At 42.6% G+C, this 70422-nt stretch overlaps 5 protein-coding genes and 1 long non-coding RNA gene across 9 annotated transcripts in view; 3 read left to right on the top strand and 3 right to left on the bottom strand.

Annotated features, from left to right (window-relative positions):
* RAB3B (RAB3B, member RAS oncogene family) overlaps positions 1-14439 on the bottom strand; it is a 51930-nt gene extending 37491 nt beyond the window's left edge. The window contains exons 1-3 of one of the 3 annotated variants that reach the window (XM_027683189.1): positions 14334-14427; positions 9625-9705; positions 3459-3686 (exon numbers count right to left, since the gene is read on the bottom strand). In XM_027683189.1, the coding sequence (XP_027538990.1) occupies positions 3459-3686; positions 9625-9645 (249 nt within the window). In that variant the 5' untranslated portion in view covers positions 9646-9705; positions 14334-14427. Of the gene's footprint in view, positions 1-3458; positions 3687-6065; positions 6161-9624; positions 9706-14333 lie in introns of those variants that run through there. The other 2 variants (XM_027683190.1, XM_027683191.1) reach the window with 2 other exon arrangements.
* Positions 14440-21931: 7492 nt separating this feature from the next.
* TXNDC12 (thioredoxin domain containing 12) lies at positions 21932-31205 on the bottom strand. 2 transcript variants are annotated; one of them, XM_027683034.1, is made up of 7 exons: positions 30961-31205; positions 28927-28987; positions 24601-24653; positions 24025-24098; positions 23397-23466; positions 23224-23307; positions 21932-22785 (listed from the first exon to the last, which is right to left on the bottom strand). In XM_027683034.1, exons 1-7 carry the CDS (start codon positions 31049-31051, stop codon positions 22706-22708), a joined length of 513 nt encoding a protein of 170 aa, XP_027538835.1. In that variant the 5' UTR covers positions 31052-31205; the 3' UTR covers positions 21932-22705. The 2 variants fall into 2 exon arrangements, with proteins under 2 accessions (XP_027538835.1, XP_027538836.1); XM_027683035.1 differs by lacking the exons at positions 28927-28987; positions 30961-31205 and adding an exon at positions 25293-25895.
* KTI12 (KTI12 chromatin associated homolog) lies at positions 26008-27428 on the bottom strand. The gene has a single exon (XM_027683033.1). The coding sequence runs from the start codon at positions 27394-27396 to the stop codon at positions 26674-26676; it is 723 nt and encodes a 240-aa protein (XP_027538834.1). The 5' UTR covers positions 27397-27428; the 3' UTR covers positions 26008-26673.
* A 556-nt stretch (positions 31206-31761) lies between the features above and the next one.
* BTF3L4 (basic transcription factor 3 like 4) lies at positions 31762-41120 on the top strand. Its single transcript, XM_027683036.1, has 6 exons — positions 31762-31871; positions 32902-32965; positions 33738-33851; positions 36150-36351; positions 37761-37820; positions 38683-41120. Exons 2-6 carry the CDS (start codon positions 32912-32914, stop codon positions 38727-38729), a joined length of 477 nt encoding a protein of 158 aa, XP_027538837.1. The 5' UTR covers positions 31762-31871; positions 32902-32911; the 3' UTR covers positions 38730-41120.
* A 1802-nt stretch (positions 41121-42922) lies between these two features.
* LOC113967459 lies at positions 42923-50793 on the top strand. Its single transcript, XR_003534174.1, has 3 exons — positions 42923-45013; positions 45705-45912; positions 48324-50793. It is a non-coding gene; the product is annotated as an uncharacterized LOC113967459 (long non-coding RNA).
* A 7923-nt stretch (positions 50794-58716) lies between these two features.
* ZFYVE9 (zinc finger FYVE-type containing 9) overlaps positions 58717-70422 on the top strand; it is a 57076-nt gene continuing 45370 nt past the window's right edge. Inside the window, exon 1 of the mRNA XM_027683031.1 lies at positions 58717-58808. The gene's annotated coding sequence lies outside the window, so the exon portion shown is untranslated. The remainder of the gene's footprint in view (positions 58809-70422) is intronic.

Raw genomic sequence — 70422 nt, 5'->3', positions numbered from 1 at the left:
CCCTGTATTTAGTTCTGTTTATTATTAATCACGTAAGTGGTTGTGTGTTATGTGCAGTACGTGCAACAAAACTGAGAGTCCCTTGTGCAGGAGGCTGTACAAAAGTGTAATGAAAGTGTAATCAAATGCCTCACACAAAGTATGTATTGTGTGGTGCTCAAGTGTTTTGGGTTGAACACTGCCCATGACTTTCCATCCGTTATTTTATGTTACTATGTAAAGAGTTCATGTAATTAATGTAGCCTGGGCCAGCACAAAGGACCAGAGTTTGCCCCTCAGCATTTAACCTCAGCGCTGCTCACGAGTTCTGCTGTTATTTCTATCACCATTATTAGTTACCACCAATAGACACACAAATGCACAGAAGAAGGGGGGAAAAAAAGAAGAAATCTCACCTTGCTCTCACCTAAAACTGAAATCACTTTTATTCATTCACTCTGCTTCCATTGGGAGCTGGACAGAGTGGCCCTCTCTAGCTGCTAGGCAACCTGAACTCTGCATTAAGTATTAGCTGTTTGCATTTGCTAAGAATATAATAATGTTACCTTTGAGGTTTATTTATAATAAAAACCATACCTAGCTGAAAATATAATAGTTTTCCTTCAGTAATCAGTAATTAGCAACTCTGAGAATACAAAATTGTCGGTTAAGAAAGAAATAATCTACATGCACACCCCGTGGCTCCTTACAAATCAATCATAAGGAAGATTCTCTATATGAAAGTATTATTACAGGTGGCAGTGGCATAAAAAAAAAATAATCCAAGAATTACATTTATGTGGATATTAGAATATCTATATACTATATTAATGTATTTATGTAAATAATCTTTTAAATTCAATATTTAAAATATTATAAAATCTCATCCAACTACAAAATTAACTTTCTCATACAGTTAATTTATATAACACCACCAGTTCTAAACAAGTCAGAAAATATTTGAAATTAAAACAGTCAACTCATCTTGGAGTTGTTTAAAGAAAGAAAGAAAAAAATAAAAGCCTGAAAAGCATTATTACTGTAAGCCCACTCTGGACCATTTTACTGTTTTGTTCTCTAGCAGCAGCACTGTCATTCTACCTTAAAAAGATCATGAATATCTTTGCTATGTGCCATTCCTCTCAAGCTAAAGAGATATTCCTTTCAAGTCTTTTCAAAGCAGACCATTTCCCAGCCTGCTTGGTCACTGCCACAACTGATAGGGCTCTTATTAAAATATCAATTTGGGCAATTGAGGCGTTAATGTCAGCAAGGTAAGAGGCCCATCAATGACATCAAAATTAAACAGAGGAGCACTCGTTTTTGATCATCACATTTGACAGCTTGTCAAATCCTGATTCACAAAACACAGACTTTCTCAAATCCAGCAAACACAAACGCGGGACCTCTGGCTTTAAAATGCTCCTCAATTTCTGCTGGAGATACAAAAGTTCAAGACAGGCCAGAAAGACATTTACTGACAAAGCTGTCAGTCTTCACACGCAGCTGTTTGGCACTTATTTTTCTCAGCTTTAAGAAAACCCAAGGAACTGTTTGTAGCTGGAGTACTGCACCTGAATATCGTCTCTTCTGTTCAACACAGGCAACAGCCAGTATAGAAAGTCCCACTGATCTCTCTGGATCACAGCACAGCAGCAGCAACTTCCCCCTCACCTTGAGATTTGCAGAGCACAAAACAAGGTTATTTGGCACAGCCCTTGAGCACCTTGAGTCTGCCACAGCTGTGCACACTCGAGAGCTCCACAAGCACCCCTGAACTCAGAAACACCCGGCTCTGCAGACAGAGAGCATCAGAGGTTCCCAGAAGTACTTCTCTCTGAATTCTATAAAGACATCTGAAGTGGTTAAATTAAGCACTTGTACTTCTCCTTCTTCACTTGGTTTCACATTAAACCTGGCTTAACATCAAGCTCACGAGGAGCATAATTTAAAAAGTCAACATAACTGGAAAATTGTAGGTCAAAGCAAAGTGTTCACTGGGGCCACATAGTCCCACACTCATAGAAACTCAATAGCAGCTGTAAGTAATTTTTTAAAAAGTAATTGGAAGACAGGTTGGTAAGAAAACTCTTCCTTCCTACACTTAGGAACACATAATTTTGGTATATTAATGGACCCCACTATTACTACATGTACTCTGAAGAACACGCTGAAATTAAACATATAATCTCAGGATGGGCAGGAGATAAACAAGTTCAAACACTGTGGGTTTAATAGAGGTACATGATGTTTTTGTTAAGGTCCTTGAATCATAACTCACATAAGGGACCCATGCAATGAGCACAGAAAGAGAGAACAGAACACGAGTTACTGTGGAAACTGTCAAACACTGAGATGAACCTTTTATTAAAAATAAATGTTAAATCAACAGTGTTGTTGGTAACTCCAACATTACAGGTCCTATAGATAGCACTCTCTGAGGAATCCACCTGACATCTCTTTCCATAAGAAGTTTAAGGTTATTAAAGCCTTTTTCCCCCCAAAGCCTTCAAACAGATTTAATTAAGATTATTGCTTAATTCACTTTAATCCCGGTATCTTTGAAAAAAACCCAAATATTTTATGGTGCTTTCTGTCTTGCTTTTACACAACTTATTAGAAAATTCCATGTTCCAAAATTAAGAAAGACCAGCTGGATGAAAATCATCTTTAGTTGCTTATAGGGCCTGAAGTACAAACCTTTTTATTACCGAAACCCTAAATTAAATCAAACAGCTTCATGCCAGGTTATCCACGTTAGTTTCAATGTCAGGATTTTACAACACAAAAAGGATCTTTTATTAAGTAATTTGTTGTATGTTGTACCCAGCAACCCAGAAATAATACAAATTATAGAGTTGTAGCTAAAGGGAAAAAAAAAATCCTCATTTTACATGCTCACTATTTATTGTGACTATTCAAGATCACCACAATAAATAAAAAAACCCCACATGTGATTACTATAATTTTACATTTAAATATAATTATTAAAGATTAATTATAAATCAAGTGTATATAAATCAATTACAAGACCAAGCTCTTAGCTGGGGCAGATTTGGGTGGAAATGTTTGGCACTGCCGAGCAGGTACAGGAGTTGCAGGAAGATACAAGTATCTTATGTAGAGGACATAAACCAATAGTAGAAGTTATGTGTAGAGTTCACTCACTGAGCACTCATTGAATTTCTGCTCACTGAAAAAGTGCTACTAAAGGGCTCCAGACCTGCGTAGAGTTTGTTGCAGTTTAATAGACACTGACTTCTGAGACCGTAGAGCTGCTGCTTAAGACAATACCAGGGCTCTGACCAGTAATACAGAGAACTCAGCTCACTGCAGGAATACAAAGATACAGCCACACAGAACTTAGGAACAACCAAAATCTACAGCAATCCAAAAATCTACTTCCAAACAAGCTATTTTTTACCATCATATCTTTGCTGGGATTAATGTAAAGCATTTTTGAACACGCTGGCACTTACCCAAATCTGCAGCTTCACCCGCTTGTCATTTCTGTAAACTGTTTTCACTTTGAAGTCAATCCCTACTGTGCTAACGAAGGCTGGTGTGAAAGTGTCATCGGCGTATCTGAAGAGGAAGGATGTTTTACCCACGCTGCTGTTGCCAATGATCAGGAGCTTGAACATGTAATCAAAATTTTGGTCTGAAGTATCTTTCTGCCTGTATCTGGCATCTGTTACTGAAGCCATCTAAGACAATGACAAACACGGAAAAAGAACAGATTTAAGAGCAGTTCAGCATTTGTTTTCCTTAACTGTGTACCATATGTTTAGGTTACCTCGCCACTTTCTAATGTCATAACCACTATATCTGCTGAATAAAGAGGAACACACTTTGAAATCTTCTTTTAAATCCTGGCTTTAAATGTCTATTATTCACTTGTACAGCTAAGATTCCCAAACCCAAGAAATACACCTGTTGCACTGCTTTGTGTTGAACAGAATAACAGATGGCTATTGCAGATTGTTCAAATACTCATGGGGAAACAGCATTCTTTACTCCTGTGGCAGGGTGCCACTTCTGTTGCTCCAATAATCTGCAGTACTGCAACCAAGAAGTAAAATCTTTGACAGTGCAGCCAACCGTGCAATTCATCAAGCAGTCTGCAAGGTAAATAAACCTAAATAATTCCTTTTATGACTTCTGTGGAAAATCTGAACTTCTAGCACATGCACCACCGCCATTTTAGCCTTAGAAAAGTTCTGTTCTCAACATTTACAGAAAAAAAAAAAAGGCAAGAGGATAAGATGAAACACCAGGAATTTCAGCTGAAATTTTAACTCTATCCAACACCCATCTACTATCAAGGCTGCAATTTAAATGAACAGCACCTGCATAAAATATGAGGGCTCAGTGTGGCTGCAGGTAGCATTTGGAATGGATAAATTATCCCTTTTTATTATGTGGTTGTGAGAATTGTGAATTTTAGTGGGATGGGGAGGGGGGAAGATGTAGCCTCAGAGATCACTGTGACCCTGAACTGGATTCAGAAACCAAAAAACAACGGCTGAATCTGAAATATCAGGACTCACTGAGCAGCCCTGGCTGCTTTAATGAATGCAACTCAGACACTTAGTGGGAGAAGGCAAGGCCCTGACTTTTCATCTCTGTTTGTACAGAGCAGAACACAAGTACACAGACCAAATTACTACAAAGGAGGAAAAGGAAACTTTACCTTTTACCAGCTATACCATACTTTTAATCTCTCATGCTGTTTCAAACTCTACCCCACATCAAACAACCAAAAGTCTTGGCTCCTTATAACGAGTCACAGGATTGGCAAACTGGGGCAATGACAGCACAGGTCTGAGCAGGAGCTAGTCATCCAAAGCAGGACCTGTGCTACTTGTGTGCAGTATCAGAAAGCATTGGGTGGAGACCCAATACTCATCTTTCCCAGCATCCAAGGAAATAATTTTCCCCTCAACTCAGATTCATAGGCACATTTGGGAACAAGACTCCCTCCAATGTCTGCTCTCACCATGTGGCCAAATACTTTCCTTCTTACTAAGTCTCACCTGCACACAGGACTTCACTAATTCACTGAAAAAAACCCCAAAAAACCCAAACAAGCAGTTCAAATTTCACTGTAGTTAAACAGCTATAAACCAAAATGCTGTCCAAAGGCAATTTAAATGGGGATGATAATTTAACTTAAATTCCCCACAGAGGGGAACCGAACCAAACCCCACCCAGTTTAAACTTCAGTACAATATGCAGGACGGTTTATTTCTAATTAAACACATGCAACTTTTTCACACAGAGAAGGGCTGGTGCAGCAGACATTTTGTTCACAGATTGCATTAACAAGGATAGTTTCTGAAGCAATTTATCAGTAGCTCAATAGTGAACAGCTGCACTGAATGCAATAAAATCTTCCCACAAGTGTTTCTCTGTAGGATACAACACAATTCTGATACACTCTTTTCTGAACTTCAGCTGCTATTCTGTTGGATTGCACAGTCCTTTGAAACACTCCAGAAAACACAGGAACAAATTTTCTTCTCATCAGTGTATCAGAAAACAGCTCTTCCACCCATGTGTTGTGTTCATAACAGGAATTTCTAAAATGAAGAATTCAACATCTGACTGACTTCCATGCACACACTCAGGCCAATCCATTCACTGCCTCCTTAATCTCAGAAATCTCAGTTGTAAATATTATGCATCAGGTGATTAGTTGATTTGTACCATCACCAAGCTGGAAGACAGTGAGAAGTTGTCCATTTCAGTAATTTATCTTCCCTGTATACATTGTAATTTCCACAAATGCCATTGAGAACACTCGTGCACTCAAGTGAAGAAGGAAAAAAAAAAAAATCTCTACTTCTTCATTCCACTCACAGAGGCTTGAAAAAAGTGAGAAGCCCTCATCACTTGAAGGCTGGTCATTTAAAGATTCAGAGGCAGACCTTTAACAAAGAAGTATTCCACTAATCATACAGGAATCAATATCTTCTTTCTGCCCTTGCTTTCACAGAATCCATCCGCACACTCCAAGCTGATCTTTTACCTGAAGCACTGCTGCTTCTATTAACCCCCCTAGATTGCTCTAATCAGAAGTGTACCTGGCTAAGAATGTGACTTTCAGATCTCAGTTAAGAAAGCAATTACAGAATGTGGCCAGCTCGAGCAGCTTTGTTAGAAGCACAACACAGAAAATAAGATCAAATGATACTTGCACGGAGTGCGGGGCTGTTGTCATAGAAGCACAACACTCGCTGGCCTGCGCCTGCCTCTGTGCTGCGCTGGAGATGCTGCAGGTCAGCGCCCTGAATCACCAGAGGCAGCGTCAGAGCACAAAGATTTCAAAGAAAATTCCATCCCCTTGCTTAAATTTGACTTTTCCCTTCCCCCACCCCAGTCAATAGAGTGGAACTGAAAGGACTTTTGCTTTAATTTCTGGTTACTCCTCTCATGGCAGATCATGACTGAAGATGAGCTCCACTGGCATTCAGGCTGAAAGTGTTCACAGGGCTGCCCCTGAATTGGTGCTGAATTCTGAAGCCAGGAAACAGCAGACCTTTCTCCCAGTTCTCCTCCCCTCCCTCTTCCTCACCTATTGTCTCACTCCTGTTCCAAGCACTCCCTAGTCATGCCAGTCCTGTACCCCACAGAGAGGTGGTTCAGAGCACGGAGAGATCCCAGTTAAAAATAAATCCTCCTACAACTTCTGTTCTGCAGGGCTGTTTGTAAAGTTGGTTCAGCTCCTGATCCAACACAGCTGAGAGAGCCAAGCAGAGGGGACAGAGCAGTGGGAACTGATGGCAGTTGCTATGCTACTGAGAGAGAGGTCCATGGAATCACATCTCCTGCAGGCCCCCAGCACCTGGAGGAGGTTCTGCAGCAGCAGCAGAGGGGAACAATGACAACGGGCAGCTCCTGTCCAAATCATCCAAACAGCTCACACAGCCATTGTTCCCAGGGGGTTGTATTCCCTCCTTGGTCCAAGGCTGTTTAGCTGGCAGTGTAGCCCCCCTGCTCCCTGGGCACACAGGGACATACACTGTTCATTCAGGATGGCTCCAAATAGAGCAGCATCTCTGCTGTTTCACACCCTGACTGGTGTTCAGTTGCAGAAGATCACGTCAAACACAACCAGCATGCAGAGGGCAAAGGAGACGCTTGTGAATGTTTCCATTTTGACCGCCTTGGAATAATCCTTAATAAAATACCTGTACAGGAAAGATTTAGCCGCATTCCATAAAACCCATTACACGGGAGAAGAAAAAGCTGCCAATCAGATTGTCCTTGAGGACACTTCAATATGAGGCCTTGCATCATTTAGTTCTCTGCCCGCTGCTTTGTAGCTAAGAGCATACTAAAATTGACAACCTTTTTTCCCCCATGTGCTTTAGTAACGGGAGCAAGGTCTCAAACACATCCACTTCCAAATAGTTGGGGAAAATAGGCAGTTACGTAGCTATAAGATACCTTATTATTTCCCTATTGAGGAAAAAGCCTGCAGTGTGAGCTCATCTTTTATTAGACAAAGAAACCACGTAAGAGCAGGTTGCTGCAAACACTCTAAAGCAATAAAATCTTAATCAGAGCTTATTAGCCACCAAAGAATATGTTCCTCGGTCAAGGCGGCTCTCCTGCATTTAGTTTCTATTTTGGTCTAACGAAGTTTAAAAGAAAAAAGGCTATTGCCCTAAGACACCTCCATGGGAAACCAGCCTTTGCTGCTTTCAGTGCTCACTGAAATGTGTCATACAGATGGATTCACACAGCTGTGCTCTTCAATTTGTGACCAACATCGTGGTGAAGAATCAAAATAGTTTGTAGTGAAACCCCAAACAGCACAGCGTTCCTGCTCTTAGAAATCACTGGAAGTGGTCACTGCCACCCCTGTTGGCAGTGACTGTGGGCAGTGGCTGTGGGCATTTACTGCCCACAGCCAACTTCAGTAAAATACATGAACTGTCCAAAGTATTGGCTAGAAATCAACTCCTGTATCTCACCATTCATTTATTTCCTGGAAAAAAAGCTAAGGTTGACTCCAAGTGCTGACAGCCCCTTGAAGTTTTGGCTACAGACTAATGGAGGGTGCTCTTCTCTATCCTCTCACAGCCAAGAAACAAGAAATCCAATCATTCCCTTGCAAGTTACACATCTCTATTAGCAACCACATGGGTGTGTTCACAGACATGACCATTTCCATGTCTCATTCTCTCTCACAACATTGTGAGAAAGAAGTCTGAGTTTGGAAAAAAGTCTCTTTGTCTTCTGTCAGTCACCTCAGTTAACCATGAAACGTGGTCACACTGATGCAACTTATACTTCAAACTACCCACTAACAAATTCAATTTCTTATGAACCATCTGTGTTTGGGATATTACAGCTTCTGGGCATTTCTAGCAGTAAAAACATCTTTTAATATGTCACTGCTTCATTTTTAAAGGCAAAACTTAAATTTCCTACATATGTTTTGTGTTACATAGGACCAGTAACAATTTAAATGTGACTGTTTAACTGTTTCATCATCATCTGCCAGCACAGACACATTTCTTTGTTCAGGCAGATGAGAAGATGGGGTGAAACCACCCCTCTATATTTCTAAGAGTCAAAGATCTTATGACAGTTGCTCCAGGCTGGGTCCAGCCTCATTTTCTATGTGTGTATTTCTGTGTTTTCAGCAATTGGGCCACTTTGTTTCTCCTGACACTTTTTTCACAGAGCTGCCAGTGTTAAATCATTCCTTTATGTCAGAGTCCAAACTTCTTTTTTCCTACTTCCACAGTACTGTTTCTGACTTCCAGTGCTCAAGGTCAGCCAAGAAAGAATATCTAAGAAAGAAGTTGATGTCTATCAGTCTAGAAGGAATAAATGGTAACAGCAGGCATCAAGAGAAAGGGCAAAGTCACAAACACAGCTGTACCTGTTGGACTCCTGGCTATCCATAGGCACTTAGGAGTGTGGAAGGAAGAAAAGAGATTACTAGACACACTCATTTGGTAAAGCAGAAATAATGAGCCCAATTAAAGGTCAAAGTTTTAAAAAAAACCCACATGCATTGTGCTAAAGTCAAATAGATCACACACGGGCCAGGGCTCTTACAGAAACTGCAGACAGCTCTGAAGATGCTAAAAGACTGTGGAAACTACTCTGTAAGTTATGTGGTAGGGAAGCAAAAAAAAAAGTAGATAAACCAAAAGATTTCTTAATCTCTAATATCTACAGTTTAACAGTAACCCATGAGAGATGTTACTAACATGCAGTGTAACTTCTTTTTGAAAGAGTGAATACCTTGTAGGGTTTTATTCCCCAAAAAGAGTCTTTAAAAGTGCATTTAAATTAAAATATTCTACTTCACAAATTATACATCTATGCTAATTTTCTATTATAAAAACTCATTCCTTTATGTGCTCTGTCATTGGAAAATAAATATTTTTGTATTCTTTTTCAGAAATTAAATTCTGAATCAAATTTCTATCAATCAATGGAAATTTTTTTTACAGCCAATGTGTGCCATCCTAAGAATAAAGCTCATAAAGGAAATAAGGCCGTGACCTTATGGAGTCTTATACAAATGCTGTACTACAAGAGAGATTTATCAGAAGCAGAAAACAGAGTGTGAGCAAGTAACATAACTGCTAATAAATATTGCAAGCAAGCGATAGTTACCAATTTAGATCTATAATCCATGAGACAGATGAAGGCTTTGCTGTGAGTATATGAATCAATAGAGTGGTCACACTGTTGAACCTGTGATGTAGAAGCAAAAGGATTAAAATGTTTGTGATAAAGGTGGATAATGAGAATATTAGGGAATAGTAGGTAGGAGACTAATGGGTAGACAGGTTAGGCTGGGAACACACTGCTGTGTAAGGTCTGAGCTTCCTTCCCAGAAGGTAAAGAGGAAAGTCCTGTAGTGTACAAAGACAATAGAAACAGTGCTTGAGTTATTGACAGATATTAAGATAGCAGCAGATATTTAGAGCCATCAGTTTAAAGTTTATTAAAGGGAGATTATCTTGATTAAGCTAAAATAAAAATTCCAGATCAATCTTACAAGTGGATGGAAAACCTTAAATAGGAATCATCACACGTTTCCTGCAGAAAGGCAGCAAAGCAAATGGAACCAAGGAGCAGCTGAAATATATCTGTACACATTGGTGTTTTGCACAAAGCCTGGATCAAAGTCTACTGTGCTGCAAAGGCAACTGTAATAGGACATGGAAATGTCTGCCACTTACAGCACATCTACACACAAATAACTGCCTCAAAGTAATAGTCATTCCGGATTTAGAGCAGAAAAGCATAACAGAATTTAGTCATCTTTTTTATGGCTAATACAATCTAAAGGCCAAATTTGTCTCTGGTGCATTGCCTCTCCAGTAACCCAGGGCACACCACCTTTTGTCATCTTGACTTACATTATCTTGCCTTGTGGAGACTGACAAAACACGTGGGCAAACTCGGACCTTATGTAAACAACAAGCTGCAGCCACCTATTCCAGGTGAGAACTTGGATCAAAAGGAAATCCTTTCTCACAACCCACACAATTGACAATCACCTCACTTGGCAACAAGGCTGCACATTGCTCTTGCCCAAAGTATTGCACGTTTTCTGGTATCGGTTACACTTCCTCCTGTTCTCATACCCCTGCCTTCTGCAACAGCTGCTCTCTGTGACAGCCTCTGGCTTGCACTTCAGTACCATCCAGGACTTGATTTTGGGGTGTCATCTAACTAACTCAATTGATAGATCTAGAACAAAGATAATTCAACTCTCTACATAGAAAGTCTATGTTTATTCCTTTAAAAATAATCATCTTGTCAGCAAAAACTAAAATGCCTTTATTGATGACTCCAGAAGTCTTTACAGGAAGATGCTTGTAGTGGATTTGCTCTGGAATTTACATGCTACAAATAAGTTCAATATATGCACGACAACTGAAAGATAAAAAACCTCTAAGCAATGCCAGTGATTATTTATTACTATTACCCATTTAGATTTGGGAACAGAGGCTTTAAAAAGAGCTTTAAAAAGGTTTATAAGAGCTTTCTGGCTGTGGAACAAGAGTCAAGAACCAGCAGATATCACTTTTTTGCCATCAACTCTCTAACTTCATAACTACCTTTAGTTCAGCTGCAGAACAGGGGATTTATATCCTCCTTACACACTAAAGAGTGGATGCAGAGACTTCCACAATGCCCTGAATATTCCATTGAATTCTGGAACCCCAGGAGCCAGCCAATTTCTAGGCCTACAGAATCACTAGCTGAGGCTGACCCCAAATCCAGAGAACAGCATGGACCGACGAGGTTGATTTTGCTGTTACAAAACGCACCATCATTAAAGCCCTTCCCTCCTGTCACAAACATTGCAGTGATGGCCGAGACAACAGACCTCAGTCTCCTTCTCATGGGCTCTCCAGCCTTGCAGCTCTGCCTCAGGTTCTCCAATAAGGAACTGGAAATAGTGAAGTACTTCCCAGTATCTCACTGCTGAACACGCTGACAGTGACCTAAAAGAACTCTGGGCAACACACAAGACAAATCTGTACGAGCTCTGCTACAAGACACATGCAAATAAGTCCCTGCTGATCCTTTCCCAGCTGGAAGGCAAGGTACAGCTACATTCTGCACTGGGATACAGCCCTCCATGGAGAAAGCCATGACCATGCCCTCCCACGGTGGTGGAAGATAAGGAAAGTTCAGGTACATGACAGAACTCATCCTATCTGTGATGCAACTCATCCTATCTGGAGCTAGAGTGAAACCACTTGCAGATTCACGTAGACACCCCTCCACCAGTGTGCAGGAGACAGCGCTATAGATTTTTCTGCATCACTGGGTCTAAAACCTTTCACTTAGAGGTAAAAGTAAGCTGCTGTCCTGACCAAATCAGGTGACCAGAGACTGGTATTGTCCTGTAGAAACCACCAGAACTACACAGAGACAGGGCCAGCTCAGGATGCCTCTGCAGTGATGAAGTTTAATTTGCTGCCTTTCATCCTCCTCTTCCAAGCAGAAAACCGATGATGAATAAGTTAATTCATTTCTCTGTGCTATGATGTTCTCCATGCTGCAAAGTAAGCCACCTGCTAACTGGGATTACAACAAGCATCCCCCATTTCCCCCATTTTAATTAGCTAATACTTCCAAACTTAATGCTTCCATCAAATATCAAACACTACCATGCTGCACTAAGCTAAGCACACATTTCCAGGAGCTCACTAAATAGGCAGAACTTGAAGCACAAGATACATTTTTACAGCAAAAAACATACCTGAAAGGACCAGTTCAGGATACTTCTCAATGTTAGACATTGAGGAATGCTTCAAAAAAACCTGTTTCCTCAGCCAAACCAGTAACAGACAGACATGGACCTGCTGGGGAGGGCCAAGTGGACTGCCCTTCTGTGGAACTACAACCAGCCAGGGTGGTTCCAAGACCCTGAAATGTGATGCTGAGACCTGCCCATTTTAATCTGGGGCTGCATCAAAATAAAAGGAAGGTAGGAAAAACTATCTCTGAACCACTCACAAGTCAACTAACATGACTATTACAGGAAAACAACAACTATCATGTTAACAAATACTAAATGTATTCCTTTGCTACACCTAGATGTAGCAAGAACTACTGCTGTAAAACCTAGAGCTAGTAAGTGTTCTCAATTTGTTACCTGAAAGTGTATCAGATCTGCAAGGGGGACAGTAGGATTTTGTCAAAATTGTGAAGGAAGCTTGATTTAAGCTTGATTTGTCTCTCTTCTGACTTACACTATAAATTCTTCTGATAAAACTGTCTTGAAGACAGTGATCATACCGAAGTCTCAGTGAATGCATATGCAACCACTTCCAGGATAGCAAAGGTAAATAGCAGGAAATAAAAGCCTTTTAGTCATACACTTCCATACAGCAGTGTATGGATTCAATCTTGTACCCACTATAAACCAATACCAGTTCTCCCATGATCTGGGTACAGTTACACAACTCCAAATTAGAGTTCCAGTGACATTTTTACCTTGGGAGGGAAAAAACCCCCCACTTATAAGATGTTTATTTGAACCCAGAGCTAATCTGGGCTACTGTGAAGCCCCACAGACTGTTACTTGAACAGCTGAGAGTACAGCTCTGGATAAGGAATAAGCAATGGGAAACAGTAGGAGAGGTTGAAACCAGATTTGCCACCAAAGAATTGCACAAAAACACATATTCCGAGGCCACATTCTTATATTGTCTCAGGACAAGGGAAAATCCAGGCTAAAATTAACCTCCACTTTTTATTTTTTTGACAGGTTAGACTTAATTTAGGTCAGATCAACCTGATGCACTGCATAAGCACACAACATGTCATGCTTGTAAGAAGGAAAGGACAGCATGAAGGCAGAGCTGTGGGAAGCAAAAAGGTGGAACCACTCATGCTGGTGTTGGTGATATTGCCCTGCAGTCCCACAGCACGTTACCCCCTGCATCAGATGAGCAGCACTGCCGGGCTGCTGGGAGCACGGAAAAAACACTGGGGAAAATAAACGTGTAGTCTCAGAAAGTATGGGAAAAAAATGTGTGTTTTGTACAGCAGATACTGGACAAACTGGAGAGTTTTTATGAACTAAATTAGAATGATTGATCCGTTTGGCTTTGTGCAGTGGACTCACTGTCCAGTGCCGTAGGGCAGCGTGGGTGGACACCCAAGTCCGGTCTTTCGCCCGTCCTGCCGAACAGCAGCTCTGTGGTGGGAGCTCCGGGCGGGCTGTGCAGTCCGACACCCCCCCCGGGTCTCTACCCTTCCCCAGCAGCGACAACGGCACCGCGATCCCCGGCAGTGCTTTATCGCTGGGTAGTTGTGTTGTTACCTGCTCGCACCCTCCAAGCCGAGCAATGCCCAGCGTGACGGGAACGGGCGGGTCACACACCAGCCGGGGAACAGCTGGGAAGGCCCCGCTCTCCAGCCTCCCCCCCGCGCCCCCCCGCCCCGTGCTCAGGATATTTCAAAGATAAAGGACTATTATATCGCCTCGCATTGCTGGGAAATGTTTATTTTAGAGCTGGAACTGCTATTGTCCTCTCTGCCCCGTCGCTCCCGAGGGCTGCCCGTCACACCGCACCTCGGGGGTGCGGAGCGCCCGCTGGTTCGCACCCACCGGCACCGCGGGCACCTCCTGCCCCCGGGGCCGGGCACCTCCTGCCCCCTGCGCCGGCCCGCGGAGCCCGGGGACAGCCCCGACGCACGGTGCGAGGAGGGTGGAAAGAGTTTTTGGGTCCCGGCGAGGGCGGTGAGACGCGGCGAGTCCCCGCCGGCAGCCCCCTCCCCGGTACTTTCGAGGGGAAGGCAGCGCCCCGACGGCGCGGGAGGATCCCTGTCCGCGGGGCCGCGGCTCTTACCTGTGGTGGAGAAGCGCCGAGCCGAGATAAGCGAAGCCAAGCCAAGCTAAGCCGAACCGAGCCGTGCGGGTCCCGCGGCCGCTGCTCGCGTGGCGCAGCCGCCCCCCCGCCGGTACCTGGGGCGGCCCCGGGGGCGGAGCGCGGCGGGGCGGGGGTGGCGGCCCCGGCTGGGAGAGAGGGACGGGGGACTCCGCCGTGCCCGGCACCGAGGAGCGGCCGCCGGTGGAAGGCAGGCAGATGAGCAGACAGACGGACAGACAGGCAGGCTGCCCGAGCCCTCGGTGTCCCCAACCAAGTGCTCGCCCTCCGCCCCGTGCTCCGCTCCTGGGGATGAGAATCACCTCAGTCGTTCCTAAAGCCCCGGTGGCAGAGAAGACATGCCGGGTAGGACCCTAACTTGCCGTCCTTGTCTCATTTTCCACACAGTCTGGAATTGTCATTAGTAGAACTGTTAACTCTGAAGCCTAGTGATGGCACCTGTGGCATCGGGAGCTACATCTGAACTGGTGAAAAGGCAGAAAAGTGACGCATTGATTGCAATTTGTGTTTGCATGAAAGAGGTCTGGTGAAGGACTTGCAGCAGACCCTCTCAGCTTTAAAATCCTCCAGAACCCACGTTCAAATCAGAGACCTGATTGTGGTCTATTCCTTGCTGGGAAACCGAAACAGCTTTCAGAGATAATCCCCTGGACAAAGAGAACAAAATAATGGACATTTTAAATGTATCTCTGACATAACTAATGAGGTGCTTCCCAACCAGCAAGCAAAAATGGCAGCACGTTTCCCACTGCCAGGATTTAAGCAAGTGCCTAAGCACAAAGACAGGGTTCTTGAGCAGCTCTGAGAGAGAGAGGCACTTTGTAAGGGGATGCCAGAGCAGGAGCCACTTGAAGGTACTGGATTTGCAGGGTTTCTGTAGTCAGGGAGAACCTTTGAACTCAGTGATTTAAAACTGGGGACTGCAGATGCCTCTACACTCTGCTGCATCCCTCAGAACACTGTTCCCTCTCCACTCAGTCTCATTGTGCCATTGTGTTTGATGTGCAGCACTTTGACTCAGCTTGGACACTGCCCATACAGGACAGCGATTGTTTTGTCCACTTGTAAGAGCTTTTAGCACATCTGGTGATATTCAGCATCTGATCTTCAGTGATCTTTGAACTGGCTTGTATGTCAATCAGCCCTTGGAGCTGCTTGAGCTTTATAACAGTTCAACCACTTTAAGGGAGTCTAACAATTGCTTTTATTGCTTCATTTTTACCAGGGCAGTTGAGTAGTTGATGTGGTAGTGCTATACAATTGGCATATAACCAAGGTGTGCATTTTAGGAACAATCACAGGAGAGATGCCAAGAAGCTTTGAGGAACACCTCACTGCGGATCAGAGATGCCATACAGCTTCTCCATGTTACTCAAGCCCAAGCTATCTACCAGGTGGCTCAGGGGACAAATCTACTCAGCATCGGAGTGATTTTCTACCCTCATCTAGAATGACGTTTATTTGCCATCAAAACCACAATTCGAATTACTGTTATATAAGCCAGGCCCTGATTTAAGCCTGAAGTAAGATATCAGCTTTGTGTAGGCAACTAAATAATCAACAGCATAACAGAATCCCAGGTTCATTACGAAAGGTTATTTCAAAGACAGCCTAACAGGCTTTACACCTACAAAAGTCTTCTAGCTCCTTGCAATCCTCTTGTTGCTCTGGGAAAGGTGATCTCTGTCTTTTCCAAAACCTGACTTCCTCTCTACCCAACACAGTGGCTGCAGTTACAGAGATAACGCTTTTCCCTCTACCTGCTGCCTGATCCTCAGTGTAGGGAACTCTTGTGAGCCAACAGCCCTATAAAGCACCAACACAGAAGGCAAGTGGTCATGAGCAGGTACCTGTACCTTTGATGCAAAGGGCTCACCTATGACTCAGGCTCACTTGGGCATCTGCTTAGGGATCACCTGGTTTCACATCCCATAATCGCAGCCACAAGCGCAGAGCCACTGTTCAGCCTAATTTCCAAAGGCTTTTCCAGATTTCTTGCCACCCCTGAATCCCAGTGTTTACAAACAAGCCCTTTCTCAGTCAGGGATAACCAAAAGAAGGGATGCACCCAGGTAATTAGGAGACAGGAGAATTTGTAGTGATTTTTTCTGTCTATCACTTTGTTTGGCCATGTTTCTATAATTTATGGAGAGAATATATTTTGCTCTCCTAGTGCACTTCCCTTCCAGGTTTTAACATTGTACAGTCATGAGCTGCTTACACAACTTCCAGTAAGGGAAGCCTGTGTTATTTTAGATTTATAGATGAGGAAATGAGGGAACAGGAAAGAACTCCCACAAGCTCACAGAGGTAGAAGAGAAGAACAGATGTTGTGCTTTATCTTGTTTTCTGACGTGTGGATCTATCTCACTTTCTCACAGCAGTACTGAGAGCACATTTATCAAGCACAACACATATCTACTATCCTCCCAACATTTTTAATTCAAGACACTGCATCCTCACACAGTGCAATCGATCTAAGGAAACAATTTTAATCTTTTTAGTTCCCTCTTTTCTAAAAAGGGGTCTTTTTTAATTAATGTATTTATTTATTCTTAAAGCAAGAGCAGCACCAAAACACTTAAATCAAGGATGACTGTCTGCTGTATGTAATGCTGTAAGAAGTAATAATAGTAATGACCCTGTGTCTAATAGATTCATTGCCTAAGCTCATTATAAGCATTGGGCATACATAAACAAAACTGTATCCCGAAGTTTGGGATCCCACAGTTTGCACACGGAGTGGTGGTTTCAGCTCACTACCAGCTGTTTTCAAGGGAAGGCAGATAAAAACATGCCAACCTCCAGGAGAAAACAAAATCCTCCTTTTTTGAATAGCACTCACCCAAGTGCTTCTTTGCCTCAGTGTGGAATAAAAAACATGTATAGCCCATGCTGTGTCCCCAGGATGTGTGCAAATTCCATTCTCTTCAACAGGGCTAATGTACCAAAATCCTTACAAATGGCATTTTGAACATTGTTCATAATATCAGAAATAGCACAATAAAGTGACATCCAAATTTGACTGTGCTGCCAATGCAGCTTCTTTTATGCACAGCATGTTGTGTTGTGACCTGAAACACACTCAGAAAGCAGGAGGAACATCTGCAGTTCTTATCAATTAATATTTCTGCAGCATGTCTACCTACACCACGCTGTGCATGCGCAAAATGGCCAAAAAATGAATGTAGACCAGCAAATTATGTTTAATCAGCCAGTTCCTACAGCCTTAGCCAAACTCAGTCCAGACTGTTCTGCCCCTTCAGCTCTGCTCAAGCTCCTCTCTCTGCTTCTATGGGCTTCTCTCCCTTGCCCTGACTTGGAGTGGCAGAAATGGGAGAAAGGGGAAACTCTAGGAAGTTGTCTCCCCTTTATCCCCCACATCCCAGCAGGGACTTGGGAAATGGAGGAGGAGACAGCTGTGTCGGTCACAGGAATGCAGAACAAAGGAGCAGCAACCACCCACTCGGTGATTCCATGCCCAGAACATACCCTGCCTGCTCCCTGCACTTTACCTGATGGGCCACTGTGCCCTGTCCTGGGATGACTGCCAGCCCAGGGTGGTGTGTAACTGCCTCTCCTACTGGTCTGAGTCTGAACCTGGAATGCTGCAAGCACAGGTCAGCCAGTTTCTGCTTCCAACATAATTATGAATAGAGAAGTTTGGGGCATCTATTTTGTTTTCATCCCTAATCAAAGGAACCTTCTGCAGATTTAGCCATCACAAAATTGTGTCATGACATTTTTCACAGCCTAGAGAGGATCACTCAAGTCCTGTTCCCAGTGCCTGTGACAGGTCACAGGAGCTGGCTGGGAGTTGTCAGTGGAGATTCCTCCTCCTCTGCTGACGTGGTGGCACCGGGCTGGCGCTGCAGGAGTGAATCATCAGCCCTGGCAGGAGTGGTGATCTTGGGACAATGGCAGGCCTGGGAACTGTGCACAGCCACTCCTTACTCTGGACAAACTTTGAAAGGAAAAGCAAACTGAGTTTATTTGACTAACTGCTTAACAAATCAGCACCTGTTTCTTCAAGGAGGAAAGCGGGAATGAGTTAATATGCCAAATAGTTTTGAGATGAAGTGACTTTTACCATTTTGACAGACCTTCATTAATTGTTTCCTGGTTCCTTCCAGGCAGCAATGTCCCCTATCCAGTCAGTGCCAAAGACAACTTACACAGCTGTCTGGAAGGGGGCTGCAACCATTTAGAGAAACTTCATCTTTGGCTTTGCTGTCTTTGCAACGAGCATGGATTTGCAGTGAAGTTCCCCTTTTCATCCCACTCTCTGGATAGAGCTCTGCTCAGTGTAATTCCACCGTTAGTGTTTTCTGAATCTCCATCCTTAGGTCTCAGGTTTTGATCCACCTATAGCACAGTTGTCAAGGAACAGCCCTGAAGTGGTTTTCCTGGTTGGGCAAACCCCATCAGGCGTTAACACCAGGTCAGCTGCAAAGAAATACCACAGCATAATGCAAATGCAAATCCTCTTGCAAAAGCTAAGAGAAGTTTCATCACCTCCAAGGATATATGACCTTGTATTCATAGGGGTTTAATAATACTTCAATTCAGAGCTATTCATTACACAAGCTCTACGTGAGGACAGTGAATGAAGCTCATTAGCAGTTGGATACAGGCTGGATACGATGGCAGGCAGACAGCCACAGGGACAAAAGTGCATTTGAAGTAGATGATGCCAGGATGACAGACAGGACACTCTGGCCATGCTGGCATTCTCGGTTGTTGTACTTTTGTTCCCTGCTGCTAAACATGGCAAAGGAAAGGTTTCTTGAGTCTCTTCCTTAGAGCCTGTTCAGCCTCAGGTGCAAAAGCAACCTCTGCTCCCAGGCAGCCAGATGGCCAGCTGCAATCCAGGCACTCCCTAATTAACTTTGGGTTTTTTTCCTCTGTGGGTTGTTTCTGGGAAAAAGGGAACTGACAGCATGTTTGTTTACATGAGATTGATTTGGCTTGGCAGTTCCCTGGGTCCGTACTAAGAATTTTGAAGTGTCTTTGGGTTTTGTTGTCACCTCACAGAAGGAGGAGAAGCTGAGAATCCATGGGGATTTCTAGGATGCATCTGAAGAAGTTATGTAAGTACGCAGGTTTACTGCAAGTCACACACAGATGGGCAGCAAATGAAACAAAGCTGATGGGGGCAAACTAATCTGAAGCCTTAGTTACTGTGCAGTGCTGAGCTGCTGCAGTGTATAATTAAACACAACTACAGCAAACACTAACCTGCAAGCAGGTCCTCTAAGCCCAGTGGACTTGCTTGTGTCCATAAAGTCACACAACATATATAAAACAACTGCTGGATGGATCCCTCTGCACAGAAGAAAATGCCAACCTGGTCTAGATGAAAAAGAAGAAGAATTTAAAGAATCTGCAGTAGGAGTGAGCAACTAAAATGTCCAGGTACAAAGCTGACAGGTAGGAAAGACAAAAATATTTAAGTAACAGATTAAGTTCACCCTGCAATCCAGAGATGTGAAACAGCTTTTACAGGAGTTAACTAGCTGCCCCTAGCAACCATGTGTGGCAGCACATATGTCATGTTCTGCTGAGCCCCCAGCTAAACACTGACCAGGCCAGCAAGTGCCAAGCTCCATCTTGCTACAGAGGACAAAAGCAAAAGTCTAGGAAAGACCAAGTCGAAGGGAGGGTGGGGAAGCTGTGCCTGCTCACCATGGCTGAACATACAGAGGGTAGAGAGGATTAGTGAGAAAGTAGGCAGCCAAATAACAAAGGAAAAAGGATTGTGGAATATTTTTTTCCTTCCAGAGTAGCAAGTCTGGAAGGCATAAAGTGCTGAAGGAGAGGAATTGTGTGAGAGAAGATGTGAAGGAGAGTAATTTTGAATCAGGTTGGTCTTAAAACTAAAGGATGAAGCACAGTGCCCACATCTGTTTCTAGGTGAAGAACTTTTTAAAAATTACTTTGAGGCCACGTTGCTTCTGACATCAGAGTGTTTTGCAAAGAAAGGGACAATTGATGTACATCTCATGGGCTGTAATGTCACTGCAGAGATAAGATAGGGGCAGAGCCGCTGCAAAGCTGTGCATGGAAAATCGCAGAGGTGCAGCCCGCTATTGTGCACTAGAGATTGGTTTTTCAATGATGATTTGTTGAATCCTATCCGAGATGAAAATGCAGAGTCCTCCCCCTGGTGGCAAGTAAAGAAAGCCATAGCAATGACTTTTTTAATCATGTCAATCTAAGGCTATAAATGAAATGAGCATCAGACAGGACCTATTTTTTATTAGGTCAACTGATACAGCTGGAGGAAAAAAGAAGACAATTTTGCAAAATGCAGATCCTTTTTTAGGACTTACATAGGTTTACTTTGAAGGCTGATACAACTTGAGAATAGTTACTGAGTTCAATTTGATCATTTATTTATTAGACAATTTGCAAGAGAAGCAGAGGATAAAGCCTGTAGAATAACTTTCAGCAGCTGATCAGGGTAATTGTGATGTGCAACAATCCCATTATTTCCACTGAGTCCTTCTCTTTTAGTGGCCAATTGAGTTTTGGTGTCTAAAATCAGACACCAGACAGACTGGTATGCGAAGTAAAATTCTTAATGCTACTGAACAGTAAAAATGGACTCAGTAGACAAGTTGGGTTTATTGTATATACAACAGTTTTCCCCCCTTAATGTCCACAGATAGTTCTTCAGAAAGTATCTGTAGAAAATGATCTCTCTGTGTTTGTTCTGGGAAGTTATAGCAAGTGCACTTGGGACAGGAATTTTTGCTTTAGATGACTAATTTGGTGGATGAGGGGAGAACAGCAGATGTAGTTTATTTTGGCCTTACTGTGGCTTTCTACACTGTCTCCCAAAGCATCTTCATAGACAAACTGATGTACAACCTAACTAAATGGGCAGTGAAGTGGATGGAAAACTGGCAGAACTGCTGGGCTGAACAGGGCTCGTCATTACTGGAGTACCCCTGGCTGGTACTGTAACACCTTCATTAGCTACCTGGATGAACTGACAGAGCCCACTCTGAGCAAACTGGCAATGATACAAAGCTGGGGAAGAGTGGTTGATAACCAGATGGTTGTGTTGCTATTCAAAAGGATCTGAACAGGCTGGAGAAATGGGCAGGGAGGGTTGTCAGGAAGTTGAAGAAAGGGAAATGCAAAGTCCTTCACCTGGGGAGGAATAACCTGTGCACCAGTAGATTCTGGAAAACAGCTTTCCAGAGGAGAGTATGGGAGTCCAGGTGGAGAACAAGCTGACCATGAGCCAACAATATGCCCATGTGGCAAAAAAGCCAACAGCATCCTGGCCTGCCTTAGGAAAAGCGTCCCCAGCAGGTTGAGAGGTGATTTTTCTCCTTTCCATTTTCCTTTTCAGTTCCAGTAGATAAACAGTAGGTATCACCTTGTCCTTGACAGTATAGGCAGTGTAAAATGGCTGAATTGTAATGACAAGGAATCTTCTTCAGCTGAGACATTCAACATTAATAACCACTGCAACATAAACAAAAATCTATCCCCCCCGCTTAAGAACAGAAAGTTATGCCCTTTACCACAAAACACTCTCTGCATGCTTATGTTTAAAAAGGTTTATTTTTTTTTCACCCTGGTACAAAAATACAGTACAATGTGATGGCAAGGCATTCGCCAAAAAACATTCAAAGAATAAAAGGGGAAACCCCGTAAAGCTTCAACATAACCCACCCTCACTTGATGGAACAATCAAAAGGTGAGTGCATAAGGAAAAAGTTAATTTTCTGCCCAAAGGCAAATAAAAGTGAATCACACAGTTTTACACAAAAATACATTTGCAGAGCTGATAATTTCACATGCTACTTGGACATTCATGAAATGTATTCTACTGGGTTTACTGGCAGAATTCGTGTTTTGGGATATCTAGAAAATACCTGGCCTAGGAAGATGCCCCATTGATGGCAATGCCCAGTAAAAACAATGGGATCACATAATACCAGTGAGAGAAGAGGAATTCAACCCTGATTAGGTGTCAAAATGTTGGCTGCTACTAGTTTTTTCAATCACACTGTTTGTCCTCATATAATATTCTTCCCTACACACCTCCCTTTTAACACCAAATATTAGTGGCTGCTCAAACACACAACGGGACGTGTTTGCACGTTACCTAGTTGCAAATAATCATCACAGTGCAAACTTCCAGGCAGGAGGAGAAAACACTGTGACTGATGCATGTGTGTGAACTCCAAACAGGGTTTACCCTAACATTGTTGACAGGAGAATTATGTCCCTTCAGTGCAACTACATTCTCAGTCTGTTCAATCGTTTCCTTTTATAGTTTTGAAGCAGTGAAAAATCATCATTTAGTGTATCCATTATAGTTCATCTCCCAGGTGCTTTTGTTTGAAAGCATCACCTGTCAGCTTCTCCTGGGCCTCCTTCATCCCTTGGACAACTGAAAGATTAGACAAGAGAGATACCAACTATTAATCTCGTGATGCAAACATCAAGGTGGACTGGTAATGAAAGTTATTTCAAAACAACAGTTATAGAAAGTATATCTACAAATTAACCTGTGGGAAAAAAAAACCAACAACCAAACAAAAAAATCCTCCAGTCCTGCACCATTTCCTCAACTATGTGTAGATGGATCATGCAAATTCCACGATTTTACATGCCACAACTGGAGACAAAGCTTAGGTCCTACAGACATAACAGTATGTCTTAAGGTGAATTACGATTCTGAATATGGTTCCTCAAGTGTTGGAGAACCACTCACTCACACTGTACCTAACAGCTCCCAGTTATGCTGTAAAGTACCATCATTTTTTTTCCACTAAACAGTGAAGGTGTGTCCTCACTAAAAATGCAGTTTCAATTACTTTGCACATACCTTGATCGGCATTGGTATAGAAATACTTGTAGCTGGGGTTTCCTCTCTCATTTATGATTTCCGGATGGACTTTTCCACTGGGATCTATGAAACGAGAAATCCATCAGGAAATTTAGGTGGTAACAATAAGAACCCAGTCCTGTGAGTGGACACAAGAGCTGCAGATGCCTTACCCATGAAAAGGATTCTGGGAATATAACTTCCATCAGGACTAAAGGCTTCATCCTTGGGCTCTTCGTCATCCTACCAAAGCAAGACAGAAGAGAAGGAATGTATTAGCAAGATATCTAACAAAACACAACATTGCTTTTTAAAGAAACAAGTTATTGCCTTCAGATTCCCGTTACCTTGAGCAATTTACATCTTGAACAGACGCCAAGTAACTGCAGGATCTTCCACTCTCAACGAAAGTAAGTTATTTTTACCTAAACAAGTATCCTCTGTATAAATAATAATATTTTTTTGTCCTGTTAATTTGCATTACACACTCCACTTTGGTGTAGGAATGTTTGATAGGTAATGAAAGAATAAACATAAATTCCTTTATTGCAGCAACAGAATCCCACAAGGTACAAACTGTTAAAGAGACAATGGCAGAGAGCCAGGTTTATAAACAGAATTAAAATAACCAGACTGAAGAGAAGTCTTTTTAAAACAATGAGCTGTATCAATCAATCCTGAATGCCTATTCAGGAGTGCAGGATTTAGGATGTACACCAAACAGGATGTAACCAGTAAAGTCAGATTCCAAATGCTTAATTACCAGGCAGTAACATGGACACAGATCAGAAGGCAGCCTACCTCAAGGTTGACCATAACAAAATTATGGGCAAGTTCAGAGATCTCCTTGGATTCAGCAAACTTTGGCTTTAAAGCTAATTAAGGGGAGGGAAATAAAAATAAAGAGGCATGTAAAAACAGTGGAAAATATTTCAGATTTTCAAACAGTATCAAAATCTCCACTTCATCCCTCCCTCTGGAAAGCTGGTACTTTTCAATAAGCAGTGAGTAAATGGAATGTATGTATCAAACTATGCAAAGCTGGGCTAAGAGCAGCAGGTGACTGAAGCAATTCTTGCTGGGCAGCCATGGGATGAAGCCTGACAACAAACATACATGGCTGTATAGAACCAATGGAACAGAGCAGAAAGCCTGCTATAAACCAGTATTCCCACTCAACTGCCTCATCCTTTAAGCTTAGCCATGATCCCCAGCTTGTTTGTTTGCAATGGCAGTGCCATATTATTCCTCTCTTAATGAAATACAGTTACCATTAGCTACATTCTGAATGCAAAGCTCATGTTTCTCATGGCTATGTGATTTGCATACAAAGATTCACTAGAAATTTCAGCAAGCTCTAGCATTAAATACACTTACCTTTGCAAGCTCCACACCAGGACTTGTGGATGATAACCATAAGAGGCAAACCACTAAAAAAAGGAAGAAAAAAAACTGTCAAAGAAAGCTTCCAGAAAGCCTCTAAACCAAATTCTGTTACGTGTACATTTTAACAGTCAGGGCTTCCTCAAAGGCTCAATGTAACAGAAAACAAGTAAGATGCAAAGAGATTCTGCTGTGTTCTAAGGTTGGCTTGCAAAAAGTTTTCCCAATCTTAAAACATCTCATAAAATACTTTATTGTAACTGCTCACATAGAGGAGACTTTGTCTTTGGAAGACTTGCTCTTATTAGTTTAGATTCCTCCGATACACAGCTGGTCATGCATTTTTTTACTGGATTACTGGAAATGGTTAGTGACACCAGCTGCTTGAGAGATCTCGGGATGGATTTTTGTGGCTGCTTATGGCAACCCAGTGGTTGACAGTCACCTATCCATCCTCCTCCCCATTACAGCCCACATGTTTCAGTCACCTCCTGTGACCAAGACCCCCACTGAGCAACCATCAAACCCAGTAACCCTTTAGCTGTAAACAGATATGAAAGGAAATCTCTACTTAGCAGCGTTCAGGTATGATCTTTAGAACCAGAAAAGGGTAGAGAGGAAGACATTAACATTTAGAGTCATTCAAAGAGAAGTTTGCCCTTTATAATTAACCAATATGTCATCACCTTCCCATTGGGCTCTGCTTGCAGTAAGGAGTATGAATACACATTGCCCTAGTAGAGCTTGCATTGCATCCAGTGTCCTGTCCCTGAGGATGAAAACCCACATTTTTTCTTCATTGTTTCTACAGAGTCCCAAATTGTTTTGCCTCTTTCTTGAGGACAGGCTGATTTACGTCTGGAAAATACACATTGTTCTTATCAAGGACCAGTGGTTCATGCCAAAAGAGTTCAATCATCTGGCAATCAGTACTGCAACACACTTTTTTTAAAGAGAAATTTTCAAAGCAGATTTTAAATTTAAGTGCTCACAGCCTTGAAATACCAATTCTTAGTGAGAACTCACAGAGGTTTGAAATAATGAATGTGTTTTCTCAGCTTTATTCTCTTTACTTTGACTGGTAAGATAAACTTATTTACATCAAAACATTTTTGTAGTCATTTCTCAGTTCTGTAATGCATAAATCCCCCAGCAGTCGGTGTGTCAGACTGTACTATTTCCTCCCAGGGAGCACTACACACACAATTAAACAAAAACGATAATTTATGAGAATGAGGGATGAAGCATCCACCAGAAAGTGAGAAGTTTATATAAACTGTATCTATTGTATTGCAAACCCCAAATTACTGGAAACTAAATGCAAAACTAAGCTACCCATCCCAGCTGGTACGAACCTACGTGTTTCAACAAGAACAGACATTGTCATTTTAGCTTGTTTTCCCTATGAGAGAACTCATTCTTAAGCAATTAGTGTTTTTAAAGGTGTTTAATGATGACCTTGCAGAGAAAAGACACGGCAAGTTATTTCAATAAAACAGTCCTGCAGATAAATTAAGAGTTTAGTCAATTTAAGGCACACATTTTATTGTTAAACCTCTTTGAGTTTGCTAAGCCAGCATCTTTTTGCAGTGCAGAGCTGTAAATCTCTCTTGGGTTCAGTCAGATTTTTTGAAACAGTCACATTCTAAAACACCGCCTGTTCTAGTTCTGGACCTGAAGTCTCTTCTGCAGTTTGACATTATCTGTAGGCAGCCCTGGAAAAACAATCTTCTTATTCAAGACATACAGTCATCACCTTTTGCGCTTTCACATTCAGACACTACTATATTACTGGGGTTTATGTCTCCACAGGAGACTTCACTTGCTTGGGGATGCAACAGCTGCTCTCCTTTTTGACGGGGAGAATTCCGGGGTGTGGGGAACTGTACCCCTACAGATTCTCTCAGAAATAGTCTGCTTGGCTGCTGTGGGAACACAGCACCCAGAGCTGCTGCTGCCAAATATCCGATACACGACAGGTGGGATCCAGGCTCTGCAGGGTCTGTGCCTGGAAGGCGTGTTCTTACTGTCGCAAGTACTTCGACAACCACGGCCACTGCCCCCGGTTCACTGGATGCTGCGGCTCAGGTACTGCAGGAACATGCTGGCCAGCTGGGGCATGTTCTCATCGCTGGGCTGCATCTTGGTGTAGCTGATGAACTGCCTGCGCAGCCGGCTCAGCTCGGCCAGGCTCACGGGCCGGCTCAGCACCAGCCCCTCGGCCAGGCCGGGGACGCGGACCGTGTCCCCGGGCAGCGCCCCGCCGCTCTGCGCGGCCATCACCGCGGCCAGCACGTCCTGGGTGACGCGGTCCAGGCGGTGCAGGAACTCCCCGGACTGCAGGGGCTGGGCGCGGGTGGAGCGGTGCGGGGGCGGTGGGGCGCTCTCGAACAGCGCGGCGCGGATGTCGCCCAGCGGCAGCGGCTCCTCCCCGCTCACCGTGAACAGCGGCCGGTCCCAGCGGCAGCCCGGGTCGGGCTCCTCGAAGGGCGGCTCGTCGGGGCCGCCCCCGCCGCCGGCGCAGTGCAGGAGGCAGCGCGCCGTGCCCGCCTGCCGCGCCGCGCAGTACAGCTCGTAGCGGATGCTCCGCAGCTCGTTGCCCGCGTCCACGATCACCACGTCCCGCCGGCTCAGCCGCCGCTCCACCTCGGCCCGCAGCGCCGCCCGCCCGCCCTCCGCCTCGGACACGACGTGCGCGGCCCGCTCGGGGCCGCCCAGCGCCGCCCGCAGCTCCGCCGCCCGCCGGCTCTTGCCGCTGCCCGGCCGCCCGCACAGCACCACCAGCGGCATCACCCCGCCGGCACCGACCCGGACGGGCGGGAACTGCTTCCGCCGGTCACACACACCCACACACGGCCCGCCCGCGACCGGCAGCACCCCCCGGCCCCGAGCGGCGGCACCGCCCTGCGGGCTCCTCTGCCCCTTCGAGCATGCGGAACCACCGAGCTCCCGCCTCTGGCACCGGGACACCGTCCTGCCAGGCGTCCGGCTTAGAAACGCGACCTTACTAACTGTAGGAACGCTTGATCCCTGCCCTCGTCCGCAGGGAACTTAAAAACGAGACGTCTCCAGCATCCCCCGACACATCCACGCTGCGCAGTTTATAAAATTCAAATTGAAGTCTTGAAACTTCCCAGCTCACTGGCTCTGCTGGATCTCGCTTGATGTGTCACAGTTAATTTCGTTTAATTTTCGTATTATTTTTCATCTCCTCCTGACCTAAGGTCAGACTTAGGAAAACAAATCTACTTTTTAGGTTTATATTTTCTTTGTTATTAGTGGTTTCTCCCAGTCCTTCAGTAATGCTCAAATGCTGCTGAACTCAAATCAGTGAAAGGGTCTGTGCTTCCAACAGTGAAAGGAGAGGGTATGGATTACACCCACCCCTTGCTGCAGTCTCCTTGAGCAGGAATGCTCATCCTGCCTAAACCTGAGAGCTCACCGCTCTCCCCTGTCTCACTTTGAAGCTTCCTCTGCTTCATTGCAAGGTAGTGCTACAATTACACCTGTAAATACTGAAATAATATTTTTTTTCAAAAATATCCAGCTATAGAAACTTGTAAGACCTCGGAAGTGTATCATCTGGGTTAATTTGGTACCTACACTAAAACGATGGATCAGTTTGAGAGCTGAACTCAAACAGCAAACCTGGAAGGCATGAGGAATTTCTGCTCATGTCAGCATTGTCAGATGTAGGTTATAAATTTAAAATACAAGTAGAATTTATAAGCATACCATTTCCTTTCTCACATTTTAACAAGAAACAGAAGAAATTCTGAGGAAAATAATGTGTCAAAATATAATTTTTTACCTTCTAAGAGACTGTTATTTTTAGAGTTTAAACTTAACCAAATCAGGTTCTATCAGTTCACTAGTTTGAAACTTCCAGACTTTTTCCTGCACATTGGAACAAAATAACTCATCTCAGGCTGAGGCCTCATCTATACAGGCATAAGGAATATTAGGGAAGCTCTCAGCACTGCTGAGTTCAAGGGGATTGAGCACTCTTTACACATTCATTTGTGGGTTTCAGAACCATACCTTTCTTTACTGTGGGAAATAATTATTTTCTTCTCATTTCAAAGACATGCTATGGCTTCAATGATTTAATTAGACTGCAGTGAGTAAACCTAGGTGGTGCCTGAGCAAAGATATCAAAACTCTGTATTTTCTCTATAATAAGTGTAGGGATCTGAAGTCTCCTAAACTATCCTCATTTTTGTTAATAATGACTCTTCTGTGGTTAAATTTAGGATTGATACAGAACCTTTGTGAATGCTTTTAAAGACACTTTTCCGTATTTAAAACTAGCAAACATACCTGGCTGCTGCCTCTTTCTTCCCATCTTCTAGTGTTCTCCAATGAATATGATCTCCAAAACCTGCCAGAGAGAAGGGTTTATAAATGCTGCATAATTTAGCGTGTCAGCTAACAGAGGAAAACAGTCCAACCCTCAAGAGTATTTTAAACTTATTTTATATTCTTTTTTTTAAAGCCAACTACAATCCCAGTTCTGGAAAGACTTCTGCAAATACTTACAACCCACATAGTCGTATGAGAAATCCCACTGAAATTAATTAACAAAACCACACCATCCTAATGAATATTTATATCTATATGCAAACGACATCAAAATCCCCCAAACGGATATTAAAATTGAAGGGCCTTCTGATTATTCTCCATTCTTCTTCAATCTATGAACATTTATTAACTGATGAGTGACAAATTAAACATGTCAGCATTTGGCTTCCTAAATCCCACTGAATGTGAACTAAAGCAAAACTTAAAAATTCCTAGGCCAACATATGATCATTAATTGCTCTAAAACTATTATGCTAATTATTACTGCTGATGATAATTGAAGAGTAAGAAAGAACACCACTACACAGATTTCTGAATGTTAGAGTGACTGAACGACGCAGGAAATATTTTATCCCATATCCAGATAACAAGTCTTGTTGCGTCAATTGACACAAGAGTGAGTCAGTGTATGTTTAACAGCTGCAAAGTAGGGACTGCCAGGGTTGGGATTTTTTAGTAGCCAACAAAGCACATGGCCAAAAGCCACCTGGAGAGCTGAGATGAAGGAGATCCGGGAACTGTTTGAAGAGGAACCCCCTTGAAAGACCTCCTCAGAGGTCTTATGGCTCCAGTAATTAACAATTAGTGCACTGGATGATCAAACATCAGCCTTGGCTTGCCCCTTCCCATCGCTGAGGGTTTGGATCAGTCAGCAACCCCCAGGGTGCTGAGGGGAGCAGATTTCGGGAGCTACACAGAGGTCAGAGCCCCAGACTGCTCAGTGCTGACACAGGGAAAAGTGGACATTGTAGACAACTATGGCAAAGAAGCTGGAGAAAGCCTAAAACAGAGTCAGCAAATCCTCATGGCACCTTAATTCAGTATCCGGGAGGTGTGGACAGTTGGCACAGCGTATTACCTGATCTCCTCTCCTGATATGAACCACTGTGAACACATATGATGCAACACACCAAACAGATGAGCTCGCAGTGAGGTGGGGATGCCCTGTCCACGTCCAATCACACCCCAGCTGCTTGGGCAGCTTTGGACACAGGGCTACTTTTGGACAAGCTCAACGTACCCAAGCAAAAGCCAGCTGGATTAGCAGAAGTCGTGTTTATCCAGCATATTGACACGTCAGCTATTTCAGTCAAAGGCCAAAATGTTAAAATAGGGAAAGCCTTTTATTGTTCTAGCTGGGAAACACTTTTTGAAAGCTTTTCTATACTTAAACCAAAATCCCATTTGTGGCAAGCTTCAGTATGTTTTTAAAACAATTACACAACACACTACGGAGTGTTTCTTTTGAATGAAAGTCATCTGGGGAATTAAAGGAGGATGGCTGGCTGGGATCCACACCACAGAGCTTTGCTGTCATTGATCGAATTGGTTACTACCGGTCCTGAGGAGGAGATTTGCCTCTAAGGCAAAGCCACCACCTGGGGTGAAGCTCAGGCGCTGGCTAAACCCGGCTATTAGACACGGTAATTAGACAAGGAGCCTCGGTGAGCCAAGAGAGGAGTGAGGAGCGGTCATCGAGGGCAAGGAAAGCCGAGGGCGGAGGGAAGCGTCATTCATCGCCTGCCAGGAGCCGGCGGGGGCTGGGCAGGCAAAGCGGGCATCGAGGGCTGCCCCGCGGGGCTCCGCGGAGCCCCTCGAAAGGATGCTCAGCCGGGACAGAACCACGACGGCGGGGACGGTGCAAACCCCCTTCACCTCCAGCCCCCAGACCCGCGCTCTGTCCCCCCGCCCCCCGACGCCGCTGAGGGACCGGACCGGCGCCCGCGGCCGGGACACGAGTTGAGGAAAGCCCGAAAGAAGCGTTTTCCTGACCCTTTCCGAGCCCTCCCTCAGAGGAGGCGGCGGAGGCCACCAGCACCAGGCACAGGCAGAGGACGGAGACGGCCGCGGGCTGAGCCTTCATAGTGTCGGCGCGGGCAGCGGCGGCACCGGGTACAGCCCCAAAGCTCCGCACAGCACAGGACCCGCTCAGGCGGATTTTTTTTTCTTTCCCTTTTTTTTTTTTTTTTCCCGTTCTTTTAAAGCCCAGGAAGTGATGTGAGGCGGATGTGGGCGGCGCGCAGCCTTCGCCGCTCGGCTCGGGGGTGCCGGGGGTGGCACCCAGCGGGAGGGGATGCGGTGGGGTCCGAGTCACCTGGGTTACTGCCCCTGGACAAGCCCAGGTTTATCCCGGCGGGAGCAGGCAGCGGGAGGGCTGTGTGTATATGGGGATCCGGGTTTATTTTCTCCTTTCCAAAATAAACGCTTTTGTCGCGCTGCTCTCCGGAATTGCCCAGCTATCGGGAAGGCAAAACCGACCGCAAAGCGCCGTGCGTGAAAGAGGGTTCGCTAAGGGGGACAGCGGAGCACGTGGTGACGCCTTTGGAGCCGCCGCGCCCCGGGTTTGGGTCACCAGCCACCGCTCCCTGACCAGGGGCACCCGAGACTACAGCTGGACACCGCTCCTTGCCCCAGGACACTGGTTATTACCCCAGGCCGCCATTCCCTGCCCAGGGGCACCGGGTGTCTGTCCCCCCCCACCCAGAGACTACAACTCCCAGAAAATCCCGCGCACCCCCTCTCCCGCCTCTATGCAAATGACACTGGGCGGCTCCGCCAATCGGCGGGCGGGCCGGCGCCGTCACGTGGCGGGGAGCTTCCTTTCTCTGTGCGCCTCTCTTTCCTTCCCCGGCCGCCATCTTGTTCTCGCCGCGTGTTGGCCGCGGAGGCTCCGCCGCGCTCAGGTGAGGGGTCTTGCTGCTCCCGCGTCCCGGCGGCCCGCCCTTACCGTGCCCCCAGTGGCCTGGGGCGGGGGACTCGGTCCCGTCCCCGCCCGCCGCGCTGGGCCGTTCCCCGAGGAGACGCCGAGGGAACGAGGCCCTGCGGCGGGACGATGTGCGGGGGCTGCCCCGGCTCGGGGGACCGCGGCCATACAGGCTCCTGAGGGATCAGCCTTGGGCCCCTCTTGCTCCCCGTGCTCAGGGGGTGCCCGGCGAGCCGCCCTGAGCCTCTTCTCCCGCCGGTGCTGATCCCTCTCTCCGGCACAAAGCACACGCGGAGGGGGCTTCCCCGTCATTCCCAGGGTCTCTGATCACTTGCTGGGGCACAGCAGCGGAATGCGTTCCTTGTGCTGGAAGGCTGGAGGTGTTTTTTCACCCATTACGGGTTTTTTTCAGGGCTTTCAGTCTTTAAAGGTCCCACTTGACCCGTGGAAGAAGCCACTGGACTGACTTCCCAGTCATTGAATGGGATGCAGGGCTTCCAGAGGTTCCTGTGGGAAATCCGTCCAGATCTGAACTCACGGGGTTCAGAGCTCACTTATTAGTTACAAGTATCGGAGATTCATTATATGGAAATAGTATTCAACGTAGTTTAGTGATGAATCTCTCCCTGGGCTCTCTTAAAGATAAGGGTGTTTCCCAGTAGCAGTTGTGCTGGTTTGGGTTTGGTTTGAGTTCAGTTCAGTACTTCCAAAAGTAAATTGGCACACTGGGAATTTGCCTCAGACTGATGCGGAATGAAGTGTCTTGTTGATTTGCCTTATTGCGTCACAGGCACTTCAGCTAAGTGGCCTACTACAGGACCACTTCAGATCATTTAGGTTTTAAAGCTTTGTTTGTGTGTTTTTGTTGGACGCAGTGTTTTGGGTAGTGTTCTGTAAGTTTCAAAACCTCACTGCAATCTTAGGAGTGCTTTGAAAATGGACTGTGACCTTTTTTTTTCTTACTGTTTTGATTATTAACTTGGGTTTTGTATCTTGTTGTTATTTTTCAGACACATCACTATGAACCAAGAAAAACTGGCCAAGCTTCAAGCGCAGGTCCGAATAGGAGGAAAGGTAAGAAACCCACCAGAGATGCTTTTCAAAACATAGGCTATAGTTCACAGAAGGGGAAAAATGTATTTCTGAGACTTGAGAGATATGGTTTTTGTGTGATCTGTATGATGGTGCTTCTACATGAAATGCAAGTTTCTTTCAGTTCCCAGCTGCTGGATTAGCAGTTTCCAGGGTGTAAGAGTTCTGTTAATTCAGTGACTTGTTGTGACCTGTGGAAGCTCCAGCTGAGCTCACCTGTTGGGCGTTCCAGTTCTGCCTTTCCCTTCTCCCTGTTGGGGATTTTCAGTGCCCACTCCAGGCACTAACTGCACTGAGCTTTGTTTTTCTCTGAGCCAGCAGGTAGTTAATCTGACCAAAAAAAAAAGGCATGGAGTTTGTTCAGTGTGGGGGCTCATCCCCTGCCAAACTTCCACAAAAGTTTGCAAAGTAGAAATTCCAAAATTGCTGTTAAATCACTGTATTTGTGCTTCGTCCTGGAAAAAATAGAGTTCTTGGGGAAAATTTCTTACATTTTGCTTAGCAGTAAATAGTATTTTTGTAATCTGACTTGTAGGAAGGGAAAATACTGCTGCTGTTTGGTGTCTTTTGGTCCTTTACACTTAAGAAAAACCTTAAAATTGAGACTGATGGCTAAAGCTGTAGGTAAAGGGAAATAGGACTATAGAAGCGTCTCATAACTTGGAAGACGTTGCTCAGACTGTGATAGAACTTTCACAATTAGTGTTGAGAAATTTTGAGCATAGCTGACTGTTGTCTCTTGGTTCTTTCCCAGGGAACAGCTCGCAGAAAGAAGAAGGTGGTGCACAGAACAGCTACAGCTGATGACAAAAAACTTCAGAGTTCCCTCAAAAAACTGGCAGTAAATAACATTGCTGGCATTGAAGAGGTATAGTGATAAGTGTTTCCTGTTTGAAATTAAATTCACTGTATTGTTTTGGGGGTGATGTGGTGGTTTTTGCTTTTGTTTTTACAACAGGCTTCCAAGCAAAAACTTACAGATCTGTTTATTGATAGGCAAAGTTATTTGATTGATTGTTGTCTCAGTGAAATGAAATGTATGTATGTACCTGGAGAAAGAATGGAGAAGGTTCTGCTGACCACATAGTGGTTACAAGAGGTAGTAAGCTGTGTGTTGTGTGTGTGTCTTGCAATCATCACAGAACAAAACTTCTCTTTGTTCTTGACTTTTATGAACCTGATTACCTACTCAAAAGAGCAGTAAGTACATGTGTTCTGTGCAGGCACATCCAGGGCAAGAGTTGTGTGGTGCAGAATATAAAGAAAAGTTTAGAAATACCTGGAGTAAGAACTTGAGTCCATATTATTAAAATTAGGATCTTTTACTACTTTACAAAAATTGCTGGAATTGTTTGCAGTAGTTGCAGGAGATGATGTTTCTTAAAACACTGCAGAGACCCTACAGAAGCAGCTTCTGTGCTAATGTAAGTGGGAATGTGAGAGTTTCAGATGTTCTTTGAATACCCCTAATTGACAGGTATGAATGAAACATGTTTTCCATAACACTGTAGGGAGTGACACTCATCCATGGGAGGAGGAGGTGTTCCTCCATCATGAACTCAGTATTACTGTAGTGCTTGGTTAAAGAAGTGCAGTATTTAATCTGTGATTAATTAATTTAAGCAGGATTGCAAGGTGCCTGCAGAGGTCACGTAGTGCATTCTCTCTTCCAAAGGCAAATGCAGATTTCGCTGTAGCAGCCTGGTTGGCCTGTAGATTTTCAGTCCTCTCTTGCATAAACACTTCATATTTCTCTGTTTTCTTAAGCTCAGTATGTATATACTGAGCTATGTGAACCCAAGGAAGGACACAGTTCTGGGTGTGTGTTTCGGTTTCCTTTTTCACACAAAGCACAGGATCTTTACTCAGACGCAGTTATTAAGGATTTTAAATATCTTGATGTGAAGATAATGCAAAATGTTTCTGCCTTGATAGCTAGAGACAGAATTGCAGTATGTTGTGTTCAGGTGAACACGAGTTGACCTTGGTAAGCTTTGTGTAAAAGAGTTTGGGGAGGGTAGCAATGTTGAGTCAAGCATGAGTTACTCATCTGTGTGGTTTTAAAACAGGTTTTTAAGTAACAGGATGACTGTGCTTGAAGCCTTTACCATTTCCTCATGTGCAAAGGACAGGACATTGTTTAGTTTTGCAGGAAAGCAACACACCTGATTTTCCTGTTCAAAACATATTTTGAACCTCTTCTGCTGTGTGAGGATTGAGAACTTGGATGTTTTTATATTTTAAATCTCTTATTTCTCCCTGTAATTTCTACTAAAAACCTTGCTTATTAATTTTGTCACATGAGTTTAATACCACTGTTGTGTTGGATGGGTAGGACTTTCCTCCTTTGGTCAGACAAAATTATTTTCCACATAACCATAGTTTAGCCATGCCCAGAAGAAAAACCTTTTTAACTGTCCATGCTGTCTCCCATTAAGTTAAAAAACACAACATAAACCCATATAAATATGCCAGTATAAACTGACAGAAGGTGCAAAGCAGGGCACTACACTGGCCATAAATCTTAATTCTTGGTGATTCAGAAGACCAGGAAAGAGGAAGAGAGCAGGATCACTGTATGATGTCCTTAGTCTTAAAAGAGTCATCATGGAATTACTGGGATTTCCTGATAGGTGTCACAGGTACCTGTGAAAGGCAATGGCTTAAACTGGTGTGGCTGGGCTTTGCTGTTGGAGTTTTGAGTCTGTGAAGAGTCACCACAGAGCTGAAGGGCTTGTTTGGTTTGTTGGGGGGGTTTCCCTCCCCAGTCGTTCTTCACGTTGACATGTATATACCTTGCAGTCTAATAATCCATGTATATTTTTTTTGCTTTTGTTAAAAATGCACATGAGCTGCATTACAACATATACTCCTTATATATTTATTAGTATTCAGGTAAGTTCATTTTATGAAGGAACCATAGCTGTTAAATTCTGCCTTATCATATAGTATGTATGAGCCCATATTTTACCATTAACTCATATTTACTTCCAGTTTGGGTGGTATTAATTCCAGGTGCTTTTGTCGTGGTTATATTATTCTCTAGGAGGAGTGGTAGCTTTGTAATTTTCTATATTTTAATGCTTTAAATCTAGATTTTAATGATCACGCTCATTCCACAAGATGCTGCAACACTTTGGTAAATGTTATTACTATATTTAAACAGGTGAACATGATAAAAGATGATGGAACAGTTATTCACTTCAACAACCCCAAGGTTCAAGCTTCCCTGTCTGCCAACACTTTTGCAATTACTGGTCATGCAGAGGCTAAACCGATCACAGAAATGCTTCCGGGCATCTTAAGCCAGCTTGGTGCTGACAGCTTAACAAGTCTCAGGAAGTTAGCTGAACAATTCCCAAGACAAGGTAGGTCTTCTTGGGGTCTTTCATAGCTGATTTAAAGAACATATGAAGTACTTAAAAGTTTTAACCCACATTTAACAGCAGTATGTGACTTAAATAAAAGTGCACACACCCTTGATTACTTTTTATTTGCCACTGTTGAGGAAGTGTAGGGTGGGGGAAAAATTTTTCTTGTTGACTCAAGATTATATAGGTATGCCCTGATTTAAAAAAATTAAAATAGGTAAGTCTGGCATGCTGTTATTGCAGGTGTACAACTATGTATGGGAGAATACTTTGGAAAGCAAGTTCACGTTTTTACTTGGAAAAACTCAACTGGTTCTTTTTGTCAGGGGATCAACTCTGTTTTCTTTGTTCATACAAAACATATTTCTGTTGTGATTATAGAGTAAGGAGTGTGTTCTTCTAGTCCACAATTCCCTTTGGAATTCAACCAAGACTTAAGAAATCTAATTAAAAATGAGAGCTTTGATTGAAAATTTAAAAAATCAAATCACAGTTTTGACTGTGGTTCTTGATTTTTCTATTTATTTTAAAACCTTGGGAGCATGAGGGTGTGTGTACATGTGCTATAATTATTACTGTAATTTTACAGTTCAGAAATGAAGATTAGGGACAATTCCAGTTAAGATTCTTCTGGCCATTAAGATGACTGTAGTTGGACACGTTGCAGTTGTCTGTATTTGGAACTGGAATATACATCACCTGTTCTAATGTTTTCAGCAAATAGTTATTCTTTCTAAATGAGTTTCAACTTCTTCCACATTTCATGTTCAAAGCTTAAGTGAAAGTAAAGGCTTTCTTTTTCTTTATTAATAAGTAGAATACCTTTTAAAATTCAGAGGGGTGGATAATCATAAACATATTTCATTTGATGCAACCTCAGTACCAATGGATGCTGTGCTTCCTTTGGATAGTACAGTGAGGAAAAAGTACTTTGTTTTTGTAGTTCTTTCATTTCTCTAGGTTACTTGGAGCACAATCTGTGACTGACAGAGTAGGTTTAATGCAGGGCAGCTGATATGGAAATACTTTTCCCTACAGTTGTGGCCCCTTGGTAATTGAATCATATGATATGCTGGTCACTGATTGGTACCACATTGTTGTTGCATTGAAACACATGACACCAGTTAGATTTAGTCACACTGGGGGTTTTCTATATCATTTGATCTTTTGCAAGCTCTGCATGAATTACCCCATAGCATTTGAAAATGGCCCTGCTAATACTTTGGTGTAATAATGTCCACACATAGGCCTTTTGGTCATGCTGTTAACTGTCAATACCTGGTCATTTGTGTGCTTTTCACTGTTGGGGAAATGCTTGCTTTTTTCGCCTGTATGGTTTTTATTGTGTCATGTGAGTGTCCCTAATTCTGTATCATGAGAACTCAGCACCAAGTTTCTTTTTACAGTGTTGGATAGTAAAGCACCAAAATCTGAAGATATTGATGAAGAAGATGATGATGTCCCAGGTAGGCACATACACACTTTTATGTCCATTTAATGTATAAATATTTTGATTCATACACTGAAATATTTAGCTCTTGGTGTGATTATACTCCTCACTTGCTAAGGGAGGCTTCATATTTAGGGCAGCATTAAAACATGGCTTTGAAGTCCAGCTTTTGAAAAAGGGTTTACTTTGTGCAAACATCTTAATAATTAAGTGAAACTAGGTTAAAATACCTTCAGTAAGATTGAGCAGGTATCTGAATATCCAAACAGGGGTTTAGGGCTGCAAAATGACACAATTGGTGTAGTTATCAGGTTGTTTTCAAATCAGAGACTGGAGTGGGGATTTTTATTTCTGTAGTAGAAGAAAAAAAGCTTATGTATCTGAAAGTAAAAAAAAATATGGTAAGTTCTTAACATGACAATGAATAACTGTCTTATTAATCACCACATTCTGCTGTATCCGTCAGTATGGTGTGTTAGCTAAAACAACACACTTGTGGATCAGAGATTCAAATCCTCATGCTTTGGCACTGCTTTATTTCTTTGTGACCTTGCATAAAATTCAATTCTCTAAAACTTTAGGCATTCTTTAAAGGATGCAGATGCTCAAAACCCAACTACAGCTAATAGAGCACCTCTGAAAATCAGATCTTAATCACTTAATATTAGAATTTTCACTGTCTGAGTGTTCCTGTGTTTCTGGTTCTTTGTGTATGTCCAAACAAACCATATTTTCTAAAGCCTTTTGAAATCTGCCCATAAGAAAATAATTTCCCTGAATGTAGTTAAGTACTACTTAACCTCTCCTATAATATATGCATATTCATTAAAGGTCATCTTATTGGGCATTACTGTATTAAATATCTTCATCTTTTTCAGATCTCGTAGAAAATTTTGATGAAGCATCAAAGAATGAAGCTAACTAAAACATTAATAGTTCTGGAAGCTGGCATGGACTAGATTTAAGAAATCAGCTATGTGGTTCCAAAGTTTAAAGAAACAGAGAACATCATCTGTTAATAGTTCAGTAATATAAATATTTTGTATTTTTATGATGCTGTTTGTTCAGCATTTTCTGTCAGTTGATTTTGCATTTTGCACTTACTCCCAGGATCTACTCTTTTGGTCAAAAAAGAAATGTCAGTGCATTTTGAGGGGTGTGTGTATGTGTGTGGGTGTACGTATAGTGGAGAACAAATTGGAGAACGCTTATTTAACCATTTCCCCTTTTCCTTTGGAAGTAGAAATAAAACGAATCTTCAGCATTGCTACTTTTGAGTACCACCAGATAGCGCACAGAAGGTAGTTAAGGTGAACATTTTGTCCACATTTTGTGACCTGAAGGCATTACACCATTAACACTTGGGGTTAATTTGCTGTTAACTATTGTACTTGCAGATGTTTCTCAGTGTACACATTTGTTATCAACCCTGCGTTGATCCCAAATGATACCGAAGATGAGCTGTTTCAGCAGCTTGTTTGGTACAGTAACTTTTTTAAAACCTGGTCTCAGACAAGTGTGCTTTTCTTAACCTTCTTCAACTTTTTTTTTTTTTTTTTTTGGTCTCTAACCTTTTGATACAAGCTGATATTTGACTCTTTCCGTGTAGGCTTAGCAGTGTGTTTTCCTGTTGGTTACTGGAGTATTTCCCAGTCAAAGGAAAACCAAACATTTTGGTTCTCTACTCTTGGGTCACTTCCTAAGCTTGGAGGTCTGGTTGGTAACAGTCCAGTGCACCAGTTTTACACAGTAACAGGTTTTTGCTTGAATAACTTCAAGCTGTTCTCTTGGCATGATTGCATTTACTAGCAGCTCATGATCCACTGTCATTCTTACGGCACTAGGAATTAAATGCACTGTGTGAGCAATGCCCAGAGTGGGAGGAAAGAGTTGTTGACACTTTGCCTTGCTTCCTACTGGGCAGTTTGTGCAGTGATTAGCTCTAAAGGGATTTTTTTTTTTTGCCTGTAACTTACCTTGGCCTATAACCTACCTCTAGGTTTGGTGTCATCTATGTAGTAGCTTCTTACAAAACACAAACGCTCCTCAGGCATGAGGAGGACATTGGGAAGTACTGTTGGTACAGTGCAGTATTTATGACCTTTCTTTAAAATGCTTAATGTGAACCTGTTTTTTCAGAGGCTCTTTCAAGGTTCTTGATGTAATGTGCATTACAGTATAGTTAGACATCATTGTAACCTCTGTCAAGGGCAGCTGTGGCTTAAGAAAGCCGTTCCGTTTTTGTTTTTTTCTACATCTGTCACTTAACTATGGCTTAATTGGAACATATCAGCTTTTGATGTAGGCTCATATGCTAGAGAACTGTAATAGTCCAAGCAAACAGTCCATGAGTTCTGGAGACTTCATGAAACCACAGAAGTAGAACTGCAGTGGTTTGTCCTCTGAACTCCTCGGTTCGTTTTACAGGCTCCGTTCTGTTTTTCCTGTTATATTTTATATACTACATGGATCTTACTACAAAATAAAAGCACAAAAGAGGAAATGCTTCCTCCTGTGTGTTGTCTGCTCCTCCCACCAAGGGCAGGTGGATGCAGCAGCTGTTTGGAACAGCACTGCATTCCCGATGGCAGTGACTGAGGAAGACACATGCAGGACTGGGGAGGATTCCGGTAGGGCTTTAGGATTTCACACTCCCTATACTCACTCCTGTTTTCCCTATGGTGATGAATGAAACTTTGGTTTGTTGTATGGCTGATCAGCTGCAGATGATTTGTGTCTATAAGGAGGAGATGTCTTCATTGGTGTGTGCCCAGTAACATGGAATTACCTTCTGCTGCCTCTGGGAGCCCAAGGAGCAAAGGAAGGACACGAAGCAACAGGTATTTGCAGTGTTCTTCCATTTGCTTGAGAGGCGTGAGCAAAGACCCTTTCAAAGTAGCAACTGTACTGAGATGATGTATGGGACATCCCCTTCCTAAATACTAATCAGATACTGAAAATTCCTGCTCATTGGTTTCTGATGTAGGAAGTATGTCAAAAGTAATTTTGAGAGAGATTAAAAGTAAGCCTTGGAAACAATGATTCCATAAGTTTATATAGCTGAACTTTCTAATTCCTCCAGAATACTCACTTAGTTTTTGCTCTTGGTCATGACAATTTATGTGTTAAACCCTCAGTTTTTCCTATGTTGACAACCAGTAAACTAACTATGCTAGCTTATGTAGTTCTATTCAGTTTTTTCACTGTATCTGGAAACAGTCAACCACTTACGATTTGCTGCTGGAAATACTAGAGCTTATCAATCATTAAACTGATTTTAATTAAAAGTAGCCCATCAAGGCTGTTGTGGGAAAAACTCTTTTCTTTGTATTTATTCATGGTATAACACAAACAGTGCTTGTACATGCTGATGGAAATGCAGGGTTATTAAAAATAGTTTCAGGGGGTGTTGGTAAATAAAAACTCCCCACACAAAAGTGAACATGAAAATGTTCTTTGCTTGACTTGAAACTGAAGTATGTTGATAACTTGCTCATATTTGTCAGCTTCCCAGGGGAACAAGGAGTTGCTATGCACTCCCTTCTGCCAGGATCTTCACAAGTAGTGTTTTGGATTTGGTGTGTACAAGATGAGCTCCAGAGGTCTTAGAGCTGATTTAATTACTGAGCAGTATGTTGATTGACCAGTGTCAGGAAGGAACTGAGGAAGCTATAGCAGCACAGTAAAGCTGTACTGTATGTAAGAGATGAACTCAAGCCTCTCCTCAGGAATGTCCAGGAAGGATCCTCCTAATGTGCCCTGGAATCAGACTGTGCTGCTCCAGACAGTAGGGATGTACAGAGGGGCTGAACAAACTGCTCCTTAGGTGAAGGTGAGTGAGTGAATTCTTCCTCTGGCACTTCAGTTTGTTTTTATTACTTGAAGACAATACTAGTTTCTTCAACAAAGTGAACAGACTTTATTCTGGAGATGAAGATTTCACTAATTCAATGATCCATGTTTTGTACTTGAGCAAATGAAGTGATGCAGAACAGAAGGACATCACAACAAGCAGCCACAGCAGCTTTGCAGGAGTGATAGCAGAAGTGCAGAGAATGGTTATTCACCTTCAACTGTTTGCTTTCCCATCAAGTAATGTTTTTTTATTTATTCCCCCACTTTCAAAGACCGGTTTGCAGACACTGGAGAACTTCATGGATTTATTCAGAAACATGAGGGCTACAGTGTCAATCAAGAATTCAGGTAGCCAAGTGGAGCAAGCAAAGAGACTAATTCTAAAATCAATTGTCTTGGTATGTTTGGGTGGAAGCTTGGGTTGATTCCTAGAGCAGGGTTATTGGGAATTTAGCTTTCATTCATATCTCTGTGTTGGGCAAGAAGTAACACTTGTACATCTTCCAGTGCCTTGATTTGCCTTTATTCCAGCACTGCTCTGCCTCCTCTGTGTACTTTGTAAATAATTGAACACAAAACTGGATGTTTCTTAAGAGAGCTACCTCTCTGTGCAATTGGTATAAAAAAGCTACTTCTACATTATAAACACATGGTATTCAGTGGGCTGTCAGTACTATTGAACACCCTCTCACTACACAACGGACCCACAGCTTGCTCAGATGCTGTTTTTTCTTGACAAATGGTGTCTGACAGATCCTCAAATATTAGGCAGCGTTTCTTTGAACTTTGCATTACAGGTAGATTTTTGTAGCTAAGCTAAATTAGTTGCCTTCTTGAAGTAAAAGGAGATTTTCTGCTCATTTGAGTTCTTGAAGCTGTTTTGATATTTTTGATTAAGTATTAATGCTGAGGCAAACATTGAAACAAAAAATCCTGTTCCAGGGCCTTTTGACCTTTCAGTGCATGTATCCCAGCTGAATAAAAGGAGTTATGCAACCTCTTGCCCTCTTTTGCACCATCCTTGTGGCAGCTATAGTAACTGCTTATGTCAAAAGGTAATATTAGAAAGTATTTAATATATTTTTAGATTATATTTAATGCAACTTAGCTGACAAAGAAGAGCCAGTGCTGAGACCAGCTCTCCACAGATATTGGGAAATGTGGCACAAGCTCCATTTTGAGAACAGCAGATTTAATTTTGAGGCCATGTGTGAAGCTGGGAATTTCCGAGTGATGCAAATTATAACCAGATACAGGTAAGTGAAGACTTAAAACCTCAGCTGATTGTCATCAAGTTACCAGGCCTATGCACACCAAGAGTGAAGTTCCCTGAAAAGCTTTCACTAATCTCTGGCTTCTCTGCTGCCAATGGGGCAGTCTTCCCCTTCCTTTGCTTTCTCAAGCTGCTGCCTGAGGTCAGCTGGACCAGCTTGCTGTGAAGCTGTAGCTTTGGAGCCCCTCTTGTGTCCTTTGCTCACCCCCTGCCAGGCAGTGTTCAGTCTGTGTGAGATGAAGGGTGAGGGGCAGCGATTGCAGACTCTGTTTGGGCAGTGGGGATGGGCAGAAGCAACCAGCCTCCAGCCTGCACTGAACTGGCCTCTCAGCCCTGCTGCTGCCTCTGCTGCTGAGGCTTGGCTTGGCAAGACTGAGGGCAAACCTGTGCTGCTGCTGCCAGGATCCTACTGAGTTTGGGGAAAGGGAAGGATTTGCTGTATTGGTGCCCTGGGTGACCTATGTGGTCAGATACTGGGACTTGCAGCGTGTTTCTAAACTTGACATTGTGAAACAGGGGCTCAGACCAGTTCACTGTGCCTTGTGAGACACAGGCACTGCCTGCACCACGGGCTGATAAACTCCAGCATGACCCCAGTGTGCCCTATCATCCTCTGCTCCAGCCATCCCTCTGCTCCACAGCCTTCCTGTGAGCCCATTTTGCATGTCTCTGTTTAGATGAACACTGATTTATTGCAGCAAGCTGTTGAAGTTTTGATTCATCCTGCAGGTTTTCTTGTTCACTGAAAATCGCTTTTTAAGTTATTTGCTGAGATCTTTAATAAGGAATTTCCACTTTTGTGACAAGATATGGTTTCAAATGGGTTCTGGCACATGGTGTTGAATTGAAAATAGCTGTAACTTGCTTACAGCATTGTTAGAATCTCCAGGGATAATGATGCAACTAAAGCTTCTGCTCTGTTCATTTTGAAACTCTTGCTCTTGCTGGAGACTCTGCTCTGCTCTGTGTGATGGACAGTTGTAATTAGTGACACTTTTGCATGTTTGCTGTTTCTGAAAGAAAGCAAATAGGGCCTAAAATAATTTTTACTTTGAATAAGGATTTCTTCCCCTGTATGTCTTAAGTTTCCTGCAGCCTGCTTCCTCAGCTCCACTGAAAGACACCAGGTTTTCTCATGATCTCCTGCTGGATATTTGGCTAATTTGCTGAGACTTCTATTTTGACACGAAAGTGATGTTGGTCTTCTGAAAAACAGGGAATGTGTTACATTTTCTAGTCTTTTTGTATCACCTTTCTCTCAGCCACTTGATTTCTGTGTTGCTGTAAATTATTAACTTTTGAACACAGAGATATTATTGCCTCTAACTCTTCTCCTGCCCTTTGAATTGCAGGGTTGCTTTTATTGGCAGCATGCACTGAGAAATCATGTTGGCCACTTACAGCCCTGAAATTGTAATAGTTTATCCCATTACATGGTGATTTTTTCCAGCTCAGTTCTCCTGAGAACCTTGAAATGGGTTTTCCATAAAAATATTCCAGCCACTCTTTTTCTTTTAAAGGCTATAGTCAAATTTGAAGGGATAATCTGGCTATTGTTTCTTGTGGTATACATGTTCTACCCTGATGATTTTGTAAATTATAGAGGATTTCTATAGTGTAGTCTGGGTTGCTGAGAACCAGGGGAACGAGCTTGCTTGTTCTTTGGCTGCAAGCAGACATACGTCATTAGCATCTTAACTGATGGAAACTTTGCCGCGAAAAATGCACACGCTCTTAATGCTTTTAATCTGCACAAGCACTCCATGAGTTTGCAATAAGCTGTAATAAAAGGTTTAGGTGTCTTATACCTACATTTCCTCAATGGCTCACAGTATCATCCTCAGGAATGTATTCCAAGTGCACTCTGCTTTGTGACTGGTTGTTTTGTCATCTTCCTTTCTCCATAGCTGTTGTGAGTATTGTCTGAGAACCAGAACTGTTGAATTTGAACTGACAGCACAGTATGCTGCTACTTTCAAACTGCTTGGGCCTTCATGTTCATTATGATTCAGGATGGCAAGTATTTGACAGGAAAGAACAAATGAACTAGAACAAGAATTCACTTGCTTTGAATAAATACGGTGAGCAATTCTTTTTATTAGTTCCTCTGCTGAGACGTTAATCTGTGTTAAAATGTGTATGAGATGTGCCTTGGTTCAATTCTCACCCTTTTATGTTAAGACTTAGATAAACCAAGATAGAAGAGAGGTGATTAAGTACTTGTCCTCAACCACTCTTGCCCTCATAAGCAGTCCCATGAAAAATTGCTGTGGGAGGAATTACATGCATTGTCTGCTTGCACAATAAAAACAAGCTTTAACAGTTGTTCTTACCATAGTTAAGTAATCCTGTTAAAGCAGAAACATTTGCAAGTTTTATACTCAAGATGTCTTACTGGTTTGGTAAAAGCAAAATAAAGGGCAGATTTCAAAGATGCCAAAGAGCATTTTTGTTTCTCTCCCTCCCCTCCAAGAAAGCAGCTTCCTGATGTACATACTGTTATTTATTCTGCCCTATTTAATTCTGCATCATAGTCAAAATTGTTTGCAAGGGTTCTGGCTGGCTGAAATGAGGTACCAGGCTTTTTTAGCAAACTCAGAGCACTCAGCTGATTGAGGGACAAACCTGAACAACATACAGACAGGTCTCATTGAGATGTTGAGGAAAGAGCTGGTCAGGCCTTCCCAAGTGTCTGACTCACAGCACTCCACAAAATCTCAATCATGTGATTTAGCAAGTCGTAAATAAGCCTGGGGTGGGGGTTTTTTATAGGCTTAGTTACACCTGGTGAAGCAATGTCCTTTTGCTCGAGCGGGGAGTTGCCACACTGCTGCAAAGGCAAAACATGGCCAGGAGAACAGAAAGAGTCAAGCAGAGCCATGGAGTTCCTGGGACAAGCAGGAGCAGTGTGTGTACTTGTGACCCCATTCTCTCCATGTGCACACTTCCTGGGATGTGGTGGTGGGGTTTGTCTGTGACGGTAAGACTGAACCATTCCCTGTTTGCCATCACTGCGGACTCAATAAATGACACAATAGAGGTGAGCTTGTGTTTTGTGGAATTTTTTGTTGGTTGGTTGGTATGTTGGGTGGTTGGGTTTTTTCCCTTCTCATATATGTTAGTGAAAGAGAAATTAACTGCTGGGGCAGCAGGCACACCTGCCTGGAATAGCGAGTGACTATTCAGCCAGCTCTTTACATAACACCAGTGATGTTACTGCTTCTTTCAATCAGTTTTTCTGACTCAATACAGAACCATAGTGGTTTGGAAGGAACTTTAAAGATTGTGGAGTTCCAACCTCCTGCCATATTCCAATGTCTGCGGGATTCCAGGCTCATCCAGTCCATCTTCAACACCTGGCAAATGGGAATTTTAGGTATGTTTCCATGAATAAGGAGGCCAGCACAGGCTGGTATGTGAAGCATTTGCTAAGCCGGTGCAGCTGCAACTGATTGGATATTTTCTACCATTAGGGGAAATGAGTGTAGCCAATGCCATTCCAGCCATTGCTGGGCTAATACTTGGATCTCAGGGATTGCCTGTTAAACACTGAAGGTAACGGGAGAACACAGTTGCTATTAGTGTTGCATCAATGTATAGGGTCGCGGGCCTTGCTCGATACTTGTTACATTATTTTCTGTAAAAAAAACAGAATGAAAGACAGCCCTTTCCCTTAAACCTCCACAGGGATTGTGTATGAATGAAACTGGTTTTCAGTAATTATGAATGGCAGTAAAGTCCACTTAGAGGGGTCAGAGATTCTTCCTTACAGAAATAACTGTAGTGTCCCAGCAGGAGGACATGGATAACAGAATCCATGCCACTCATATTCCCTTTGAAGCAGACATAAAACTGTTTAATAATCACCATTTTGTGAAAGTTGCATTGAGATGTTTGTCATCCTGGCAAAGGGAACCATCCTTCTTTACTGGTCAGCTTTCATTTTTGCGGCCTTTTACACTAAATGGCATTTTTACCAAGCTGAAATATTTTCTCAATCAAAGTCTTTAGTAGTAGGGAGTGCTTTGAACTCAGCTTAGAAAGCTCATTCTTTCTAGTATTTGAAGCCTTTGCCTATTGCATATATTACAGGCTTAATGAACTCTCCTTTGTCCCACATGTACATTATCTTGAAATTCAGTCTGTCTTCCCCAACCCCAAATTCATTAATCATCTGCGCAATGCCACAGTCACGGAGCCACGAGCCTGCCACAATTCTGCCAGATTTTCATATTTCTTGCTTGTAGCCTTGTCCTTCTTATTCAAGCCCTCTCCCTGAGGTATCCATTTCCATGTTGCCATTCTAGACAAAGTTCTGGCTCAGTTTTAGCTTGGCTCCCTCATTCGGCCAAGAGACAGGATTTCAATTATTATTAAGATGCTCAGCTTTTTGCAAACTAAAGAGGGAGATGTTTGCTCACCAGGTGGTTTTTTTTCCAGTGTGAAGCACTCATTTACCTCGGAGCAAAAGGAAAATCACACCAACTAAACAGAACTTTTCTTTCTGGCTGTCCAATAAAAGGACCACCTCGTTACTGAAGGGAGAATGAGGGAGAGGGGTTTGGTTTCAAGATGTTTGACTTCTTTCTGCAGTTGGGTACTGTTCTTACCCTTTGGTGCTTGGTTCAGGCAGGAGTTTTCCATCCAGTCTGCTTTCCACTTTTTTCTTATTTTGCCGTGCTACAGTTTATATAAAACTATTATATAATTTATACAAAGTCATTTATTTTAGAAGACTGTCCTATAAACAGAATAAGGGATTTGGTATCAGGTATTATGAATGGGTAAACCAGTTCCATCATTTTCCAAGTTTCTTGAAACATAAATCCCTCTGCAGAGAATTTTTTCTAGTGTCATATGTGATTCTTGAGAACCAGTGAAGGTGACTTATTTCTGAAGGAAAAAAAAATTTTTCTAAGCTTTTTCCTGTTTCACAGTTTCCTGTGTTGTAGCAGCCTGGAGGGAAGGTGCCAGTGCTGGAGCCAGGCCCTGTGTGTGCCTGCAATGACCACAGGCACTTAAGGCTCCTGTTCTATAACACTTCAAAATTATACCAATTTCAGAACACAGAAATTGTCATGTGAACATGATCTTCAAAGAGTAAATTAAATGGGTTATAACTGTCTTCCCTAGTGAATATATGGTGTGGAGTATTTCATGTCAGCTCAGCTGACTGCCTCATTTTTCACTATGGGTTTTCCATTTTCAGTTAAGCTGTTGCTATTTAAAAAGATGACTTCCATGTCATTTGCAAAGCATGTAGAAGCTGGAGGCAATTCAGCATTTTGACACTCTTAATTAACTGATGGCCTGTCATGAAAGTAGGGTGTAATTAAATGATATAGTAATTTTGGCCGTGCTGCTTTTCAAACTATTTTTATATCTCAGCAGAATAATTCAGGTGGTGACATCATGTCAGTATATGTCCTTCTCCTTCCTCAATGCCTACTCAAGAATTGTTGCTCATGGTTCAAAATAGCTGTAAGATAATAAATTCCAGCCAATTCCTGGTGAAAGAGGAAATAGTAATTTAAAAAATTTCCTGTCCCAGACTGTGGCCTGTCATCCTGTTGGGGTCTGTGAAGATGAGGTGCAATATGTGACAACCTACACATCCTGTAGGAGCGAATCACACATTCAGAGATCTGCAGAGTTTCCAGGACAGTCCAGATGGGTTCATGAGAAATGACGGGAGAAAATAAAGGTAATATTGATGGCTACAGAGCCTGAGCCTTGGGATACTGCTAATGATTTGAGTAAGATTGGATTTGGATTTGGATTTGGCCCAAAATACTTTTGGCTAATGAAGATTATACTGTCTTCAGCTAGAGGGGCGGGTGTTGAAATGGGAGTGCTTTCACTGGGTAAGCAAACATAGTTTTATGGAGGTATTCCAGAAGAGACATGTCCCTAACGCAGCCTGACAGTGTAACTGTTCAGAAATTAGTGGGATTTGCCAGGAACCAGTAATACCCACTACATTTTGAGCCAGGTTCTTTTGATGTCCATTTTCTGATGTGCTGCCCTGGGGAAATCTGCCATCTATTCATCTCTTCAATCCTTTAATAACATCCCTTGTGCCAGGAACATCAGAATGCTGAATGCCATGACTGAGATGTTACTATGAATATGCTGAAGATCTTTGCTTGGTGTGCGATGAAACGATCTTTGGGGAATAAGTGAAACAAAAGAGTGTGTAGGATATCCTTTAATTCAATGAAGAATGTGGGTGGAGAAGTAATTGAAATGAACAAGATGCTTTGGATTTTCCTTAATGCCTTGAATACTTCAGGGTGTGCTTAAACCTCTCTGTGTGTGTGTGAACCGTTTGCTGCTCAAAGAACTAATGAAAGCAGGAGCCCATGTTTTTTAACCTGCTCCCATCACACCTTTTCCCTGAGGTGCGGGCACTGTATTCCTTGTGGCAGTTCTGAGAGAGGAGAAATAACCCTACAAAGGATTTTAGACTTGTGTATGTCTGAGTGACAGCCACCTGCTGCTGAAAGCTACTGGAGTGGCTCCTTCCCTCTCCTTGCCCTCAGCAGTGACAGTCCTTTGTGACCTTCTACAGCAGTCACCAGTTGCCTCTTTCAAGTGTGGTTAAATCTGAGCAACATATTCCTGAATTATTTAAGGGGAAAGGAAGATGTGCCTGTAGTCTGCAGCACAGGTGTGTGAGCCTCTCTCCTTCCAAAGGCAGCTTGAAATATTTTGTGCACAAAGGATGGTGTTTTTGATGCCCATTGCACCCACTGTCACTAAGGAGTAGGGAGGAAAAGACCAGGATGCCAGCAGCAGATAAGCCAAGCCATAAGGCAACAGTGTTGCCTGCAAGTGATGCCTGCCAGATTCCTTCAAGAATAAAATCCCTTTTGTTGGAGTTGGACTCAATCACGCCTTGAATGATTTAATTACAAAAAAACATTAACCAGAGCTTGAGAGTCAGGTATGTCTATGGATAGTAGCTATTCATTTATCTCCAGCACAACAAAGACAGGAAATGCTTAAGATAACAATGAGCCAACTACATCTATCACTTCCTTTCAAGGAAGTTTCAGTTCCTTTCAAAAGAAAACCCTTTGAATCTAGAAAGACCTAAAGAATACACTCATACATGTTAGATCAAACCCTTCTCATAAGCATTGAAAGAAAAAAAGATACTATAGATGAAGGTCTATACTTTTGTTGTCTTACATCCTCAAAAAAAAGCCTCTCAAACAACAAAACCAACCGGACTGGAAGTATGTAACTGCATTATCATAGACATGTTGTCAACTCTACACTTGGACTGAAAACTTTTTCTGAAACATATTTCCTACTTCAACCAGAAGCTATGAGCTTCATGCAGATTGTGTGCCCTCACTGCTCCAGCTGTCCCTCATCCTCTGCCTTCCCCTGCTCCAGCTCTCATGATGCAGAGAAACTTGTGATTAAAGAGAAATGGAAAATGTCACAATCTTTGCAGAACAAAGAAGGATCAGAAGGAATGTAGTGGAAATAAACAGAATCAAGGGTTATATAGAGGAAGATTGTTCTTATATGAGAAAAAAGGGCATTAAGTTAAATTCTGCAGTAGAGCATTTACATCTGATGAAAGAATATATTTTTGAAGTACCTCAATTAGTTCATGGAACTCACTGTTACAAGATGTCACAGATTAAAACAGGATTTAAAAAGGATTACATGTTCTTCTCTATAAACTGTGTGTCCGTTTATATTAGTTAAGTACAACAACGAGCTGATTTATTTTATTTGAATACTGAATCTGTAAAAAAATCTGACAGCTTTTTTGGTCATGGAATATAGTTATGTTGGAAGAAACAAAAGACTTCATCAAAAGATATCACTTCAACACTCATAATAATGGGTTATTTAATAATACCTACATTGATATGATTTTTCAGCAGTAGATTTATTTTGCACTGTATATAATTAAGACTGAGTCAAGTTTGAATTGTAGTGTTTTGATTTCTCTGAAATTGTTTTTTTCTTAGAATTTTCCTTGCATCTGAAGTGTTGACATTTGAGGGAGTGGATTTCTGTTCACAAAAACAGTCATTGAAAAATCCTCCACAAAACATCCTCTGTGCTACTGTTTGCTGGTGGAATTCCTTTCTGCTGTGTCTGATGCAGTTTGTCCCCAGCCAACATATTGACTAAGTCTTGCCTCTAGGAGTGAGTGCACCAAGCACTGAGGACGTTCACTGAAGCCCACACGAATGGCTGAGTCTGTTATTCATAAGCTCTCTTGTAGGCTCATAGTTGGTCTGGTTTTGGAGAATCTCTGTTTAAAAATCACCCATTCTTCACCATTGTGTTTCCTATGGGCCATGAAGCGTGAATATGTTGGTGGGATGTATGGAAAAGTGCATATGGCTTTTTAGAAAGGACTGTCAAGAACTTAAAAACTTCCTTCTAGAAGTTGTGAGGTGTGCTGGTCCCTCCCTCCTCACCAATGTATCATACTTAAGGCAGATTTTTTTAGACCAAACTGGCACAAATTATGACTTTTATCTAAACAATGAGAGTCACAATTCTCAATCCACCGTCCTCTGGCACAGTGCCAACGTTATTTCTGGAATACTATTCTCTTTGAAAGAGTTTTATATGACTGAGGAAATTAAATAATACCACAGCCCAGTGATATCCCAATAAACATGAGATAGGATGCAAAATTAGGAGGTCTACAATTCCAGGACAAACTCTGAAAGGCATTTTTTCAGCGATGTAGAGCAGGTTGCTTAATCCTCACAGGGCAACTAGCAAATTTCAACTATTTTTAAATTACTTTTAGATCTTCAAATGCTAAAAACACATCTGTCAGCATTTTAGGAAGATGAAGTTCTGTAGATAGAGTTACTGTCTCAAACTCCGATTCATTTTTGAACCTCAAAGTTCTTTTGTTTCATTGAATCAGAAAGCACATGTTTAGGTGATGATTTCATATCTTCCAAATGACAGCTTTTCATGTAATCATCATAATAACACTTCCCATAAGAGACTCTCCAAGTGGCTTCACAGACCTTCCTAAGGTCTCATGGAACTCTTACTCATGCTGTAAATATAACTACTTCTACTACACAGAGGAGAGAGGACCAGACGGGTTAAATGTCACCCAGCAAGTCAGCAAAGAGTTGAACGAGAACCTGTTTCTCCCGATTCCAAATCCTGGCGAGTTTGTTGTTACTGAGCACAGACATGTTCATCTGGAACACTCTCACAAATACTTGAACCCCATGAGTATTCATTGAAGGCATTTCCATCTCCTGGCCAGAACAGGAATGTAATCAAAAAGGTACTTAAGCATTTCCAGGGCTTCCGAACAAAGATGAATAAAAAAATAAACAAAAAGAATTAAATGATCCAGTTCCTTATTGTTTTCTTGTTAACTAAATTCTGTAATTGGACTTATTGTTTAACAGAGGCTTTCAAATTACCTGAGTATCACATCTCATTCTCAAATACCAAGTCCAAATAACAACCTTTGAAAAGTTGTCCTATGAGTATTGGAAAAATAGCTGTTGTTTGCCCATGGATTTGTGTCACCACCCTCTGATCCCTTCCTTGGATTTACCCCAGCCCTGCCACGTCCACAACCCTCTTCCCACAGCAACCTCAGCTTCCTCCACATCCTCTGCCAGGCCAGAGCAGACACTGATTACCAAACTGGCTGCTGCCACACTCAGTCTGCACCAGCAGAGTTGCACTGGCTTTGGCTCGGCCCCTCTGTGTCTGGCCATGGATTGACACAAAACTTGTAAGAACTAAATTTCCTTTGAGACATCAGTTTTTCATCTGTGGCAGAAATTGGCCAAGAGATTGTAAAGATATGGGAAGGATGGAGGGGAAGAGGAAGGCAAACAATTTAATGGAATAAGTGTTATTTCTTTATTAAGCTTGGGCTAATAATTTAAAATGGGTGCCAGAGGGAGAGAAAAAGAAAAAAATCAAGATGTAATTGAAGTCCAAAGCCCTTGCCCAAGGTCCCACATAAGTTTAAAACAGATACAGACACAGATCTCTTAGAGCCTCTAGGCCAGTGTCTGGAATATTGGAGAGAAAAGTGATGGATATTTCAAGATTTAGCCAGCACAGACAGTAAAGTGTTGCCCCTTTTAAACGCATAGCCTATTGAGATTACTGTTGGAAAGGATTACAATGCAATCTTTTTTTTTTACTCCTAAGAATAAGTCCTATCTGGTGGAAAATGCATCATAGATTAATTAAGTGCCCATGTATTAGTGGCTTTATCGTATGACTCACTAATACTGAGTTAACCTTAATATAGGATTCTGAGGATATTAAGCCAAAGATTTTATTGATTCACATTGTTCTGGTGCAGGTAGTACTTGAGTGTAATGGATGAAGTCTGTACAAAATTTAGAAAAATCAAAGATCCAAGGCTGATGAGGTAATCAAAGTGTATTGAGACAGACAGCACAGGAGCTGGGCCAGTCTCTCAGCCACTAGAGGGCAAAGCCACGACATTGCAAACTTCATCATCGCGCCTTTCTAAGGGTGTTATCAAGGAGGAGTTGTTTTTTTACAACAAAAACTGATTAAATGATCACCAAGCCCTTCCCCATCAATGGCGTTAGTAATGAATACTTACAGTATTGTTTCTGTCGGTGTGGTGTGCAGGCAGTCAGGTGGTGTGCATGCAACAACTGCATGGAAAAAAAAGCCAACATTTTCTTCCATGGAACTGCAAATAAAAGCTTCAGTCACCCAAGAGGTCTGGACCCTTTAGGTTCACTTGAGATCTTATATATCAGCAGAAGACTGAGCACCTGTGTCAGGAAGCACATCGAGAAAGTAATGAACATTTTGCTGCAAGGTTTCCTAATTGTTTGATGGTACCAGATCAGACTGGGAAACTCCTCAATGTTTCCATCACTAACAGATTTTGGAGAGGTCAAGAGCCTTATATACAATTCCCTACCCAAGTCAGACTTTGACCTTCTAATATTAAGTGTTCTAGTTCTTTTCTCCCCTGGTTCTTGCCCTCTCCTGTGCCTATGTCTATTATCAATCATCTATTCTCTGCTCCTGCTAAAATTCCCACTCCACTGTTCCGAGATCAGGCATGGATCAGCTTTAGTGTGGACCTGAGAGACTGCTTGGCACAAGATCAGTATCCTGCCTGTGACAGTGGCCAGAAGCAGATGCCAGAGGAAGAGTTTAGTAGCAGGATAATCATACAGTCACACTTGTCAGGAGTAACCTCTCAGCTCCCAGCAATGTATGTCTCAGACTTCCCGAGTGAGAAAAGTTCTCTTGGCATGCAATATGCTTCAAAGGCTTTGCCTTCTGTGAACAAGTCCACCCATCCCTTCAACCAGTGTAAACATTGCCATCCCCACGGCTGCTCCCATCATGTGCTGAGGAGCACATGAGCTGTGTCAGATGATGCTGAAAGGGATGACAGGTTGTTACTTCTTAGTGCCCAAGGAAATTGAGTTCTGCATAGATGAGCAAACAGAATCCACAGCTATGCTCACAGAGCTCTGTCTCATGGGGAGCAGACTTACAGCACTGAACTCCTGCTTCTGCTAAAATTTAGTTTCTACAGTCACCTGATTTTGACATTTCCAGTGCTGGGAAATCTAACTTGTCCCTTTCTAAAGTGTCTCAGTGATTAATTACCTTCCCTGGTAGAAGACCTCACTGGGAAGCTGAATACAGTCACTGAATTTTGGAAGTACTTAGAACCTGTGATTGAGTGACCCCTTCACCTTTTTTTTTGACACTGAAATAGATTGAACATTTTCACTTTCCATCTAATTCATTCTTATTCATCTTCTCTGAACCATCTTTTTTTCTCCTTCTATTAAGGAATTAAGGAATTTGGATATCAGACTTCAGGAGCACTGGAACTAGTACCAGAAAAATAAATACAGACATCTTTCTACATTATTTTGTTTATAAACCCAAGGATTGCATTAGCCTGTTGGCTACAGCACCACACCACCTGCTTATTTTTTTCTGATTATATGTGATGATTCTCCAGGTTTTTGAGCATTAACTTGTAAAGCACAAATTTTCTCATCCTATAATCACTGTCTTCATTCTTTGGTGCATGTTTTTACATTTGGCTGTACAGAAATGCATATTACTTGTTATCAAGCTGTCTCAGCTACTTTACAGCATGACTTGTTATTTATGAATCCCTATTGCTTACATCACCTACAGAACTTTGTAAATGATGATTTTATGGTTTCCATAGAGCCATTAATATCAATTGAATACAGCATAGAACTAATTGCCAGAGGACCCAGAAACACATTCTCTGATGATGACTTCTTATTTCCCCACTTTGTAACTGTCAGTTAGGTAGAGTCTCGCCAGTTTAATATGTGCTGTGACAAGTCTGTATCATTTTGACTTCTTAATTAAAATGCTGCAAGTTACCAGAACAAATATTTTGCAGACCTACTTACCTTCATCAACCAAACTTGTAATGCCATTAAAAAATCAAATTATTTTGGCAAGATTTATTTTCCACATTAATTTGCATTTATTGTGTTTCCATCCTTTAATTATTTTTAAATCAAGTAATGTAGATAATGTCCCATTATATTACTGAGAATTCTTGTCAGTGTGACAGGTCCTAATTACCCTGGTCACCTTGTTTACCCTTTTAAAATATTGGGACAATATTGGGAACAATAAAGTTCCTCTGGAACTTTAACAGTGTTCCAAGATTTATTGAAAATCAGCATTAATGGTCTAAAGATACTCTGTGCCAGTGCTTTTAAAACTTCTGGATGCAAGTTACCTGGATCTGCTGATGCCCAACTTCATTAGCTTCTGTTTAACATCCTACTCAGTGCTTGTTGTAATGGAATGTATTTCATCATCATCACATGGTATTTGTATATCATCTGCCTCTTCCCCAAGAAATAGTTGTTGAGTTCTTCTGCCTTTCCTACACTGTTGTTAAACATTCTACTCTTTCCACCTAGGAACAGAGTGAAGCCTTCATTAAGCTTCCTTTTCCCCCTAGTTTCTGCAGCTTTCACCAAGTAGTTAAAAAATCCTCTTATTTGTCCTTAACTCTGTTGTTCAAAGATTACTCTTGAATCATTTTGAATCCCATATCTATTCCCTGGAACTCTTGGCTCCCAGTGTATGTCTTTGTATTGAGCCTGTAACTCTCTGCTGCTCCCTTCAACCAGGGCACCTCAGAGCTTCCCCTCACCTTTCTAACTGTGATCTTCTCACCTGTTTTCCAGATCCCTGACTTTTGCAAATTGGAGTGTCCTTTTCTATATGCTCTTCTTTATGCCTTTTCCTTGGTAGCTTCTCCTAAAGAGCTGTGGAAAGATGGCAAAATACTTGGGAAAAGTGGTAGGAAACTCAATACCAAATGTCTGTGCTATCATGTGGGACACCATTGGGCGTGATTTCTTGTGATGATGCTGAAAAGGATCAGGGACATGGAAGAGCTGAAGATACTTCTTGGAGAATTTGTAACTCTGAAACCAGCACTGAATGTGCCAAGTAGAAGGTCATGGTCCATGTCTTACAACTTTGCTGGGGCTTGGGATAAAAATTATTGGTTTGGTTTGGAATAGTGTTTCTCAGCATCCATAGTGAAATGTTTCCTCTTCGGACACTTGCAGAGGGAGCACAGTGAGAACACAGGATGGACAATCTCCCTGCATTAAGCTCAGGTGCCTGGTACCACAACTGCCTGGAGCTGCAATGTGGGTATTGTGGAGTTTGCTGCTCCTCTAGATAGATCTTCATTAGGAACAAGTCATGTGGCATCCAAGATACCCAGAAGCAATGGGGAATGAGACCATGTCCCATCACCTTAACTCACAGAGATGTTTCCCATTGCTCCTAACTCCTGTTTTGCATGCTTTCATGTGACAGCACTCTTGCAAAACAGCCAGTTATAATATCCTTCAGGAAAAACCTCTCAGTGTTTGGTGAGAAAACATTCCAATGAATGGTTACATCCAGAGGGATTAAAGTAGAACAAAATTATGATAGTGATATGCCTCTGTGAGACGTTTGTAGATGGCAAACCTATGTGCTTGCACGCATTTGGCCAGAGGGTACAGAGTGTTATGTAGCTCACCCTTTAATTTACTTCCTTTTTGTTTGCCAGGCATACTGTGTGTTTAGCAGTCTGAGGTGTTTCATGAGAATTGTTTTGAGGATGGTAATTGTGTATTGGACCAATCTGAAGCCCTCATCTGTGCTTCACAAGCATGACACCACTAATTGCTAAAGAGATAGCAAGTTAGGGTTAACAGGGAATGCTTTATGGGAGAAAATAAATTCCATCTCCATTAACATGCTACTCCCAGCTATGATTGATGAGCATTTTTTATCTTCTCAGCTCTTTGCCCATGGATTGATGATTCAGTTGATTGGGAGTATCTTGCATTTTCTGCTTGAAAAGCACATAGTTCTACCAGAATCAATGAATAAACATTAAGTGCTTCCCTTTCATTTCCAGCGGGATGGGCTGATGCTCTTGGAGCAAGGAGGCCCAGATTTTAGCACCGAGGCTCATTACACCGTATTCCCTGACATACGTGGGAAGTTAATGGAGAAGCCCAACCTGCTGGAAAGCGATAGCCTGGAAGTGTGAAGGCCTGAGAAGAGGGAATGGCTCTGCAGCCACCACACTCGCCTTTCCCTCCCTCCTGAGTTGACATGGCCCCCCCGCAGCTGGAAGGTCACAGCACTGCCCGAAGGTGAGGGGACAGCGGCTCCTTCCCATTCCCCCGGCGTGGAGCGAGCCCTTTCTGAGAGGGAGCCGGGATGAGGCGTTCCCGAGGTGAGGGTCCCAGATGCGAGGGACAGGGGTTCCTGAGGCAAGGGGGTCCTAAGGCGAGGGGTGAGGGATTCCTGAGGCTCTGAGCGCTCCTGCGGGAAGGGTGAGGCTGCCGGCGGCCGAGGGGCGGCGAGGGCGCTGCCCGCGCCCGGCAGGGGCTGGCGGTGCGCGGTGTGTCCGGGACGGCAGCCCAGCACTGTGAATCCCCGCGCCCGCCGGACCGAGACACGCGCGGGAAGTGACATGTCCTGGAGCTCCCGAGCGCCTGCAGCCAGGCGGGGAAGTGTCCCGCTCCCGGCATGGGCGGCCGCCTCCTCTTGGAGAGAACGGGCGAGGCTTCGGGCGCGCAGTCACGGTTTGGCATAACCTGTCAGCTCGCCATCGCGGCTCGCGTGAGGAACGAGCGTATTTGCTTGTTGTTGTTTGGTGTGGCGTGTTTTCGTTTATTTTTAATTTCTGGAACCCTCTTTGCTGGAGATTGGACGTGCCTGTGAGCGGATGGCCCCGTGCCTCGCACCCCTCAGGGCGGCCGCGGGTGTCCCTCTCCGAGGGTGAAGGTCCTCAACGCGAAATGGCGAAATAACACGCGGACGGCTCCCAGCCGCGAGTGCTGCTGACCGGGGCGCGTACGGTCACATTACACCCCGGCTGCAGCCGCCCGCGGGGCAGCTCCCTCGGTGTGGTGCGTGGGTGCCCCCCGGCCGGGCTGCCGGCGGTGCCGCCCCCCAGCCCTGTGTGTCTGTGTGTCTGTCTGTCTGTGTGTGCGTTCATGTGGCTGCGGGTCCCGCGGGCTCGGTGGGACCCCGCGCGGGGAGGGCGGCGGTGCTTGCGCGGGTCCCGCGGCGCGGGGCGGGGGCGCGGCAGCTCCGCGCCGCCTCCCCGGCGGTGCCGCAGTGCCGTGCGCTGCCGTCGGGGCCGGGCAGGGGGCGCTGCTGCCGGGCGCTGCGGCGGCCTTGGCCGCGGAGGCAGCGAGCGAGCCCGGCTGGCGGCGGCGAGGGCGCGCCGGCCCCCCGCGCTCCCGGGGCAGCACCCGGGGGATCCCCCTCGCCATGCACGCCCGGCGGCGCCTGCTGCCTCCCGAGGTGAGTGAGCGCCGCCCGGCCCGCCGCCCCCGGGCCCGGCAGGCCGGGGTACCCCGCTCCCCAGGCCCCTGCCGCCCGCAGCGAGGCCCCGCGGGCGGGGAGGGCTCCGGCGCCTCCGCGGAGCCGCCGTGTCGCCGACAGCGCCGCGGGCCCGGGGGGCTCCGAGTGCCCCCTCGCCCCGCCGCCCTTGTCCCCCGCACGCCGCCAAGGGGAAGGCAGCGGTCGCCCCTCAGCCCTCCCCGGCCGCCCTGCTGCTCCGAGCCCCCTCCCCGCCGTTCCCGCTCCGTCCCCGGGCGCGCAGGTCGGATGACCCGCTCGCTCGGGGCACCTTTCTCCCCGCGCCGGCGATCCCGGGGATGGGGAAGGAGCTCTGGCTCCCCTCGGGACCCCCGTGTGCCGGCGCGGGGCAGGGCGAGGCTGTTCCCGGGCAGCCGCGGCCGCTGGCCCGGCGAGGGGAGGATCCCTGTTTGCATCTCGTGCCCTTTTTATGGCCTGATCTCCGCTCTCTCCCGGGCAGGGAATGTTACTTGCTCATCGCGATGTGTAACAAGTCACTCCTGCAATGGTGGTAGTGGTGAAGGGGGATGGGGAGAGCGGGCGGGATGCGTTTTATAACATCTCTAATTACGTGAAATTGTGGTCATGTCTCACTCTAAGAATAACTGGCACTCTTGGCATGTCAGACTTTTTGCAGAGGTGGGCTGGTTACTTGCTTATAAATGTTAGGGCTAAATAGGTGCCTATGGCAGAGGGTGGCTCAAGAATTGTTTTTATCTCGTTAACCAGGCTGAGAAACAAGTAGCAGATGGAAATTGATAGACTTTATATTTTTGTGTTAACGGTCTTGTTTATTTATAGACATGATATTCCTTATTATTTTATGACAGAGGTTTCTCAGAGGGTGTAATTTTTACACATATTTTCATTCAGTTCCGATATTAAAAGTTAACTGAATTCTGTGAATCTTATTTATTAAGCGTGGTTGTCTCAGATTAGAATTTCTGAATAACAATGCCCTCAATTTTTGGGTCCAGGCTGAATCCAAAACTAGAAGGAGCCCTGTATAAACAAGTAAAATAATAATAACAACAAAAAAGATGCTCTACTTGAATAAAAGCTTATATTTTCTTTGGGCATCATTTAGCTGACAAGACAATGTTTGAAAACATTGTAATTAACTTTTATTAGCAAGTAATTTTTGATTGTGTGGAACGATTCCAAATTTTAGATATACCTTAAGTGGTTGAAACAACATCACAATCCTTTGTTACTGCCTGAACCCAGCAGAGTGCTGCTTTTTATAAAGTTACAGCATGTGATGCAAAATGAGAAGAACAGTCTCCTTGACCCAAGAGAGACAAAATTAAAAATCTCTTCAGAGGTTTGGGGAATCTGAAATGGAAGCTGAAGAAGGGTCTAAAATTTCAAAGAAACCTCCCTCTAATTGAAGCCCTGATCCACACTGTACAAGTTACCGTGTTCTGACACACTGATTGGTTCTCATTGCTTTATGGGGCCTCCCTTAGTGTGTGAAAAAGGAGGAAACCCACCCCAAAACTGCAGTGCTGACTCCTGATAGTGGGTGTTGGTTTTGTGTGTTAGCTTTGAGTCAGTTATGAGGCCGGGGATTAAACACTTTCAAAGACACACATTTCAGGATCTGAGGCCTGGGGCTAAGGCTGAGATGAAATACAGTTTTTTTAGTTTGGCATAAAGTCTGACTATGGTTGTCTCAGGGAACAAAGGTAGAGACTGAACAAAGATGCAGTATTAAAACTTGTGGCCAAAGAATGATAAGCTTTTAATGTCTGTTGTAGTCTGTCCACTAGCTGTGCCAGCTTTAGCAGAAAGCAGCTTGCTGGTTTTTGGCTCTACAGGCTATCTATAAAAAATTACCTGGAAATTATTATGGTAAAGGATTAGAGTGAAGTTTTGCTTTTGGATAAAAGTTGGCCAAAAATAGATTTTTGTGTATTAATGTTTTGTTGATCAGAAAAATCTTTTTGATGCACTAAGCTGAGAATCTTCCAAATAGAAGTGACTTTCTTGACCAAAAATCAGTTGAGGGACAATAGTTTCAGTGCACAGTCAGTCCCTGTGCTGATGAATCAGTGACCTTTTCCAGAACACTGTTGTGAGGCACCAGTATATTCATAGGCTGCTTTGAAAGTTTTATATAAAGGCTGCTGTTTATTTTTTTAAGGTGATTGAGATTAAAGACTCTGAAGAAATCGAAAGGTGGCCTGTTTATAGTTCTATTTGTGATTCTTTAGGAGACTTGAACTTTGAAATGGACAGAAATGTGAACTGACATGTTTGGTTTTCCCTGCAATTGTTTCTGTGAAGCATTGAGAAATGTGTCCCTACAATGATACTGCAGGTTTACAAAGCTTTTTGTATCGATAAGAAATAGATAGTCAAGAGTAAATGGCTGAAAGTAACTGGAAGTATTGAGTTTTAGGTGATAGAAACAGCTTTTACTTCTGTGTTGGCTTTAAGTGTTGGCTATATCTTGCAACACTGGGAAAATTATATCAGTTAATGTAAATGGATGGGAAGTTATAAAAGATACATCAAAGATCCTTCATTGACATAATAGTTTCTACTTGAATTAGAATTCAGGAAAATTAGAATTCAGCATACATATTCATACAACTTTTTTGACTGCTAACTGGAGCAAAACAGACTATATACTTATCAAAAGATTAGCACACTGAAAAATCAGTGTGATAAAAGTAAATGACCATTATCATAATGCACACAAATATAATTTATATATAAAGAATCATTATTTGTTTTATAGAGATAAATTATTTTATTTTTACAGATAACTAAAGTGCTTTCCTGCTTACTGTTTGTTTGACTGGGTTTCACTTAATTGAAACAAAAGGACAGCACAATTTCTTTTTTTAAATTTGGCTCTGAAGATTCTTTTTAGACATTGCACATTTGTAGATTTTAAGTTGCTCAGTTAAATCTTAGTGAATGTATTTCTCAGCTAGTGTTTGTGGGAAGGAATGAGTATGAGTGTCATACTTAGGGTGTTAAACTCTGTCACTCTTTTAAATGTTAGTTTCTAGAGAAAATTGCAAGACATTGCAGATCCCAGGACCTTTTCATTGGGATTCATGGAATACCGCACTCAGTGCTTTTGTCTGTGACAGGTGTTTGTTTTGTGAATGTGTTTTATGATGTTTTCTCCCTTTTGTATCACACACATGCAGAATTTGAGATATTTAGGAATGCTACTATTCAGATTGCCATAGCAGACAGGTGGAATATGAGAAATACTTCTAAGCTGAGTTTATATTCTTTCAGTGAAAAATTCCAGTCTGGATTATTACTGGATTATTACATCAGTAATTATATTACTGTTGTACTACTAGAAGGGATAAGCAGGGATGTGTAATATTGGTATTTATTCTTCAAGAAATAACAGCCCTTCAACCTCAGCATCAAATAGGCTTAACGTGAATGGCAGAGGAAATCCATAAAGGTCATGACTAGAGAAATCTAATTAATTTAAAAACATAGGTTGAAGACAAACAGTGTGTGGCCAGGAACTTATGGGTGACAACACTGAGTAAATTGTTCCTTCCCTATTCTTTCATCCAGATCTGCTCAAGTGAGAGGTGCCTTAAAGAAGCAAGTCCAGTCAGTTGACTTTTGCACAGGCATAGTTCTGTCACAGTAAAAAAAAAGGGTAAAAAAAAAAGTGAGAAGCTATGTGAAAAACAGGTGTGGAGTCCCTGAAGCACAGAGAATCTACAGGTTGGAAGTGTGGAGCTGGAGTGCTCTCTAAATAGCTTGTGTGGTATCTTCAGTCTGAGTGTAAACTAAGGCGAGAGTCGTGTTCCTTACAAAGGCCAGTGAGGAGAGAACTTCAGGAAACTTTACCGTTGTTTTGCTTCCATGTACAATTTGATAATTTGGAAATGTCAGTGTGTGACAGTTGGACCACACGTTGTGTTTTGAAGTTTTGGTGTCATTGTATTAAACTTTTCACATATTTTGTCCCCAGTGTACATTGGGCAAATGAAAACATGGACTTCGGTGTCGGATTTCCACTTGTATTGTTTTTTTTGTTTGTCTCTGTGTTCTCGAATAGCAATTACTAACTTTCACATGGAATTGTTTGCAGATAATGGTAGTGACTGTACCTCTGTATTCTGTCTCTGTATTATATAGAGAGTATATATCAATATCTTTGTCTTGTTTGCTATACATATTAATTATTATTTATCTCTCTGGTATTTTGATGACAACTGAAGCTACACATCTACCTATGAGTCAGTGGAGTCAATGTAGTATCAGGTGTTTAAGGTAATACTCTGAAGATCTAGAAAAATTCCAGTAAGCTCTGCTAGGATCCTCCAGGTTTTTCTGTCAAAAATTGCATTCCATGCCACTTGTATAGATTTTGCTTCTGTTTCTGTACTTCCCCCTCTCCCCTTTTTGATATCAACAAGGAAGTTTGATGTTTTGGTTTGGTTTGGTTTTTTTTTTTAAAGATTGATTGCTTAATGAAGTTGAATCAGACTTTACATTTGGAAATGGTATTGCCAGTTAACAATTTTTCTAAATTTTTTTTTTGTTGAATTTCTGTTATGGTTTGGTTCCAAAATAGTAACAAAGGTGGAAAGCTCCCTAATGGAGGCTCGAGGCATGAACTGGTTCTTTAGACAGTGCTGCTGAGCGCTGGTCTGGGGGATGGCTTTGTATTTAAAGTAATGCAGTAATGGATCTTCACCAGTCTCTCCCCGGTTTTTGGTCTGACTGGAGCTGAACTGACATTCATAATAGTTACAAAAAGCACTAAAGCCTAATACAGACAAAGCTGAAAGTATTTGTTTGTTTGTTTCTGCTATTATCTATGTTTGAAAATACTTCTGTGTTGTAGAATTTAGTTTGGTAGCTATTTTAGGACTCTTCCCCAGCTATTTTTCATTAGTGACAGAGGAATTAGGCATGATCAAAGATGCTGTAAGTGTTTTCAGCCTTTCATTGTGTTGAGAAAAAAAATCTCTTCTTCATGTAAGGGTTGGAAAACAAATACTATATACCAAATTCTGACTATAATGACTGTAATGTTTCAGTGTGATTTTCACTTATTGACTTCTTGCACTTCAATTTTGCCGAAGAGCAGTTGGAGGCCTGCATAAAAAGGCAAAATGTTTAGTGCATGTCTTCAATTCAGCGCCTTTTTGTTGTTAGTGAAGTGGTAGCTGGGAGGAACCTGTCCTTCCCTCTTCCCAGCATACAAAGAATCCAGAGGTCACTTCTTATCAGGTGATAAATTGAAATTAGGCCGTACTTGTATCAGAGATTCATGTGAGCTCTGTCAATTACAGAAGTGCTGTAACTGCCCCAGTAGCACTTACCAGCCTTACTTCTGCATTCATGCAATTTGTAAAAATACTGTAATTGGAAAGATTTTGTTTACTTCTGTGAGATACTGAAGCCTTTTTTTATAAATAATAGAACTCAAACTTTACAAACGTGCTCTGAGTACAACATTTGTATTTTACTGTAAGTTTAAAATTTTATTTATGGAAGTAATGTGGGTGAAATACATTAGCAAATTCATAACAGATTATCAGTGGATGAACATACACTGGTACATTTTCCCAAAAAGTAGTATGATGCATTTAAAAGGAGTTGGTAAATGTTCAGTGTAAGAAGAAGATCAAAGAGCTTTCTAAATCGCGGAATAGCTTCTTTATCTGGGAATGACACCGACTATTAGAGGAGCTTTTCTGTTTCCACATTCAGTTTTGTTGTGTCAAAACTCTGCTTTGAACTCAGTGTACATGTTGACTTACCTGTTTGCACTCCAAGTGAGATCTAGAAGATTGATTTAGGAACACTAAAATAAAGGCCAAGCCATTTGAAACTATGAAACTATGAATTTATAGTGGATATAGTTGTTATAAATTCAAGAATTGGCAAGTCATATGAATATGCATAAAATTTATTGCTTGATCGGTTGGCCAGTCAGATTATTGGAAGTTTGTAAGATACTACAGGACAAAAGTTGTAGATATTTTCCGATTTGTGAGGGTTTTGTTTCTTAGTTATTATTAATTGTACTTTTCTTACATTTCTTTTTACTTGATCAATGAAACTGTTCTCATCTGTTTCCTTTTCTTCTTAAACAACTTTTTGATATTTTTTCCCCCTTTCTCCTGTTTTTCAATAGTTGGATTTTAAGAGCAAGGTTGAAGCATGGTGTCATAAATAGTAAAATATGGGTTGGTTTCTGGTGATGTGGGTTCCTCTGGTCTGTGGTGCTCAGACCTCATTGCGACCTTGGGTGTGCCTCACATCCTCTCTCTCTGAGATGAGACTTCTGTGATGTGCGTGGGGGTGAGAGGTAATCCCTGCTCCTGTCATCTGCCCAACGTGCCTGGCAGAATTCAGTTTGTATTCCTTCATCAAGTTCTGCAGCTCTGAGCTTTGCATATCCATTTAACCAAAATGTTTCTGTCCCAGGTTGGGAAGTGCAGTGCTGAAGAGGTGCACACCTTTTCCTGCAGGTGTGCTAGAGGAGCAAAGGCAGATGGGCCTCAGTGGTCTGTGCAGAAGAGGGGTGGATGTCTGTGCTGGTTGTTTCTTAGATGAGCATGATAGGAGAGAGAAAAGTATCCTGTGTGTCACCACTCCCACCAGCTGTTGAGTAGGGATAATGCCTTCCTGCCTTTTGAGGACATCACAGGTCCAAGGAGCGTGTTGCCTGACATCCTGCAGTACTGAGGATAGAGAACTGGGTTTGGTTAAGCTGATTCTCCAAAGAGTTCAGTGGTTCTTGGATTGAGCCAGTGCAGCGTGCTGGTCCAGGGATAAAGGAGCTCCCATCACTCCAGGTGAAACTGGGGAATCTAAAGTCCAGATTCATTTCTGCTGGCTGGGACTTATTTTTCATTCATGATTCCTTAGAGTTTGTCAAAGAGTTTGTAAGTAGCAGGGAAATTCTTATACAATCTGGAGATGGAGAGAACTGTGTTTTGTTTCCAATTGGAAGATGAGTTGAATGAGTATATAGGCTAAATCATATCTTATGTTTTATGTATCCAAGGCCTTTGAGATACTTTATTAGTAAGCAATTTTTTTCTACCATCAGTGGACTGAAGGAATCTTATTTTCCTGTAGATGTAAATCCTTTTTGCCCCATAGCGTCTCTTCCCTTGCTTTCCCCTCTGCATTTAGTCTCATCTTTCTCATATAACACCGTAATTCTGTTTGGTTTTTTTCCAGAGCTGTGTGGGTACTGATTGCCCAGCAGGTTGCTGCTAAAATACATATAGCAGCTTTGCTTTTCCCTCAGAGGACAGTCCTTTGGATTTGTCTTTACTGTGTAAATGCTATTTTTCATGACACATATATGTATTTTAAATATGAGCATAGAGAATAGCAAGTGAACAATATGATCCCATAATCCTAATTTCTGTAGGAGATTAAAGATGGAACACTTGAGAAGTGATAGCATCTGAACCCTTAACCACTGTGTAAGTCCTCTTATTTGTGTTACTGAGGCTGTGAACACTGAGTTCTCTTTGTAGGCTGGAGGAGAAACAAAAGTTACATGGTTAAAATATACCCAGCAAACCAGTAATGTCAATGTAATTTTTTATTCCTTATCTGCACTGTAATGCAGATAAATGAACATTTAATATGAATTGAGATAATGTAAGAGGAAAGTTCCCTCTTTGTATATTAATTTTTTTTTCATTTATCTAACAGTCTTTTAGAAATTGCATGTTCTCCTGTGATACTGTAGAAGTACATGCTATAGCTTGGAAATACAGGCTATAGGTTGGAAATGGCTTGCTCCTGAGACTTGGGTTTTTAGGGAAAGGCACAGGTATCCCATTTAGACCCTTTTGGGGGTTTATACTTCGGTACACAGCTACTGTTTCTGTTTGCCAGTCACACTGGTAGTTTATCAGAGCACATTGGTTGTCATCATGTTACAAAAGTACATTGTGAGTGCTCTATTGGTTAATTCAAAATGAATATTTTAATGATCCCTTATTTGGGGAACTTGAAAGTATGTGCAAGGCCCACATCTTAGGTTATATTATTAGCAAATTACTTTAAATAGCATATATATTGAAGCAGCCTCTTAGCTGAAACATCAAATTGCATTGATTGTAGTAATTTCATACTGAGTTTTTGTATAAATGATGAAGGCAGAATAAAACCCCAATGTACTTCATGTGTTTCACAGTTCTTTCTTGACTCTTATAAATGTAACTTTAAAAGGTTGTTACTTAAGCACCAGTCTGCCTTTGTGCTTTTATGCTTCCAGTAATTATATTGGTGTACTGGTTTAATAGCCTCTATATTGTATTTACCTTAGTTTCACTTAACAAGTCACTCATAAAATGCATTTTAACCTATCTCTGGAATTTGCACATAGATTTTTTTTTTTTTTTTTATATATATATACTCCTGTAGAGTGAACCTGGGTTTTGCTGTGGTTGGCAATTAGAAATTGCTTCTGAGACTCATGGGCAATAGAGACCTGTATGTGTGGTGGTTTTATTCCCCTATTCTTTTCCTACAGTACTCCTTTTGGCTGTATTTTAATTTTTTTGTTTGCTTGTTTACTTATTAAACTTGATTTCTGTACAGATGGCTTTTAAATGCTGTTGTACCTTCTGCTTTGAGGAAATACATAGTTGTGCCTCCTATGTATTCAACAAAACATGTCTTAACTAGAGGTTTCAAGCATAAATGCTTGAGGGAAGTGGATAGCTGTGCTGATCCTGGCTGTTGAATACTGTGTTGAATTATGTGTCAAAAATTGCATTTCACAGGCTGAAAGGCTGAGGGTTTACATGAGTTTGTGAAGGAGCCATGATGATGGTGAATAATGATGAGGATGGGCAGGAGGCAGGTTGACAGTTACAACAATGTCTTAGGATTCAGCTGTTATTTTGGCCACGTGGGTTTTTTTTGTTTTCCTTTTTGATATCCATTTGGTCTAAAGACTAATTTCTGTTTGCAAAGTGGAGACATCACCATTGCTATTGGTTTTGCTCCCACTGTTTCTAGACATGAGGAATAATATGATGTGGTTAATAAGGTTGTTTACAACTGGTATGTTTACAACACACCAGTGGCTCTGACCAGTCATGTTAACACATGGGGTTTCTCATTTTTTTTTAATCAGAGGAAGAAGGAAGCGTGGGCAGGAAGAAAGAAAACAGGTGCAGGAAGAAGTGAATGAGGAGGGAATGTGAGAGGGGAAAAGAAGACAGACAGGTGAAGAAAACAAGAGTATGGTACAGTCTGAGGAGGGGTAAAGAGGTAGGGAGTCATGGCTGAGCAGAATCAACCACCGTATCAGTGGACAAAAGAATCAGAGGTTTCTCAGTTTTGATCTATGTGAGAAATGTTGCATCTGAGTTTAGGAGAATTTGGTGTTCCTAGACCTTTGTAAGATTTCTGATAACTATGTTAATACTCATAACTCATTAATAATAAATGCCCTCAAATGTTTTTGATTTTTATCTGTTAAGCCTTTATTTCCTGTGACTGCCAGCTATGATACAGAATTATGGGCACTTAGTATTATAGCTGAAACTTCCTTGAGTCTAACATAAATTTCAGGTGAATGTCCTGATTGCTCTTGTGGTACAATATATCAGGGAAAAGAAAAAGGCTTTGCAGTGAACCTAAATGCAAGTTACTCACCATTTCTGTTGGTTAGTGCTCAGTCCCTTCAGCACTGGTAAAAGCGTGTTAATGGACTTCAGCAGAGACGGGAATGATGCTCGGAAATAGCAGTTTCAGTACACACTGTTGCCATGGATTATTGAGTTGTATGGAGTGAGTTACAAGTTACAGATGACTTGAGACATAATGCACTGTGAACATCAGCAGTGATGTGAGATCATGATCACAAACGTGGGAGTGAACTTTGCTACACTGACAACAGTGTTTTATAATGTGCTCCGTGTAGTATGAATAGAAGGGTCAACACAAAGTGGCAATTAAAAGTTACTTACTTTCAGATAATTTCAGGTTGAAGGGAGTATGAGATAAAACCCCATAGATCTCTGAATTTATTTTCAGGGATGCATGGTAATCCAGCTCTACATAATGTAGGATTTGAGAAATAGTAACTGTTTGCTGTCTATAATTATTATATTTCTTTAAAATGTGTGTAAGATTTTAGAACTCTGTTGTCAGATGAGCAGAAATGACCACTGTGCTGTTGGAAACTGTAGTGTGCTGATAAAGGTGGCTTTAGTAGCTGACTGATGCTCTTCAGTAGAAAGGAACTCTGGACTTCCAGAGTGTTTTTCTGTTCAGCTTGTCCTTTCTCTAAAGAGCAGCTGAGGGCATAAATTGTGTCACTTCTGGCAGCTTCTCTCCCTAGTGGGTACAACTGGAATTGATGGACTGGTAAATGGTAGCAAAGCAGTTTCCCTTTTTGCCCATTGTCCTTCTCATCTGTCCCATTCTGGTTGTGTTGACAGTTCTGGTTTTATTATCAGATAGAGAGTTTGCTCACAGCACCCACAGGTATCGGCCCCTTTATAAAAAGGCCAGTTCCTTGGCAGTGGGAGGCTTTTAATTACTGATTCCAGGGAACCATATTGCACAAATCTAAGGAGCATCTGAAATAATGTTGAGTCTATTTGGGTTTCATTCTTGTTTCTGCCCTACATTAGAAAGAAGAAAAATTCAAAAAGTATTAGAATACAGGACTGATCCACTCTGAGATACATAGCGTGTGGCTTTAAATAATTTTATTCTTCAAATCTGTTAAACACTATAGTCAAACTCTTGTTTCTCAAATACAGAAACATAAAAATTCATCCCATAAACATACTTATTCTATATGTTTAGTTTGTATTTGAATAAAGGTAAGTAACAGCTTCAGATCAGTATGTTAAATGGATTGATTTTTAAAAAAAATGTACATTGTTACATTGATGATATTACATGGAATCCATGCACAAATTAAGAAACATTATTTCATATTAAATTTATGTTTAATGCATTAGCTTTTTGTGGTTTACAGTATTTTAAACTTGGGAGTTGTATGGAGCAAAGTGTTATGAAACTTTAGACATATAAACCAAATTTTGAAGTGACCTCTGTGAGCATATGAGTAAGCTCAGGAAAGAATTTTCTCCTTTTTTTTCCAACTGTATTCCTCTGGAAAAACTTGCGTGGAAGGCAGAATTGCAGTGTAAACCTATCTGTTTGTTCTTCCCAAGAGCAGGGATGGATCCTGTTCCAGGCAGTCCCAAGCAGTTACATAAGCAGGACGTGGTTCCTGTCTCCAGGTGCTCGGCCCAACTGAGGCTGCTTGGCAGGGCTGGGGTTGTGTCAAGAAAACAAATTGATTGCTTTCTCCTTGAAACAGTAAAAAGGGTAGAAAATGGAATTAATTTTCTACTGTAAAGTGCTGTAAAGCAGGTGTCCTTTCCAGTTGGGCTGCTTTTACTTTCTGGAGCACAAAGGTTGAGGATGCTGCTGGAGTTTTTGTGTCCCCCTGTTACTTTTGACTGTGATGTTTCCTGCAGCACCTCCTTGAAGTTGCTGCTCTTTTGAGGGCCTTACTGCTGCTCAGGATGTGTGAATGTCTCCTTATGGA

The sequence above is a fragment of the Neopelma chrysocephalum genome, unplaced genomic scaffold, assembly GCF_003984885.1.
Source record: "Neopelma chrysocephalum unplaced genomic scaffold, ASM398488v2 Primary Assembly neopelma1_64, whole genome shotgun sequence".
In the NCBI taxonomy this organism is placed as follows: Eukaryota; Metazoa; Chordata; class Aves; order Passeriformes; family Pipridae; genus Neopelma; species Neopelma chrysocephalum.
Note: the sequence above shows the minus strand (reverse complement) of the source record. Positions and strands in the feature narration are given on the sequence as shown.

What these genes read in the sequence shown, in the direction of transcription:
- KTI12 (XM_027683033.1), bottom strand. Translation starts at nt 27,396, where the DNA reads ATGCCGCTGGTGGTGCTGTGCGGGCGGCCGGGCAGCGGCAAGAGCCGG.
- TXNDC12 (XM_027683034.1), bottom strand. Translation starts at nt 31,051, where the DNA reads ATGAAGGCTCAGCCCGCGGCCGTCTCCGTCCTCTGCCTGTGCCTGGTG. An exon ending in TCCCAGAATCCTTTTCATGG is followed by an intron (nt 23,308 to 23,396) that starts GTAAGGCATCTG and finishes CTCGTTTCATAG; the next exon opens with ATCCCAGTGGAAAAGTCCAT. An exon ending in CTATACCAATGCCGATCAAG is followed by an intron (nt 22,786 to 23,223) that starts GTATGTGCAAAG and finishes CTAATCTTTCAG; the next exon opens with TTGTCCAAGGGATGAAGGAG.
- BTF3L4 (XM_027683036.1), top strand. Translation starts at nt 32,912, where the DNA reads ATGAACCAAGAAAAACTGGCCAAGCTTCAAGCGCAGGTCCGAATAGGA. An exon ending in ACATTGCTGGCATTGAAGAG is followed by an intron (nt 33,852 to 36,149) that starts GTATAGTGATAA and finishes ATATTTAAACAG; the next exon opens with GTGAACATGATAAAAGATGA. An exon ending in TGAACAATTCCCAAGACAAG is followed by an intron (nt 36,352 to 37,760) that starts GTAGGTCTTCTT and finishes TTCTTTTTACAG; the next exon opens with TGTTGGATAGTAAAGCACCA.